Below are 69066 nucleotides of genomic sequence, written 5' to 3' on the forward strand. Positions count from 1 at the left end.
TGCCCCGCTCCACCAGGCACCAGCTCACCCACTGATCAGCTGCCCAGACCCTCCTTGTGCACGGGACGGCTGCACCGGTGCTTCCCACAGGCACCCTAAACCAAATTCAAGGAATTCCTACAACTGCAGCATCCTATGCAGCTCTGCCGGGAGAGCAGCCAGCATGGCCGTGCTGCTGCCCAGAGGGGCTTTGCTTATTCCCCTTTGGAACCTTCTACTCCTGAAATAATATCCTATGTTTCACCTACATCTTCTACAAGAACCTCTTGGCTAAAGCAAATCAGGACAGGTTCACCACAGATGAACCGATAGATGCACAGCCACAACTGTGTCAGAGGTGCTGCCGTGTATCCATCTTAAGACCTGAGCAGGAGACTGTCCAGACCCAACAACCTCAAGATTGAGATGTCAGCCACCCTTAAACCACATTTCTGTGCCAGCCCTTTGATGCACCTTCGGGTCAGATGGTGTCACAGCCAGGCATAGACCAAACATGTTATCCTCAGATCCCTCTTCCACCCCTACCAGTGCCATCAAGGAACTCCTGCCTTTCCTCCTTGGCCTGTGGGCTCAGGATGGCTGGGCACAGCAACACTCCAAGGCTGGAGGAACATTCTATCCTCTCCCAGCCTTCCTGCCAGAGAGCAGAGGTGGGTGGTGAGGACCCTGCATAAAGGCTTGGGGAGTAGCTGGCTCCTTGCTCTTCCTCCCACCTTTTCCATTGCCATTGTGCTGCCACTTGTAGATTATCCAGCATTTAGTCCCAATGCTTAGTCTCAGAGTCCAGTGGTCATGCTAAGGTCCAGCGGCCAAGGAGAAGCCCTCACAGCTCATGCAGACACCCTAAACCCTCTCGGTGACTCTGCTCCATGTCCAGTTCTGGGGTCTCAGCCCAGCCCTGGGCCGTTACCACCAGCCACAGATCTTGGCACCCCAAGGACCATGTTTGCCCCTTCCCTGTCCCTGCCATGGCTACCCCGCCTATGCCACCACCTGCCTTCCTGGAAGAAGATGGCACGTGTGCTGAAGAGCCTCCCTTGAGCACAGCCACTGAATTGCACTCTGGATGGCTAATTTGCACCCTAATTGGTGTGGAAATGAATGCCAGAAAGCACTGGAATACCGAGAAGTGAAGCTCTCCATCTTGGCTTCCTTCAGGGAAATGGTCTTAATTAAGAGTCTGTCTTGCAAAGAGAGATAATTTCCAGCTATGTGTTGAAACAGGAGCCAAGCTGGAGGTTGTGGCTGAGACCAGCATCTTCTTTTTGCTGCGTCCACTTGGCCGTTGCAAAACAGATCTGGGGTGTAAGTGCCTCAGACTTCTGCATCTCCAGGTCTTACCCAGCCCTTCCTAGACCTACAGGACATCTCCATGGTGCTTGCGCCTCCTCTAGTGTTCCTCCCCCAAGAGCACCTTCCTATTTTTTCCACACATTGGGCCCCACCAGCAGCAGCTGCCATCAGAAGTGGTCACACCAGTTGCAGGGAGCCATTTTGCCAGCCTAGGCTGTACCGGCTCCAGTGGCACCAACTCCATGCCTACGATCTCCACCAGTAGGTGCATTATGGGTGTTCAAACTTCACATCACTCATTGTTTAACCTTGGCTTCTTCGTTAGGGCTTTTCCCTGTTGTATTTGCTCTTAACAAGCAATTGCATCCCTGCTCCCTGCAATGGGTGGTCCTGGCCATCCCACACATCTAGAACCCCTTGCTGCCCTGACTGAGGGGAACATGCCAGGAGGGTTGCACATGGCAAGCAGACTGGAGTGGCCTCATGTTGTTTTGCTGGGTGTGCTGGAGCCCACAGCACTGTGCCAGCACTGTGGGAGACACCCAGCAAGCCCTGGCACCAGTGGGAAGGGGACTCTGAGGATACAGGCTGCCATGGAAAGCTGCTGGACCTGGCACTGCTGTCTTCAGAGCATGGCTGGCATTGAGACGCCCCAGCCCCTTCCCCTTCCCCATGGCCTTGCTGTGCACAGCTGTTCCCTTAGAAATAGCTGTTGCCATGGTTTTTCCAAAGAAAACACATCTCTCCCCTCCCTTCCCCACCACCACCACTCCCCACCGCCTTAACCTTGTGACAGCAATGATGACGCGGCTCCCTGAGAAAGGCCACTTCACGTAACTATGGTAACAATTAGCTTTCTCTTGATTTTACCTCAGGGTTGATGCTAGGGAGAGGGACCCAGAGCTGCTCTCCCAGGGTGGGTGCTTCCCCCGGCCTTGCGCCCAGAGCGATGGCTGCCATGCGCCAGCTCGCCCCTGCAGCATCCTGGGCAGATGCCTCACTCAGACATAGGGATGTCTGCAGTCCCCCTTTATCTCAGGCAGCAGTAACAAGCCCCACCGTGTCCTGTATAGGAGGATGTGCCCTGGGACCTTACACAAGCCCTAAGTGTCTCAGCAAGGCTCTGCTGGCCTCCAGCAGTGGACATATGGGGAGCAGGGCAGGAGCATCCCCCAGTGCATGGGGAAGGGTGGGAGCATCTGCATCCCCAACATCACCACAGAAGCACGGGGAAAGGAAAGGGGGAAGGAGACAGGTGTACCAGTGAAGGTCTGGGAGCCAGCCAGGATTTCAATGCTGGGGCTGGGAGCATGATGGGGACATCTGTAGCCTGGTCGAACAGTCTGCAGTGGTGCCTCTGCTCCCAGCAGTGGGCAGGTAAACACGGTGCAAAGCCACTCCTGGGTACATCAGAGTCACAGCTGCTGACTGCAGTGACTAAAATAAGCGTTTGCCTGCTTTTTATTCCTCCAAGCCCAGCAGAGCCCACTCAGCGTGAGGAGCGGAGCTGGAGTCTATTCTTAGCTCTGCAGGGAAGGGAGTGGGAGTCCCTGTGCTGCCACTGCACAGGGTGGAGGCTACGGGGTCCCATCCCGTCATGGTCCCCCGGAGCTTGGCCTGATCCCAATGGGGCATCAAGACAGGAGGGACTGCACCCCAATAGGAACAAAGTCTTACTTTGGGGGCAAGGAGCAGTTGGGAAGACAGCGGGAGGGAGGGATGTCTCAGTATCTCTCTCAGCATCGCTGCAGGATTCGGCATCCCTGGAAAGCAGCTGCAATGCAGGTGGCTTTGGAAGGAGTCCCTGCTCTCACAAAGCTGCTTTTCTGCCTGGGCATGGAGGGGAGTTGGGGGGACCTCAAGTCACAGCTCCCATTGTATCTAGGGATGGGAGGGGAGTTAAGAGGTCCAAGCTGAGAGTCACCGCTGGCCCCATGCTGTGTGGGGACTGGACCTGCTTTGCCCAGCCCCAGCCATGAGATGCTGCTGCTGCCTGCCCCAATGCTTCCCGCTGGTTTCAACGTGTGCCACAGACCACAGTGGCTGGGCAGCCACTGGCCACCAGCATCACACTATCCCCACATTGCACTGAGGGTACTGCTGGGAAATGCGGGGAGATTTGGGGTGGCCTCCAAAGCAGTCTGGGGGAACAGCAGCACAGTGCAGGAAGCAAAACGCCCATAGTTAGGCACACTGTGGCCAGCCCAGCACTTGGCTCTGCTTTCCATCCCAGCCCCACGAGGACGAGGGCAGGATGGGGGGCAGGCAGGGATGCAGCTGTGCATGGGGGCACTGGGGGGGCACGGGGAAGAAGCTCCAGCTCCATAGCAACAGGTATTTGCCACGTAATGGAGTCCTTTCCACTCGGCCTCCGCAGCCGCCAGCCTTATTCGCATGACCATAAATAATTCAATTTTCTCATTCACACACATGAATGCTGCGGGCCGGGGCTCCGGGTGTGCTCAGCCTCCATCTGTCCAGGGGGGAAGGGGGAGGCAGGGCCTGATAATAGACTCCAGCATTTGTTTAACATGGATGAGTGTGGCCAGATGGCCTGGGGACGGGAGGTGGGGATGGGGAGATGGAAGGTGAGGGATGCTCTGGGGTGCTCCTGGCACCCTGAGCCTCTCTGGATGAGGAGGGGAGGAGAACAGGCGACCAGTGTGGGGATGAGCTCTGGCACCTCCAGATGAACTCTGGCACCTCCAAATCAGCCTTGGAGATGTGGGCTTTTGGGCTGAGAGTGGGTTAGGTGAGCTCAGGCAGTCCTTTCTTGCACTGTGCCTTCGGTGCCTTTCTGACCTGGAGGAAGGGATGGGAGAAGTGCTGTGCTGTGCTGAGGATTGCCTTGATCCCTGGTGAGACCCCCATGAGCTGAAAGGAAGGGAGTCAATCCAGAATCTGGATAATTTGGTTGGAGATGGTAAAGGAGAAGGGACAAGGGGTGCTGCTGCTCACTGCACCGCCAGGCAAGGGCCAGCAGCCCCCAAAACAACCCCAGAGAATAACAACCCCGGCGATGGAGAGACACAGAGCAGCTCGCTCGCTAGCGCAATTAGCAGGCTCTGGGCCACCCCCTGGCAGGGATGCAGCGGGCCTGGCAGCAGAAAACAAGGGAATTAGTGGGGTTAAGAGGCTGCGCTTGAAAAGCCTGCGTGTGTCACTGCCGAGGAGCCGGCGCCCGCTGTGTGCACACACTGAGCTGGGCTGGGAGGCAAGGGATGCTGGATACTGCTTGCTGGCATTGGTTCCCTGCCTTACCCCCCCTGGCCTGGGCACAGTCCAGCTCAAAGCATGCTGAGGGCAGTGTGAAAACCTGCACCTTCATCCCCTCTCAGTGTTTGACCAGAGGGAGACATTGCTCTGGCACATGGCAACAGACCCCAGTGAAAAAAAAACAGACCAGGGAGGAGCCTTGAAGGTGGAATTGGTCACTTCACCTTAACTCTGCTTCTCACGGACAAAGGGTTTGGCTTTTTGCCACCAGAGTAAGGTCCCAAACTCATTCACCAACCCGGAGAAATCCCTGTTGGAGACCCCATCCTGCTTAAGACAGTGGCAAGCAGGCGCTTACCCTCATGCTCGGGTGCTGTCTTGAATTGAAGCCTACAGAGCCAGCAAAGGGAATTCGGATACCGCCAGAAGGAAGGTCAAGAGAGAAGCCCACACTCCGGCAGCATTATCTGTCACCAGCATTGGAAGAGTTTCCCCTGTGGGAATGGGGGGAGGTGGAAGCGCCTGCCAGGGGAGCTGGGAGCGTAACCAGCTCACGCGCTGGCGTTCCCCAGCGCTGCGACGTATTTGGGTATGACACGTGTGTATGTATGTATATTTGGGTGCCCTCACACACAGGCATGAATTCTCTCCTGGTTAACAAGCTCTCGCAGGATTTTGAAGCAGTAAAAGAAAATCAGCTAGACAGTGCATCCCTGGACCATTGGACATGGCCAGCCGTTACTCCACAACTCCTCCCACGTGTTGTACAACCCTTGCCTGCTCTCTATCCGTCTGCACAAACCAGAGCCAGACCTCACACCCTGGGTCTGTTCAGCTCAACTTGCATCTTTTAGCCTCACTGGAACAACAGGCAGCCCTTGACTGTGTGCATCTAGTATTAAATTAACTCCTGCTTTCCACGGCTGCTGCTCAAGTAACCCCTGCCCCACACACAGTACAGGGAGGGGATGGATTCAGCTGCGGGCCTGGGACTCAATCCCCCCAGCAGCTCTCTGCCATGGATCCCACAACCTCTCCCATGGATGGCCATGGACCAGCAGCCTCAGCCTCCCCAAAGCCCCCCAAAGCAAGATGGGTCCAGCCAGGGCTGCCCCATGCCATGCTGGGGTGGTGAGCGCTGCCAGAGCTCCCCAATTTACCAGCTGCACCCATGGGCTGGACCCACGGCAGCAAGGGGGAAAAGGTGGCAGAGCGTCACAGGGGACAGTGGGTGCTCCCCCCAAATCTCCTGTGCCATGTGCCGGGAGGTGCAGGCTGTGTCCCTGTGCTTCAGCTGCTGCTGGGTGGACAAACACCAAGGCCACTCAGACAGAGATTTCCAGTTATCAGACAATCTGCGTTTTGCCTCTTCCCAAAAACCAGGCCCAGCTCAAGCTCTCTGCATCTTTTGAGGGATGGATGGCAGAAACGTGCCACTGCTTATTCCTTCAGCTCCCAGCACTGCAGGAGCAGGACGTGGAGAGCCTGGCTCCAGCAGGCTCCTCTCCCCCAGGGTGCCAAAGGCAGTTGCAACCTTGGGTTTGTCCAGGTCCTCAAGGATGGAGCACAGACTCACTGAAGCATGGTCCCCTTCCTCGCCTGCCCCGTGACCCCATGCAGTTTGCCCCTAGGAAGGCTGCAAAGGCAGCCCAGGCTACTAGCCATGGGTTTTGCTGCAGTTGCCTTGCTCCCGTCACAGCCACCCCCGTGGGACCAGCGACTCTGTGGCTGCTGGGTGTCCACATGGACTCCACTGGATCTAGATCTGCAGGCAGCTGTGGGCTCTGGAAGACCCTCAAGGGCTGCCCAGCGGCAGCCAACAAGGAGTTTGATGACTTGCACGGTCACTGTTGGGGTATGTCCTGTGGGAAGGGACATAGCTTTCCTCTCGCCGGGAATGCACACACCAATCCCTACACACACATCTCCACCCTGCTCTTCTCTGAGCCTCTGTCAGGTCCCCGACCCTTGTTCTACCCCGCTCCCTGCCTACATATCCAAGTGACACTAAATGGAGGCACTTACCTGCTACTGGCCCCATCGGAGCTACAAAGACAGTGGGACAAAGCCCTGGGGACTAGGCAGAGATGGTCCTCCCCCCACCTCCAAGATGAGGCGGGCAGCTTCTCTCCCCCTGCCCCTGCCTGCTCCTACAGTGTGCGCTGCAGCTCCTGGCATCACCCACGCCCCTCAGGGTTTGGCCGTGGTGGGTTTCAGGTGCCTGGCATGGTACCAGCTCTGATGGTCCCCTTGATGAGGACTACAGTGGGGACAAGGAGGTGCCCAAGGCTCTTGCCTGGGGGTGGCACAGAAGGCATGCAGATGCCCAGTGGTCAGCATCTTCTGAGGTGGTCTAGGAATGTTGGCTGGCAAGGGATGAAGACCTTGTACCCTGTGCTACCCTGGGCAGGAGCATCCCAGCCCCTTTATGTGAGCAAAGACCTGCCACCTCAGGGGTTTTGTTGTCCTACGGGTTGTCCTGTATTCTGGAATCATCCCCGTGTCCTGCCTGGAGGTGTGGGGAAGGTGGCAGGGTCCCGGTGGAGGACAGAAGTGACCGGTCCCAGCTGGGGGTACCCCATCCGGGGTTCAGATTCCCAGGGGACCGTGACAAGCTGCAGCCCCAAACACCGCTGGCGGCATTGGGGGCTGCAGCCCGCCGGGTCCCCGGTGGGACGCGGGGTCACGGAGCGCAGCCTTACCTTGGAGGAGCCTCTACAGGGAAGGGATACAGGACCCAGCTTGGGATGCCCCGCTCCCGGGAGAGCTGCAGTGGTGGAGGCAGGGGATGTGCGGATGGGGTGGGATGGATGGGATGAGATGAGATGGGATGGGATTGGGTGGGACGGATGGGATGGCGTGGGTAGGATGGATGGTGGGGTGGGGGGGGGTGGTCTGGGGACTGCAGGTCCCCTCACTCTCAGGTGCGGAGACAATAGCCAGGGCTCCTGTTGCAGCTGCAGACTGTCTCTTTAAACCCCTCACCAGCCCACAGGTGGCCCTGTCACCACCGTGGTCATCCATGACGTCATCGGGAGGGAGGGAAGGGGAGGAGGAGGAGGAGGGGGGAGAAAAGCGATCCCCCTCCACAGCAAAAGTCCCCGAGCGCCCATGGCAACAGATTGCAAATGTCACTGCGCATCAGCCGGGAGGAGGCTGCCGGGCTGCGCCCCCCCGGGGTGACACGGGGGGGACGGGGCTGTCACGCCACGGGTGGCACGGGGGACATAGGGCTGTCAGCCCCAGGGATGGCACGGAGGGGCAGGGTTGTCACCCTGTGATGGGTGTATGGTAGGGTGTAGGGCTGTCATCCCACAGATGGCACGGGGGGGACAGGGCTGTATGCTGCGGTGGGTTCATAGGAGGGGACAGGGCTGTCACCCCACGCAGGGAGCTGGCTGTGGGCTAAGCAGGTAGGCAGGTCCAGCTCTCACCGTGGGTAGCTGGGTGCCCCCCCAGCCCCAATACCCCGCTGCAGGGGTGGGTGCTGCTGTCCCCCTACCCAGGAGGGTGCTGGTCCCTGCCTGTCCCCTGTGCTCAGGCGATCCCCATTACCCAGCGGTGGCACGCAGCCCCAGCCATCCCCGTGGGCACCCTGGGAGGACCAGGCACCCCAGCGACCCCCAGCCCCTGCTCCTGCGGTCCTGTCTCTGCTCTGCCCCTGCAGCAGGGTGTTTCGCAAATGCCAGGAGAGTTTTGGAAGGTGTTTAAAGCAGGTCTTGCCTTCAAGCAGAGACAAGACAGCCTTGGGAGCAAGAAAAGAGGGGCCCAGTCCTATGCCCACAGACCCCAGTCTGGCAGACCACATCCCAGTGGTGATGAACGCATCAACAGTCTCCAAAACTCGCCCAGTTCCACTTCAGAAGGAGCCTCTGGTACCAGTTAACACCAGAGCAAGGGATGCTTTGATGGCAAAGGTTTCCCTAGTGCTGTGAAGGTCCACAGGTGTTGCAACCTGCAAACTTGGCTTTGATGGAGCCCAATCCTGCTGAGACCTGCCCAGCATGGGGAGAGGGCCACAGCTCCCGTGGAGTATTGCTGGAGCTGGGGAACTGTGAGTACTGGCCACAGTGGACATGGACGGGACCTTTTCACCCCCTTTATAAAGCCATGTGTGAATGTGTACGTGGATCCCCACGCAAGGGGAGCCCAAAACTCCGCAAACACAAGTCACTCCCCAGGCTTGGGGAAGAACTAAAATATTGAATGACATCCTTGTTTTTTTTGGAAAAATTAGAAACATCCAAGGTCTCCCTCTGCTCCCTTTGGTCTTTTCTTAGGCCAGCAAGAGTTTCCCTCAGCTGAAGTTTGTTGCTGCCATTGCCAGGATGCTTCAACCTAAAAAACCCATGGAGGCAGCCAGTTCCCACAGAGTGGCCGCGCTCTGGGGCTTGGGAAGGACCAAGGCACTGCTCAGGGCTGAAGCATTCCTTCCCACACCAGGGTCTTGTACAAACTTCACCCTCCTTTTTTCATATTAAATTCTGCTCACCCCACCCCACCCCACCCCCCCACCCCCCCCAGCACAATAGGGAAGTTGACACTGCCTGAGCTCAGCAGCCATGAGAGGGGGACAGTAGTGCTCAGGACCTGGAAGGTTTTCTTCCTCTATAAGCATCCCTGCAAGGAGATGGTCCAGCTTTTCCCCATAGCGATTTCATGCTGGGGGTTGTATCTGGCTGGTGGCACAGCCAGGATGGGAGCAGTGCATCCCTGCATCTCCCCAGTACTGTTCTCCTTACACAGCCTCTCTAATCCTGGGAAAACAGCCACGGGATGCAGAGCAGGGAGTCTCTTGGTAAACAGGCAAAGCAAGAACAGCAGAAGGGTCCTTGCTTCAGGAACAGGAGAAATCATCCAAACCAGCCCAAATGGGCTGCGATTTATTATTTTCTTTTTTAACACACCTGCTGGCTCTGGAGAAACAGGCTGGAGGTGGATGCCACAATGGCAGGGCAGTGGTGGAGTTGGTGTTACTACCCCGGCACTGAGGCTCACTGGGAAGTCACGGAGCATCCCACTTCTCGGCACACTGCCAAAGCCTAGGCAAGGGACTGTCCCCCCTGGGCAGGAATTACTCATTTCTGTAGGAAGGGACATGCTTGAGGCCATTTGTGATGATAAAGGGGTTTTGCACAGGGGAGCAAGTGGAGCGGGGAGCCAAAATCTGGACAAGGGATGACTTGGGCGAGGGACACCCGTGACCACCCCAGCTGCCTGTTTCTGGCCTGAGGAGAGCAGGGATTGTCTTCCAGACACTGCTTCTTCCACCCAAACCAGCCCAATGATACTCAAAAGCCACAGGCCCGCAGCTGCTCTGTGAAGCTGGAGATGCCCAGCAACTCCCTGGACCAGCTCCCAGTAACTTCCATCCCCATTCCCAGTAACTTTATACCAGTCCCCAGCAACCCCTATACCAGCTCCCAGTACCCTGTGTACCAGTCTCCAGTAACCTCCGTACCAGCACCCCAGGCTCTGGACTGGAGCTTGCCATTTCCCCCAGGCCCAGGGACATGTGAAGGGGCACCCCACCTCCCCACTGTCCCCAGCAGACAAGGACAGAGACAGCCACGTGTCTGTCCCCCAGTGCTGGACCCCCAAGAGGCAGCACGAAATGCTGTAGGGCGTGGGAAATTTCAGCCAGCAAAACATGCCAGGAGCCCTGCGCCTTCAGCAGCCACCTGGGGTGGGGGCAGATCCAGCCCCAGGACCCCCCCACCTCCTGCCTACCCCCAGGCCAAAATAAGCAGGGACTAAGTTTGCTGGACATGAGATTTATTGCATGCGATGCAAATCCCTGCTGATGGATGAAACTGCTCCAGTGAGGGTCCTTTGACCCCCTCCCCAGCCCTGGGGGGGCTGTGGCCATGGGTTGATTGCGGTGATGAAGTTATTAGCTCCGGAAGCACTAATTGCTGCTGTATTAATGGCTCTTTTGTATGGCGAGCTGTCTTTCGGTGTGTGTGTGCTGGGCGGTTGTTTTTCTGCCAGCTGCTGTGTGGTTGGATGCTCTTTGGTATTTAGTTTGATCCTATTAAGGTGGATCTCAATTAATTAGGCAGGAGGCAGAGAGACAAAGAGAGACGCTGGGGCCATTCATTTTAGTCTTGTCATCATGCCTTCTGCAACCAGGAGGCAATGGGGAGAGTGGGGAGGGACATGGGATACGGCTGCTGGGAACGAACCTGCTGGGAGGTGGGAGTGTGGCAGGCAGGTGGGGTGGCGGCAGGGTCTCCCCAGTCCCTCAGGGTGCCCTGCTCGCTGCCCAGGAGCACCAGGCAGGCTGCCTTCCCCTGCGGGAAGGCAGCTGGAGCCACCCAGGTCCTATCCCCTGGAGCGGTGGGGTCCCACTCTGCCCCGCCGCTGATGCAACCCTAAAGCACCCCATCATCCACAGGGAAGATCCCTGGGAATTTCAGTGGCAGGAGCTTTGGTGCAGCAGGAGCATGCCCCCTCCACCCTGGGGTGAGGCTGGCTTGGTTGGGTACCACTGCTGCATCCCTTTGGGGCACCCACCCCACGGAAAGGGGGTGCACCCACCCCACGGGCTCTCCAGCACCCCGGGCTCAGCATCCTGCCCCGCTCCTGGCTCTCGCGCCTGCCGGTGGGAGGGCTCCAAGCACCAGCACGGTGGCTCGGCCTTGGCAAGAGGCTGGCAAATAATTCTCAAGGCCCCCCCGACATTCCTCCTTCCCTCCCTTCGAAGGCCAGGTGCCCCAGCAGCTGCTGCGTGGGGCGGGATGGGGGAGGCTGCGGGGAGCCCTGCATGAGCAAAAAGCTTTCGAGCCCCTCGGAAAGGTCAAAGGGGTGCCCCCAGTCCCTGCTGCCAGTGCTGGGGTTGGGGTGTCGGGGCGCACGCCAACTGGCAGCAGGTGGGATGTCCCCTGGGAAGTCCCTGCGTGGGGACTGGGGGTGCAGGGGGTACCTGGGGGTGGAGGGCTCTGGGATGTCCAAGGCATGGGGGGGCTCAGGAGGTGCTGGGGCACAGGATGATGCAGGGGGCTTTGGGGTGGATGAGTGAGGGTGCAGGTGGGTGCTGGGATGGGGTGGCCGGGGTGCAGGGGGTGCTGGCACAGGGTGCCGGATGGGTGATGGGGATGTAAGGGTGCAGCGAGTGCCCAGGGCTGGGGCTGGAGGATGGGTGCACGGGGTGTAGGGCTGGGCCTGGAGGGTGGGTCCAGAGTGGGTACATGGTGCGCGCGGGGTGGGTGCGGGGTAGCGGGCGGTGCAGGGTGGGTCCAGGGGATGCCGCGTGGGTGCGGTGTAGGTGCGGGGGGTGCCCGGGCGCGCCCCGCAGCGCTCCCTCCTGCCGCCAGGGGGCGCGGGCGCTCCGAGCCTGCTGACAGTCTGGCCCGGGCCGGGCCGCCTCCCTGGCCCGGCGGCCGGAAGCGGAAGTGTGGCGGTAACGCCCTCTCGCCGCCGCCGTCGCGGTGCGTCGTCGTGCGGTGGCGGAAAGATGGCGGCGGCCATAGAGTGATCGGCGGCGGCGGGACCCAGCGGCGGGCCCGGGCGGTGAGCGAAGCTGTGGCCTCCTCCCGCCCCGCTCCCGGCCCCGCCGCGCGGCCTCCCCGGGTCCTTGCCCGGTCAGGGGGTCACCGCGATCCCTGGTTCCCCCGTGTCCCCTCACCCCCCAGACCAGCGGGAGAGCAGCTGGGAGCCCGTTCCCATCGGCAGGCGGGCCCACAGCTTCCCCATGGCTTCCCCTGGAGCTCCGAGCCCTTTCACAGCTCCCGGGGAACCGGGGCTCCCTGCGCCTCCCTCGGCAGGGAGGCCCGTACGCCTCCCGGTGACCCCTCCTGTGCCCCCCCTCCCCCAGCTCCCGCCGTTCTCTCCAGGCTGCCCCCCTGTACCTGTCAGCGAGCAGGTCTGCGGCTTATCCTCGGCTCCCTGGCCTCCCTCCACTCCCTTGGTGCCCACCTGTGTCTGCCCTCCTGGCTCCCTCCGTCCCCTCCCAGAACCTTCTGTGTCTCCCTGTTCATCAGACAGACCCGCAGATACTATAACCCCTCAGTGCACTGGGGTTATCTCTGGGCTCCCTCCATTTCCTCTGGTATCTCCCACTGAGGTCTCTTTCCTAGTTTCACCACCTTCTCCCAGTGTCCAGTGGCACCTTCCCCATTCCAAAAGCAAGTCCGCACCTTTCAGCCACCCCCCACCCTGGGTGCTGTGGGGCTTTCTCTCACACCATCCATGCAAGCAGGTTCCCCAGTACTCTGAGTTCTACCCCCACCTTGGAGTAGTTCCAGGGCACATGTACGCTCTCTCCCTAGCAGGGTGAAGATGAAGTAGAGTTCTGACCATGGACCATGACGCCCCCACAATCAGGCCTCGCCGCATCCAGAACCAGAATGTCATCCACCGCCTGGAGCGCCGCCGGATCAGCTCAGGCAAAGCCGGCACCCACTGGCACCAAGTCCGCGTCTTCCACCAGAATGTCTTCCCCAACTTCACTGTGGTCAATGTGGAGAAGCCACCCTGCTTCTTGCGCAAGTTCTCCCCTGACGGTCGCTACTTCATTGCCTTCTCCTCTGACCAGACCTCTCTGGAGATCTACGAGTATCAAGGCTGCCAGGCGGCGGAAGACCTCTTGCAAGGCTATGAGGGAGAGATCCTGGCCAACGGCAATGACCAAAGATCTGTCAACATCCGGGGGCGGCTCTTTGAACGCTTCTTTGTGCTGCTCCATATCACCAATGTGGCCTCCAATGGGGAGCACTTGAACCGAGAGTGCAGCTTGTTCACTGATGACTGTCGATACGTGATTGTCGGCTCTGCCGCGTACCTGCCCGAGGAGCCTCATCCTCCCTTCTTCGAGGTTTACCGCAACAGTGAGTCGGTAACGCCTAATCCCCGGTCCCCCTTGGAGGATTATTCCTTGCATATCATAGACCTCCACACAGGTAGACTTTGTGACACACGGACTTTCAAATGTGACAAAGTCATTCTGTCTCACAACCAGGGGCTGTACCTCTATAAGAATATCTTGGCCATTCTCTCTGTGCAGCAGCAGACTATTCACGTCTTTCAGGTAACACCTGAGGGTACATTCATTGATGTACGGACTATCGGCCGCTTCTGCTATGAGGACGATCTCCTGACTCTGTCTGCGGTGTATCCTGAGGTGCAGCGGGATACTCAGACAGGGATGGCCAACCCCTACAAAGAGCCCTTCATAAACTCTTTGAAGCACAGGCTGCTGGTGTACCTGTGGAGAAGGGCCGAGCAGGATGGAAGCGCTATAGCAAAAAGAAGGTTCTTCCAGTACTTTGATCAGTTAAGGCAGCTCCGCATGTGGAAGATGCAGCTTCTGGATGAAAACCATCTGTTTATCAAATACACTAGCGAAGATGTGGTCACACTGCGGGTCACGGATCCTTCCCAGGTACTGCCTGCCTCCTCAGGCTGCTCATTGCTTTGGGGCAAGTGCTCAAACAGGTGCAATGCTGTGAGCTGCAATTCTTAGCTGACCCTGTGAATAATGTTTAGGAACCCTGGTACTTCATTCTTGTGTGAATATTTGATGCCTCTGATACTGAATAACTTCTGTGTCTTTTGCTCTCATAATTTCATCACTTCCATCTCAACTGAAAATAAGAGAGAAAAGATCTGACATGGTTACTGAGTCCCCTTTCTCCCAAGGTTGTTGCCCATGCTCATAGATGTTGTACAACCCTCTTCCCCACTCAAATTCCCAGCTGTTTTTGTTTTTTTTTTTTTTTTTTTTTCTTCTGGTATTTCATATAGTACACTTAGGTAGTCTCTCCCATTTCTCATGTATCATCAAGCATAGTTTTCATATATAATAGCCTTCATTTGTCCCTGGTAGAATTACCTTTTCTGTTCTACCTACGTACTTACTCTTTCAAGGTGCAATGAGAGATACTATTTATGATCTCTCCAAATTAGAGTAGCAGCTCCTAGATCTAGCTAATGTGCCAATTGCTTCTGCTTTCGTTATAGTACTAAAGAAGTTGAATTAGAGCAAATGTAGCCTAGTCAGTGCTGGGTTCCTCCAGACATTTCACCATTCTGCAGGTTGATCATATCTTTTCACTACTGTTAGGGTGGTGGTCAGGTTTTGAGCTCTGTGAAACTGAGAAGGATTTTTTTTTTAACCTGTTCTGTTCCTTTAACCCACTTGTGGGTTTTTTTCTGTTGAAAGTATTTAGCAAGAATTTGTAATAAATCTCCGGATCTGATTATTCTCCAGATGTTTGCTTTTCTTTTTCTTCCTCTCTGTGTTTGCTAGATCCAGGACTTAGATCGTAGAAGAAATAGACAGTAGTTCTTTGCATGTCGCCTTAGTCTTAATTCTTTCTGGAAGATGACTTGTTGATTTTATTGTTCTCTTACGTTGTGGTTGTTTGGTGGAGTTGCTTTGGGAGGGAGTAGGTAAGGCTTAATCTAATGCATTTTATCTATTTGTGTAAAACTGAGCGGCTGTCTCAAAAATATTAAATCTTTGTGGAAATGGCCTGCAGCATTTTGCTTGTTGGCTGGTATCTGGAATGGTGCTTCTGACCTCGATATAAGTGTTTGTGTTAGGCTCAGCTCCCTCTCTGCTGTGGTTACCAAGGCTTTTGTGCCTGCTTTGCTGCAGCGCGCTCTTGACTCTCTTCGCCCCAGGGTTACTGTAAGATGTAGGTTGTGGTTGTTTGCGGTGTTCCTCAGGCAGCGTGTTTTATGCTGGAGAAAAAGCATCTAATTTCCCAGTTCTTTCAGGAGATAATTCCAGATGTAGAGCAGTCTCCACACACCTGCCTGAATGTAGGCTTTGTGTTAGGGCTTCCTGAAGAAACCTTGTTTCACAAAATACCTAAAGGTCCCATTTTTTTTCATCTATCAGAGAGAGATGTGAGATTTCATCCAATTTCAGGCTCCTCTCTTCTCTCTGGCTTCTCTGCCAAGAGAGTTGAGGATGTTCGTGCTTGTGGGTTGCTTGTGTATTGTCATGGTCTGCACTGAATCCTTCACAATTTTCTGTGGTGTGTATGTAGCTTGGGGTTTGTTCTTGTTCTAGGCTTGTGTTGATAGACTTGACAGCTTTGCTGCGTGATTTCTGTGACACTCGACTTCTGCCACCCATGCTGTGATGTTTTGCCTGTGTTGCAGGTGCTGCTAAAAAGCAGTGAGGGTAGTTTCTCTGGTCAGGGGCATCCTGTAGATGTGTCTGTGTGTTAAACTGGCAGTGGAACTTTTATATTTAAGGTTGGGAGGATACTCCCTGCAATCTTCAGTGATGTAAATAGCTTTTCCTTCTGCTGTCTCTTCTTATTTTCTCTCTGCTCCCACCCTGTGTTTCAGAAGGGCTTCCCTTTCCTTAGGCGGTAGTCTAGTGAGTAACCTCATCTAGCGCGCTTCATTTTGACATGTGGGGGCTGGATCGTATTATCACATTTATTTTGGGGCTGTAAAACAAACAAGCCTTGTGATATTTGCAGGCGGGTGGGTTGGGCAGAGTGCCTGCTGTGATCCCTGAGCATCGTTTGGGAGCGGGAGGTGAAGCATTTAGAAATTATCTTTATGACAGAAGATTTAACCAGATATGTACATATACCATGGGAATTAGTTACCTTTGAAGTAAGGATGGGTTCTTACTTTGGGGTGCTGGGGTGTTAGCACTCCTGTCTAACAAAAGCTACCTTTGATGACCAAGGATTAAGCCTGTCCTTTCCCAATGGGATGCGAGCATCATCTCCCTTTGGTGTGGCTGCACTGACACAATGTCACCTTTTTCCTGATTTCTTGCTTGTTCATGCCATGAAACACTGCCATTGCCAATCCACAGCATGGTACCTGGGCCTTCGTGCACAAGAATGTTGGCATTAAAAAGAAATCATTAATGTCTTTCATATTTTCATTTCTGTGCTGGCAGGGTGCCTGGAGGGCACAACTTTTTGTGGGCAGTGGTATATGCACAGTACAGTAAAAAGACTCATCTCTGTGTGATGGAAATATTAAGAAGGGGGGGGAAAATATCTCTATGCAAAGGGAAAAATAATTTGTGGCCAGCTAGCACTGGATTTAAAATGATTTTGTCAGCAGGAATGGAAATTAAATTTGGCATTTTAGAAAGCGTTTTGGATTTGGTGGAGGGCAGAGAGGAAAACAGAAATACTGACATAGAGTTTGAGCTGAAAAATTGGAAGCCCGTTAAGTTATTTTTCATAAATAATAACAGTATAGAGGTGGATAATTTGGTACCTGTTGAAGCATTTGAATAGCAGAATGGATTAGTGTGAGCATGTGCGATTCTCCTGCACTGCAGGGAAATTTGGATAAGGTCTGCAGTGTCATGTGAGAAGGAAGGGACAGCTTCTCCACCTGTACTCTCCTGGGTAACCGCTGCCTCTGTCTCTCTCCCCAGCCTTCATTTTTTGTTGTGTACAACATGGTGACCACAGAGGTTATTGCTGTATTCGAGAATACATCTGATGAGCTGCTGGAACTGTTTGAGAACTTCTGTGACCTCTTCAGGAATGCCACCCTGCACAGTGAGGCGGTCCAGTTCCCCTGCTCAGCTTCCAGCAACAACTTTGCCAGGCAGATCCAGCGCCGGTGAGCCATTCGGAGCATGCTTTATACCGTATAGACACACGCTCACCCCCATCAGCTGAAGGCTAGTATCAAATAACAATGGCAACCCTGAAAAAAACAGTTCCTTTAGTTGCTGGGTGATGCAAGGGTCTGGCTTGTACGTAGTTCATCTTGCAGCCCCGTGCATATGATTTTATATTCTGTGGCATCTGTCTTGTTACAGGAAGGAACAAAGCAGTGGCAATCCAGTGCTTAGAAGAAGGAAGAGAAATTTTGAGGGAAAGATGTTTCTGGCTGTCCTTGAGCAGTAACTCTTCTGGAGGTTATTGGAGTGTTACTGCCCAGTAGCTTAGGTCCCTGAAGATAAGATTGGTCATCTAATTGGACATATTTTGCCAAGTGGTGTTCTCTGAATTTAGCGTGTCTCAAGCTGTGTTCTGTAGCATTATCTCCAACATCAGTCACAAGCTTGTGGTTCTCATCAAACTGCCTAGGAGAAAGGAAGCTCATCTGTAGACGTATTGTGAAATCTGGGCAAAATAGCAAAATAACCTGGGTTTCTAGAATGTGCTTTAACAGTAGAATGTGGTTTTAATGATGCAGAGTGTGTTATTTCTCTTGGAATATATTTTTATGTGACTCTGGGTGTTTTTATTCTTCCAGTGACTTGTTTCCCATCATCCAAAGTACTTGGCAATCACTTATGGGCATGAAGCGCTGTTGATTTTAGGTTGACATCCCATAAGTAAGAGGAAGCTTGACTGTAACTTTCTAGAACTGCCTGTCAGGAAATCCATAATGCTTAGTGTGAGAGAGAATGAGAGCTCACCACGGACACCTGAAGAACTCCTGCCTTGTCTTAGGGAGGAGAATCTTTTCATCCCCGTGGCTATAAGGGCCTGCAACAGGAGTGTTTAACTTCCGTAGCAAACTAACAAAGCATAATTCCAGTGAGCTGGCTGAGTGTTTCTGGCCAAATGGAAATGTTTTACCCTCCGTGATGTATGATCCATGCAGCTGATCTGACTGTTCTTGTGCATGGAAAGCTCAAATTTTACTTGGAAAGGGAAATCTAGCCTGTGTTAATCTCTCCACCAGGAAAAACTTTCAGCTCACTATAGTTTCTGAAGAGCTTTAGGCTTCTCATCAAGGTTCTTCCTCATCTAAGGTTTCTCCCTGTATGCATTTAAAACATAGCAGCCAGAGAGCAGGGGATTCTCAAGTCAGCATTAAGGGCTCAGTTGTTAATTGTGAAACCCTCTGGCTTTTGCGTGTGTTGTTTCCAGGCTTCATGGTAAAACTTGGATTGATTGATAAACTGCTAATCCACCTCTCCCTGTTTCTGATCCTGTTCATTTCCTGTACTGCAGAGCAGCTGGGGCCAGACCTTGTGGGTAGGCACGGTCTTGTCCTTCTGTCAGTTTGGACTTTCAAAGCAGAAACTGTAATGACGAGGGAGGATAAAAAGGTCACCAGAACTGGCTGGTGCTTGAATCACTGTGATACATCTTTGGAAATGAGCTGGTTTAGTTCTTACACTGCTGCTGTTTTTCTTTCCCTATCTGTTTTACTCCTTATTTTATTCAAGCTGTGCTGTTCACCTGTGGCCTTTGTGAGTAAAACCTGTTTCTTGGCTTGCTGCAGGTTCAAAGACACTATTGTGAATGCCAAGTATGGAGGGCACACGGAGGCCGTGCGGAGGCTGCTGGGCCAGCTCCCGATCAGCGCCCAGTCGTACAGTGGCAGCCCGTACCTCGACCTCTCCCTTTTCAGCTATGATGACAAGTGGGTGTCAGTCATGGAGCGGCCCAAGACCTGCGGTGATCACCCTATAAGGTATGAAACAGGCCAAGGAGCTGTATGTGAGGAGAGCAGTGCGAGAGTAGCTCTAAATCCACTCTCCCATGTGGCATCAAATGTGCAGAAAAGGGAGTAGATTAAGGCCTTTCTTTTATAACATCCTTTCACCAGACTGTTTCAGCAGTGCCACAAAGCTTGGCCTCTCTTCTTGCTGTAACTGTTTTATCTTGTATGTGTGGGAGGGCTCTTCAGGTCTTCTCGCTGAGCTGCCCTGGGGAAGTGAAGCCTGAGCCTTTTCCACATGAATGCTGTTGTTCCTCTTCCTCTTCTTGCAGTCCTGTCGTCCTGTTTGGGCTGCAGAGTGATATGGTTCTGGATGCCTGTTTCCCTGTGCTGGGAGGATCCCTTTTGAGCACGTGGGTTTAGCTGGCGAGGATGATCTGGTTTGTCCTGTGAATAAAATAGCAGCTGGGTTGGGTGGTATTCAGAATGCTTGTGGTATCGATTTAGCTGTTTTCAGACTTTCATTGTTTACAGTTCTTACCCTGGGAGCTGTACTTCTCTTCATAGCCCCCTTCTTTCTGTGACCTGTAGGGAATTTGTTTCTGTAGTAGGAGTTCTAGTCATGCGTAAGGGCCATTCTGTGCCTCTTCTGAGACTCTGTCTGAGTCTTCGGTGTTGCCAGAAGGAGTAAGTCCAAGCTTGGGAATAAGGAGGTTTGCAATGTTTCTTGTGGAAACACCAGGACTATTTCTTTCTTTTTGTTAGCCGCAGCCATGGCTGCAAGTAGTAGCAGTTAAGAATCCAACATCTCCATCCTGAAAGACTCAGAGAGGCTGAGTTCTCCAGGCAGAATAGGCTTTCCACTTACAGTACTGCAAAAGCAAACCTATGCTCTGAAAACAAAGAGAGCCTTCAATGCCTAAGTGTTTTGTTTAGTGGCTCCACACATGTTGGGGGCTCAGGCAGCCTAGGGAGACCGTTCTGGCTGGTTTCCCAACTTTATTTTCATCAGTGCATTCCTGGAAAATGGTTTCATGCCTTTCCTGGCCCTGACTCAGGTGGTGGGGAACCTCTGATTATTCCCGCGCTCTCGGTTCCCAAATTATGTATATTTAATTGATTTTTCTGCCTGTATGATTTGGTTTGATCTCCAGCTCCCATGTTATCTGCAGAGAATAGCCTGCCCTTTCCCCCTTGTCATGCCTGACGTTGGGAAAGCTCGCAGGGCAGCAGTTGTTTGCCAGCGCCAACCTGCGTATGGATCCTGCAGACAAAAGGGAGCAAAACCGCAGTCATTTGCTGAGGTTAAGTCTTTGTAGTAAACAAAGCGAAGTGCCACCTTCCCTCCCTCCCCTGAGCAAACCGGCATTTCAGAGCCAGAGCTTTAAAAGCTCAAAGCTGTGCAGAGTCAATTAGGACTTGAATAGGGCCTCAGAGCAGTGGGGCTCCTGGATTTTGGAAAGTAAGCAGAAGGCAAGGCACTGACCTTAACCATTCAGTAGCTGAAATAGTACTGCTGTGTTTCTCATATGCAAAACAAAGGGATTAATAAAATAATGCCGCTGCCTGTTGTGGTTAGAGGGCTTGGAAATAAGGGGCCACAGGATTTGTAATGTAAGTCCTATAATTGTTTGGAGTGCAAAACCCTTCAGCAGCTAAGGGTGTTATAATCTGTGTGCAATTTCCTGGCATGACGTGGGAGATAGGAAGGCCTCCATACCTTTGACACGTTGGTTTCAGTGCCTCTGTGCACTGTGTCCTTTTAACCCTTAGTGCCTTTCTGCATCCCAGAAGGTTCAACTTTCAACTCCACTTGAGAGACTAGAGGTTGGTTGCTCTCGGGCGGGAAGTATTTTAGTTTCCCTATCACTGCCGTCTTCCAGTATCTTTTGAGGAGGCTTGAAGAGGTATTTACTAGGTGAAATGACGGCACTTGTGAGGAAGAGGCTCTAACACAGCCTTCCCTATAGTGGGAGGTCTCTAAAATCCATCTAGATGGCTAATAAGGAGCCATTTAACCAAAAAATTGGTCTGCAGATAAATCTTCCATTTTTGTACGGTTTGAAAAGGCTGGTCTTGCTGTTTCTGTTGACATACAATTTTATATTGCAGCGCCTAATTTATCCCCAGAGTGAGAGCCCATGGAAATGGCTTCTGATTGCAGAGCACTTTTAAAAATACATTTTAAAATACCAAACTGAGCACATCTTTGAGATTACAGGGAGCTTCATCTTGAGTAGTAAATTATTGTGAATTGGAGAGAGAGAGGAGCAGACGAGGGACTGTGCTTTACTTAAAGAATGACCCTCTGCATACCCAGCCTTGTGTAGGAGGAAAAGGGCTTTTTGAAAAACCAAATACCAAGATTGTGATTCTCTTCCTGGGTTCTTGTGTGCAATTTTCAGGCAGGGCTGGCTAGCACTTTGATTCAGGGGAAGGGAGAGGAGAGTGGCCCTCCAGGAAGAACATGAGGTTCTCAATAGGCTGTGTTGTTAAAATGTGGAGTGTGTCTGCTCCTGAAACAGCATCGCCTGTGTCTGTCATCACCCGTTCTTCCAGGCTGAGAGCTGAGTGCATTGTATTGCTGGCGGGGGGAAATGTGCTTTGAGATTAAAAGCATTCTCCGAGTTAAAACCAGAGGAAAATGCAAAATACACATATGTACTAAGTAATGGTGGAAAAGGAAACAGCTGGGAGGCAAAATGGCAATTCTGTGCCCGAAACTGAAAGAGCAGAGAAAATGGTCTTCACGAACTGAGACAACCTGAGGATGAGGACTTGAGTTAGAGCCCAGCTGCTTTGTGAAGGTACCACATCCAGAAACCTCCACCATCGAAGTCTTGGGGAGGGTGGGGTCATCACAGGGTCCTCTGTTCCCACAGCAGCACAGGGCAGTGGCATTGCCTGGGCTTATGTCCTGGGCGGTGTTACCTGGGCTGTGGTACACAGGGTATGCAGAGAAGGTTCAGGAAGCAAAAGGCTTTCTAGACTTGCCTGTCTCTTCAGTGCTGTTGGCCTCATCCCCTTGGCAATGTTTGCTTTGTGCTGAAGCTGTGTTCCAGAGCTCACCTGTTTGGAGACACAAATGAGCTTGACCCACAGGCAGGTTTGTGGGTGACAGCAGAAAGACGCAAGGTTTCCCTTGAGCTCTGACCTTGCTGTAATTGTTGAACGCAATCCACCAGGTACTTCCAGCCCAGCCTGTCTTGTTAACGCTTTTTTGATGCAAATCTAAAAGGAACTGCAAAGCCTTGCTTGAGCTTTAAAGCACAACTTGGCACCCTTGAGCAGAACTGGGTTGAACTGTTCACCTTCCTTGACTGAATGGGGCTGTAGTGAGGCACAACAGCAGCAGTGTGAAGCCTACCTGGCAGCACCAGGAGTGGGAAGGAGTGGCCTTATGCTTGGAGTGACGGCCGTTGCCGAGGGAAGTGAGCTCAGTTCTGTACAGTATATCAGCCTTAGGGATCAAGGGGAGCAGCTTGCATTAAGAGAGGATGGAGAGCCAGCACAGGTGGAGTCTGGACGAAACTTATTCCCTCTTGCAAAGTCAGCTACATCCACCAAAATGACAGGCAGAGTTCTCTCGCTGATGATACTAAAATGAAGTCAAGCTTTTCTAGACAGTGGAAAACTAGCTGCCCCAGGAGGGACTTTCCTGTATGACCAAGAGCCAGACAGCCAGCTGAGGACCTCATGCCCCTGAGGGAGTACCAGGGATTGAGAAGGGCACTTGTCTCGTGTGTGTGAAGAGCCCAGATGGCAAAGTCATAGTCGGGAACAGCCATAATTGACTTTCTCTTCCTTTCAGATTTTACGCTCGTGATTCTGGCCTCCTGAAGTTTGAGATCCAGGCGGGACTCCTGGGGCGACCCATCAACCACACAGTGCGACGCCTGGTTGCGTTCACCTTCCACCCCTTTGAGCCCTTTGCCATCTCGGTGCAGCGCACTAACGCAGAGTACGTGGTTAACTTCCACATGAGGCACAGCTGCACGTAGTACGACGCATAGCTGGAGCGGCTGCTCTCCTTGGGTCTGGGCCTCTGCCACAGACACACCAAAGCCAAACACTCACGCCTTCTAGGAAACCAAACCATCAGTCATGTCAAGAAACCTGACCTGGGAGCTCCTACCAGTTGGCATCTCACACGGCCCCCAGCTGTGGAAAGCCGAACCGCTCAAGTTAGGCATGTGAATATTTCTTCTGACCCTGTGTCTACTGCAGAGGTCCTGCTGCATTAAGCGCTGCTGCTGTTCCCTGTTCCAGTTGATGAACAAAGTGTAGCTGAGGTTCCTTTCCTGGTTTCCCAGAGACATGTCTGTTTTCTCTCCTGTTGTAGGTCTTAGGATGGCAAAGATGGAGCATTGCAACACATTGTGGAGTGTTCCCTTCTGCACTGGTGCTCTCCTACCTTGTTGAGACAAACAGCCTGTCATAGAGGGAATGTATAGTAGCCGAGGGGAGGGCTTAGAAATACAGCTACCTGTGTTTGTATCTTCGGTATTACTAGGGAAATGAAATCCCATTCTCATCCATGCAATCTACTCATGTGATTTTAATATGCAAGAGGTCAGGGAAAAATGTGTGAGAAATCACTGCAATTGGGAGACGTGAGGTGTGTTCCTGACTCTTATGCAAGTCACTTAATCTTTGTGCCTTAATATCTGTAAAAGCTCCTAAGTGAAAAGTGCTGTGTTAACACCAGAGAGCCGGGGCAGCTGGTTGTGTCTTTAATGCACGAGGAGGTGGGCACAGAAGGAAGACGGATGGCTGGGAGGGGAGTGGGGAGCACACACTGGCTCCTTGCTCACATTGGAAGGAGTTTTCTGCAGCATGGGGGTGAATCCTCACGGCCTTCTGTAGGTTCTGCTGCTGAGGGGAAGGGAGACCCAGCTGCTGGCACCTTCCTGCGGGTTGGAGTACAAGCACGGAGAATTAGTAGCATTTGGGTTTGCCCAGAAAGGGGGGAGGAGGCCTGAATTTATGTGCGTTGCTGCAGATTTGCAGTTGGGAGATGAGCTGGTTGACTTAGGTTGCTTACCTATCCCTGTTTGATGTGCTGTTCTCTGTGAGAACCCGATTCGATATTCCCGGGCTTCAAAGCCCGGCTGGCTGGTGTGTCGATGCTGACTGGACCACTGCGGTGTTTATGCTGCTGACAAAATAAGCTCCTGGGTGTAATATTACCTGCCAGTGTGGGCTAGTGAGGATGCTGGCCTGCTCTTTTCTCTTGAAGATGGAGGTTTTGGTTGTAGGCCAATATTTGGGTTTTTCTGCACACAGGCTGGTTTATGACTGTGTGCTGCCGGGCAGCGCAACCATCCCAGCACTGCGAGGTGATCTGTCGGAAGCTGGAGCTTGCTGTTGTCCCATTCCTGTAGAAGACACGGAGGGGGGCATTAGAAAATTGGTGCTTATACATGGGAGACCCTCTACTTTAAAGGACCCTGTGGGTGTCTTGTTTGGACCAAAATGAGCTGTGGCTGATGTGTTGTGGCCTCATGCCTGTGAAGAAGAGTGTTGAAGTCGTGCATTCATTTTGCATGGTAATGCATAGGAAAATAACTGTGTGAGGTGTTGGTGCCTGCTTACAGCATGAATGGTGCACCTCGTAGTGGAGGGTGCTCTGAGGTCCTTGAATCAGCCTTTACTCTCTGTCTCGTGGTACTTCTCTCCTGGCCTTGCTAAGCATATTTCTAGGGTAAGACGTTGTATTTCCCCACCCTTTTTTTCCTGGTGACTGCACTGTTGGTTTCTCAGGTCTGTCAGGAGCAGTGTCAGGTCAGAAGACTGCTAATAAAGGAGATGTCAGGCTGTGTGTGCTTTAGCTCCAGGTTCCTCTCCAACTAATAACACTATTTGTCAAGGGTTTAGGTTTTTATCCTGCGATCTGTTCCTCAAACATTCAACTAGAGCTCCGAGTGGAGAATCATTTGCACATTGTAGATCACGGATTTACCTCCTTCTGCACCACTCACATTTGTTCACACTTCCAGTATGAGACTTTTTTTTTTCTTTTTTTCTTTTTTTTCTCATTCTTTTCCAAAGCTCTCAGCAGCTCCATTCAAGGCTGGGTTTACTCCTTGGCATCACAGCCTTGGGAGGTCAGTGCTTACTAAAATAGCTGTCAGATCTCCATTTAGGCTTTTTTTCATTGGCAAAAATATCAACTACTTCAGCATTTCTGCAGTTGGGGGCTTTTGCCAGATTCAGGCTGTCCTGTGTGAAGCAGAGAGCATAGCACGGATTGTTGGACTTGGGGCTGAGAGACCAGAGATCTGTTCTTCGCTCTGCTGTTGAATTGTTCTGTGACTGGGGGCAAATCTCTTCCTGTTCCAGCTGGTGTTTTCTTCTCTGTAAATGAGGCCAAAAACATATTTTCAGCTTTTGTAAAACAATTTGAGATTCATGGATAAAAAGTGCTGGATAAGTGCTAAGTATTTTCTTATTCTGTTTGCAGACAAACTGATCATTCTGGGTACTAATTGCCTTGGAGTAGCATAGCAGATCCTCTGGTCTTGGCTGCTGCATTTTGTATCTACGACAGAGTTAATTTTATTACAGAAATATATTGAAAGAAAAATCTCTCATGCTTGAAATTTTGATTCTGTTATTTAAGAAACAAAAAGTGTGTGTGTGGTGGGGAGGGTGGGAGGAAAGGGGAGATATTTTCTACCTGATATTTTTCCTAGGTTAGGATGAAGATTTGTTAGCAACACAAGATGAAAATGAATAAACAGAATTTGCTTTTAAGAGCCTGATTTATTTTCTTTGTCTTCCAAAATTCTTACTGGTGCAGATGAGAATCCCTTTGCTAAGAGTCGGCAGCGGTGTGCCTTGGACTACGTAGGCATATTGTGTGTGGGTTTACTGCCTCTTCCTGACACTTGGAGGACAAGGATGTTCTTACCTGAGACATTTCTGTAGTTACTGCAGATTTCTCAAATTCTTGTCTACATGAGCTAATGCTGGGGGAGGAATTCTTGGCCTTCAGTTACATTTTCCCCTTTGTACATTATTACTAGCCCAACTTGTATTCAGAGGCTCTTCTTTTATTCTATTTATAACATTTGTATAAACTTGTGGCCATTTTCTGCTGGTGGCCCATGATCAAGAGGCAAAAACTGAACACACCTTGCTTGGCAGAAAAGCCATTGCCTGTACACTGCTTTTAGGTTGGGCTGAGGCACTCGGATTTTTCCAGTGCATGCCGCTCCCAACCATAACGCAGCTTTGCAAAACATTGTGGCTAAGAACATGTGGACGGGACCTTCCCAAAGTCTGGGGTGTCCACTTGCAATCCACTGCTGCTCTGTCAACCTAGCAGCATCCCTGTTTGTGTTAGTTCCTCTAAGTGTCCGCATCTTGGGTGTGAAAACCACTTTCCTTTGAACACTTCCTCCGTTTTCGTGTGTGCAGTTCTCTGGTACTTTCCTTTGGAGACCTTGAGTGTATGGGAGAGCTCTTGAGCCCGTGGCTTTTCAGATAGGCACTAAGCGATGAGATGCTTGACTCGAAAACTATGTTTGGCTGGCAGCAGAATCCCATCTTTTGTTACTTCTTGTGCTGCCTTTCCTTTTTTTTTTTTATTTTTTTTAAAAAAGTACTAAAAGCAGGACACTTGTGGTATTTCTTATCTAAACCACATTAGACAGCGAGCCACAGAAATCCCATTAGATTCAAACCTGTGTATCCATTAATGGCGTATCTACTAAAGACTCCTTTCAATTATCCTTCCAGCCCTGAGTGGCTCGCCCTGATTTAGCTCCCTGATGTTCTCTGTGTACTTATAGGACCTTTCTTTTGCTCAGGTGCTTGTGTCTGTTGTGCTTCTCTTGGTCCTTTTGATCCAGCCAGAAGAATCAGATTTTTGATGCTTTAAGAAATCGCTTGCCTTGTTTATGTCCTATGTCTTGCTGCTTTCCTGCAGCATCTCTCAGGGCTGTGGTGAAGCTGGAGATGTTAAAGGCTGGATGGCGATGGGATGTGTGGCCCTCCATCAGCTTTCATCCTTGTGGGAACCTGTTATCAGATAGGTGCATGCTGCAGAGCAAATAGATGGTCCTGTGTGCAAGCAAGGGGACAAGATTTTGTGGTTTTGCTTTTGCCTCGCGTTCTGAGTTTCAGGTCATTGATGTGTCTGAGTCCTTGTGCTTCCCTGTCTTGTCATGTGGTTGTAAAAGCTTTTCTGGCCAAATACTCCTCAGGAGGAGGGAATGGTGAAAGGGCTTTTATTTTATTTTTATTTTTTCCTTGCTGCAGGGGACGTGGGCTGAGCTGTGCAAAGTCAGTCACTGTAGCAGTAACAGCCTGGCACTACCTGCCCACCAGGCTGACTGCTCATCAGGCAGCAGTATCCCCTGCTAGAGCCGTTTGCTGGCTAAGGTCTGATTTGCCTTTGTTTCTCTCAGGGAAGAGCTGTACTTACTGTGTAAGAAAATGAATTCTCAGAAAAATACTGATGTGGGAAAAACCCTGAATTGCACATTCTTTTCCTGATGTTTTGACATAAAAATACCGCACCGGTTTTAGACTAGCAGCCTGGAAACCGGTAACTCACGAGTGACTACCATGGTCCTACATGTGAGGAGAACCGAAAAGGGGCACAGTGCCCCTAGTCCCAACTGCTTAGGGCTGTGCTGCAGCACCTGGGTAACATGTTGTCCCTTGCTTGGTTAACGAGGAGTGGAGGACACTGTAAGAGCCTACAGGCTTTGCTGTGTTTCTACAGAGGTAATTTTTTATAGTGTCTCTTGTTTCTTTCCTCCTGGAAGTCAAATCCTTTTCCTAGGGTACCTTCTGGCTGGTGCAGTTTCAGTTTGCTAGTGGGGTGATTGCTGTCAGTTCTTGGTTGTGTGAGGGTGCCAAGTGCACCTGAAAATTTGAAGAAATTTTTAGAGTGTGGCAGGGAGAAGCTTGGTGGGTGCCCAGGGCCCTTGGCAGGCCAAAGGGGGGAGGACCACAGGGAGAGGTGCCCCCCAGGGGAGCTTTGCTAGAGGAGGAGCAACACATTTGGCCACTGTGAAAGAAAATCCTATAGAAACTGCAACAAGGCAGTAGAAAGTTGTGGGTAACACTACAAACCCCTCAACATTTTCTGCATTCTGCTTTGTCCAGGAATGAACTGGAGCCTTTGGAGGAGTTTATTTTCTGTGGGTGACAGAACTAGTTTGAATTCAGCCCTTTTATAGTCAGGAGCACATTACTTTCACTCTCCATGGCTGTCCTCCTATCTCTTTCTCCCCAATAGCTTTACAACATGCCAAGCATGGGCCGAAGCAGCCCTGGCTTTGCCTGGAGGACTCACTGAGCCCCTGCTCCTGGCAGTGCACCGTGACCCCTGAAAGCTGCTCTTGCACAGGTTCGTCCTCTCATCTACCAGTGTCCTTCCTCCATTCAGGTATGTTGTGACAGGCTCAGGTAAGGAGTCAGAGTGGTACAAGAGAAACTTGTGTGGCCCAGCACACTGTCTCCATCCCAGTGCCTGATGAACTGGGCAGCAGCTGCCTTGGATGGGGCTGGTGAGGATGTGCTGGCAGCGCTGACATCCACATCCGACCCTGAGCCCTGCTGGAGGACAGCCCAGCCCTGGGGCTGCTGGAGCCAGGGGATGCCTGAGACTGGCTGCGCGAGGGGGCTCGGAGGGCTGAGAGCCAGGCAGGTGGCAGAGGAGCCCTGCCAGAGCCAGCTGGACGCTGTTTGACATGATTTTTAGGGCGTTAATAAGAGCAGCGGGCAGTGTTACATCCCTCCGAGTGCCTGCTCGCTGCCGCTGAGCTGGTCATTCGATAGCTGCTTGGTGCTCCTCAAAGGCATAAAATGGAGCAACGTCGGATTAGATGTACCCACTGTCCTTGGTGAGCACCAGGGAGATATGGCCCTAGCCCTGCCGCCTCCGGCCTGCTGGCACCCAGCACTGTCACCACGGCAATGGGGAGAAACAGCCACCTGCATGGAAACGGCCTTGCTGCAGCCAGCAACCGGTTCTGGGGAGAAAACGGTTCAAATGGTGAGTTTAGAGAGGTGAGGGGTGCTGGCATTCCTGCAGCAAGCAGCAGGGAGCCCAGACCAATGCTTCTGGGCTGAACCTGCATCCTGTGGGATACTGCAGCAACAGCAGAGTCCCCGCGGGTGGGACATCCCTCCTGAAACACTGGCATCGCCCCCGTCACCAAGCCAGCGTGTGCTCTTGCGTCTTCGGCCGTGAAGGATGGTTTTCATTGCTGCTGCCCTGGTTTTTAGGGGCTGATCCTGAGGTTGGGGTAAGGTCCAGATTAGCTGTGCTGATACCTGCAGCAGTGTAGGTAGGTCACTGGCTCAGCTCTGACAGGTGAGTCCTTAATGCTGGTAAAACCCTTCTTTGTAAGGGAGAAAGGGCAGCTGGCAGCCAAACCAGGTCCCCTGTAGCCGGGCAGACGAACGTTATGTCGGCAGCGCGATTGTGCAGTGCAGCCCATCTGGCTTCAGGCAGCAAAGTCCAAGTTCGTTTCTCCTTGTCCTGCCTCTTGCCCCTTAAACACCGAGAGTGGCTCTGCCCATGCCAGCTTCTTGCCCAGAGAGGGCTCAGATTTGAAGATGCCGACCTGCTGGCTCTGATAAGGGTTGGGGAAAGCAGCTCTGCCCTGTGGTTTCTTGAGACCCAGCAGAGTTTGTCCCAGTTTTACACTGGCACCTTGGTGACAGCACTCTTGGCTGCAGGATCACTAGGAAGGGGATCTCCCCAGATGGCTGTACTGCTTCTTTTGCAGGGATTTCTATAAACAGGGCTGATTTTACGATCAGGACCGAGATGTGATCCGTTCAGAGCTTCTCCCAGCACTGGAGCAGGCTGCTTCCTGGCTGTCGGCATTACAGAGAAGCCCAGAGGGCTGGCCTGTCTACAGTCATTTGCATTCCTTGGTCAGTGTGATTACTTGGTCAGTAAATTGATAAATTACTTCTGTGGATTTGGCAGGAGCAAAATGAAAGGCAGCATCCAGCTCTTGGCAAGGGGCTGTGTGAGAGCCGTGGCTGGCAATTAGGAGAGCAGAGATGTTTGCCTGCAGGCTGGTGCATGAAGAGATAAGAGTCCTATTTCACCACCTTATCTAGGGACCTGCCAAGGGGCTGGGGGTTGAAATATGTGTCTTTCTCCTGGCTGTGGCCCCAGGTTTTGCTTGCTACCTGGAGTCCTGTGTGTGCTGGGAAGCCTGACCTGCTCCTGCACAGAGGAGCAAGCAGAGGGAGAAAGGGCCCAAAGTTGGAGTCTTAGTGATGTGGCCAGGAGGTACGGTGGACATCAATCCCAGCCACGCCCGCTTAGTTTGGCTTTGCAAAATGAATTATTAAGTGGCAAGGCACAGAGGAGGGATTTTGGAGCCAGCTGTGAAAGGGAAGAAAGGTTTTTGAGCACTGTCATTGCTGCTTGGAGAGGCTTTGGAACAGTTTCTAAATACAGCTTTGGGATGGTCTTCATGCCTTCTTTACAATGGTGAAGGGAAAGCCCCAAAGAGCTGGTCACGCTGGTGGGGAGGGCTCCCAAGCAAGGCCACTCCGTGCTTCTGATGTGGTCCGGCTGGGAGAACAACAAAGGAGACTACCTCTAGCCTGATTCTGGAGAGCCCTTCCCTACATCCTTTCCTAATCTGTGCTGACTCTGGACCACCAGCTGCGCAGTTTTAGCCTTAGGAAAGTTTTATGGGTTTTTTGATGTTGTATTTTCTCTTCCTGCATTTTCTCTGCCATGTTCTCTCTCTTTCCTGACCCACCTTTTTGTTGCCTGCATCCTTACTTAGCATTCAGCCCCTAGCACCCAGTGCTTTCTCCCTTCTGCCTACTTTCTTTGGAAAACACTCTGTGAAGCTGCTGCCGGGAGCAGCTGTCCCAAGGATGGCTGTTGGGGCTCTGTAGCTGCCGAGAGGTTTGGGTCCAGGGGCGCAGCCTCCAACTCTCAGTAGATGCGGTCGTAGGAAGAGAGTTATGAACTGCAGGGGAATGAGAGGACCCTGCCCTTCGGAGTGGCACTGGTGCAGGGGGAGCTTGGAGGGTGCAGCAGAGGAGGTGCAAGTTGTGTCAAGAAAAGGGAGTAGCATTGAGGCCTGGCTCCCCTCTGCACCTCCCCAAGGGGACCCCACAGCCCAGCTTCACCATCAGCACAGGAACTTGGAATGCTATTAGGCAGTTCATTAGTAAAATTTCTGAGCAGTTCCCGCTGCTGTTGAGTACCTATTAGAGAGAGGAGAGCATTGGAAAAGCACAAAAACGATCTGAGGGTCCTTGATCTCTTTTTGGTTTGAGAGTTCATGGGCTGAGGTTGGAGGGGCAGCTGGGAGAAGAGGGGCCAGGCAGGGACGCCAAGGCATGAAAGCAACACTGTGATTATCTGCCAAAGTCTGAGTGCAAAAACATAACCTGACTTGAACCATTACTTCTCAAAGGCTCCCGAGGGGTGCTTTAGGGTTATAAACACCTACTCACTGACCCACTTTGAGCGCATCTTGAGCCAGGTATTCCCGCACCAGAGCGAAAGCCAGCAAAACCTGGGCAGATGTTTCCAACAGCTGCAGCTGGGCTGCGGTAAACCACCCCTGCTGCTACAGTTTATTAGCACTGCAGGGTCTGTCCCCTTCTTGCTTGCTTGTGCATGCAGTCAGCTGTTAAAGGACACTGACATCACTTAATTAACGGTTTAATTGAATCTCACAAAGGGATCAAAATTGGCTGCCTGACTCGTCACTGAGATGCTCACAGAAGAAATAGTAAATCACCAATTCAGCAGATAAAGCTGCAGCTCTAGGTAGAAAGTCCTTGTTGCTGGGTATAGGGAAATAATTCCTCTTTGCAGAATAATGTACTATTAGGGAGAAGCCTGGGGCTATTTTTCTAAGTCACCAGGTGCCATCCCTGTCCAAGGGAAGGGTAACTGTGTTAGACTGACTCCCCAAGGTGGTGTGGCACTCGTTATGGGGTAAACAGACCTGAGGCAGCATCTTATCTCTAAGTCAGAAGACTGTGTTTCACCCCTTGTGTGATGGAGAAGGGTCCATGTGGTGTTTTAAAATGGAGGGCAAAACCCCGGAAAGGCCAGGGTTGAACCAGGATGAGGCTTTGCTCTCTCTGAGCTTGGTTCATGGAAGGTGGCTTCTTTGAAAGCAGGGAATGAAAAGTTAGGAGGAAGTGGACAGGAAAATGTTCCAAAGCAATGGGAAACCCAAAGGGAGAGGATGTGTACCTAAAGAGGGACTTTGTACAAGGGCATGTAGTGATAGGACAAGGAGTAATGGTTTTAAGCTGAAAGAGGGAAGATTTAGATTAGATATTGGGAAGAAATTCTTCACTGTGAGGGTGGCGAGGCGCTGGCACAGGTTGCCTACAGCAGCTGTGGATGCCCCATCCCTGGCAGTGCCCAAGGCCAGGCTGGATGGGGCTGGGAGCAACCTGGGCTGGTGGGAGGGGTCCCTGCCCGTGGCAGGGGGTTGGAACTAGATGGTCTTTAAGGTTCCTTCCAACCCAAACCATTCTGTGATTCTAGTGAGGGCCCTAATGCTGTGGCCATGCTACTGACAAATAAACGAATTGCTGCTCAGGAGTAATGTGAGCCAGTAGAAAACAGCATTCCACCCAGGTGCCAAGAAAAGCAATTAGAACTGGTAAACACCAGTGACTGACTAAAACCAGGCTCTTAATTAATAGTTTCATCTGAAGGGTGAGGAAATCATTAAGTGCTATTGGTGTCTGTTAATTCCCTGCAAGATGAACAACAATAGAGAGTTTTTAGACTTCTTTCACTGTACAGTGTGTGCAGGAAGGAGCAACTGAGCCCTTGCACAAGGTGGAAGAGCTTGCTGTGTGCAGCTGTGCTTCCTCACTTCACTAACAGCTGCCCCAGAGGACCAGGATGTGCTGCAGGATAAACAGCTCAGACCGAGCGTCATTAGGACATAACTTTAGGGGTGCTCCATCAGGGCAGGAGGAAAGGTGGGTGGAAAATAGGACTTCAGTGAAGAGCTGCACAACTGAAGCACTGTGCTGGAGAGCTCAGGGCGGGTACATGGAGCTGGGGGTTTGGAAGACAAATGCCACACCATACTGTACAGAGCCAGCTGCTGAACCACGGAGAATAGCGTCAGCCTCTTCTGTCCAGCTCAGAGAGTGCTGTATTAGATGTCGGTTGGAGGATGTAGGGGTGACTACTAGAGCTAGGCAGGGCAGACAGGGAGGTAAAACTTCCCGCTGTACAACCAGTGGCAAGGCGTTAGTGGACTTCATAAAATGTTCACAAATGCTCAGAAACCAAGTGTTAAGGAGTGGCCTTTACAAAGGGCACAGCCTTGATTCTACGTCTGGATAAGACAAAAGTTTATTCTTGTTTTCTAACTCTAGAATCACCCATCTGTTCTTCCCTAAATTTCAGAAGGATGGCAGATCTCTTTGCAATCTTATTTTTTAATTTGTTCTATCATTTTTATCTGATGTGGGCAGTTCTGCATTGATGCAATGAGCAGCTTGTGGTAGAGAATGGTAGTGTTTGGTTTTCTGCGTGTTAGACAGTACATCGCCGAGAAGCCTGCCAGCGCAGGCTGGTGCTCCTCCTTTCTCAGGGCTCGTCGCTGTGCTCGGCACAGAAATGAGTCCAGCCTTGCTGTAAGGCACCTCAGTGTTCACGCATGCCTTCCCCAGCTAGCTGCCCAGATACTTGGGAGAGTTAATCTTTGTAGTTTATAGCAGACCTGGTATCTTCTCCTTAAAAAGAGGAATATGAAGTCACTAGAAGCTCAGCTGTATTTCTGGAGCGAGGGGGAAGCTCTTCTAGTGTGTCAAACACCTATGGAAAAACCTCTCTTCCTCACTGTCAAATCTGTGACAGCTCAAGGAACTTCCCTTTAAGATAACCTACCCTCTATTCAAATTCAGACAGTTGAGTAAGGTAGGGGATTCATCTGAATCTTGTTTTCTTCTCTTCTGTCAAATGCAACTCAAGAGGCTCTTCTAAGCAGACCGATTTCTTTCAAAACCTGCTGTATGCCATTCAGCCCCGTGAAGGAGGTTCACTGCCTTGTTGCCATGGTACCCTTTCTCTAAAGAGGAACAGAATAGTTAATTATGCAATTTAAGAAACTAAGGAGGAATGACAGAAAGAGAAATAATAGAAAGGAAGATTCTGGGTTTGCAGTAGGATTGCTGGCTGCACCAAAATACACTCTGTTTACAGGTAAAATATGCTGTATACAGCCAAGGCTTCTCTGGCAGCATGGATTTCAAGGACATGCCCTTTGCTAGGCAGTGTGCCTCTGCCATCCAGGAAATCAATCCTGTAGTCAGTTGCTGCTGTTACCTTCCCTGCTTGATGCTCTGGAGAGCCTCAGACATATTTCCTTGGCAGAAATTCTCTGGATGGAGCCGGGACAGCAATAATACATCACAGACCCATGACAAGCTCATGCTGCCTGTGGACATACAGAGGTACAGTTCAAGACTTAAGTGTTTTAAATCTCCCTGGCAGCATTCCATTGTTCCTCAGGCCTACTAACCCCCTGCTTGCTTTCCCCAGGACCCCAGAAAATCCAGTTCATGGTGCACAAGGCACGACCAAAGAGATGGAAGCATCAAAACTGGCAAGATCCCAGCCCCTTTAGAAGGGCTGGCACGTTCAATTGGCCAATAGCACTGGCAGGCCAGCTACAGCTTGGGCAAAACAAAGCACTGCAACAGATCTTTGCCAGTAATGGATCCAGACTACAGTGCTCCATGCTGTGCGAACAGAGGGAGTTGCCTCTCGCGCAGCACACTGAGCTCTGCAAGCCAGGGGGAAGCGGAAGAGTTACGCCATGCCTTGTTTCCAAATGTGTGTAGCGAGAGAAAGAGGGAAGGAAGATGATGTGACCCCATGCAGTTGTTTACTACAGATGACTAGAAGGAGATCTAGACCTCAAGTTCCCCTTCCGCCTAATAAGGGCAATAATAGCGTGGACGGCTAGACAAGAGCCACATACGGTGGTAAGAGGAAGAGAGCAGCTGAGAGGCAATAATAATCCAAAATGCTTCTGGGAACACAGCAGGAACAGCTGTCAAAAGATCAACATTTTAATCAACAAACCTTGTACACAAGAGGATTCCCACTAAGGGAGTACATGTATTCTTGCTTTTACCACAGCTTCTACCACCTGGGCTTTTAAGGCCCAGGACAGCCTCTCTTTTTCAAGCTTCCCTCTGCAAGTATATCCAGGGAGGGTGGCTTTCCAGAATTTGTCACAGACAGGAGCAACATTCAACCCAGTCCCTGCTGCACACACTGATGTTGAAAGCTCTGTGTCTCCTCCACTCCCCTCTCACATTCGCCTGGCTTTCCGTGGGCGGCAGCCATTGTGTGGAACCGGGGTGTTGTCAGTGATGGAGATGACCTCCAAACCTCCCATAGTCAAACCCCTGATGGCAGCCTGGAAGAACAAGATGGCAGATGACACGCTGTTATCAACACAACAAATAGCACAGAAGGAAAAAAATCTCAGGGGAAAACAGTTTGGCTCCCCATCCAAAAACCAACTTCTTCCAACGATTCTACTTTGTAATTTTCTTAAAAATTAGTCTGTACCAGATAACCCAGTTTAAACCGATCTGTTCCAGTCCTTCTGGCAGCATTCCCATCAATTTTCCTACTTTAGTTGGAAGAAGTCATAAATACAGCTTTTATTCTGCCCCTAAAGTGATAGTACTCTAAAATTCTAATGATTCTAAAATTTCATTACTAGGCACTTGAGTGATGAATTCTTTAAATCACCTTCAGAATAATGAAGTTAATAGATGTAGTCACGTGATTAACCTGAATTTAAAAAAAAATGTGGGTGATGCTTGAGAAAGAAAAATATGAAAAGAAACTCTGACACCTACTTTGCGTCCTGGTCCAAGTCCTTTCACCATGACTCGTACGTGCAATACACCCTTCCCACGTGCTTTCTGCAGAAAGAACAACCGGTTAGTGTTCTCTTCGATATTACTGCTGCTCATACTCCTCTGGAGTCTTTCACTCCCTTTTAAGCCACTATCATAGTATTAAGTAAAAATAAAGGGTAGGTAGTGATGGATACAGAAGACAAGTATGGGGATTACTGCACAAAGACACGAGGGGAGAAGGAGGCCTGGATATAGCCATGGCAGTTTCAAGACAACTTCTGTGCTAAGCTGTCAGCTCTGCATGCAAGGCTTTAAGATCAAACTATCTGCGACCTAAAGCCACAGCAGAAAATGACATATCCATGGATACGTGACTGAACTGGCAAGGGACTAACAAGGACTAACTCAAAGCTGTTTTCCCTTCTTTAATGCAGCAACTTCTCTCCTGTGATCAGTGGACTCCTTCTAGAGGGTAAATGAGAAAAGCAGGCAAGCTTTGTATTTGCTGTGCAGGAGTCCACACCTTCAGTGCAAAAATTCTAGCGGCTTGCAAATTGAAAATGAAAAACACTTGCTGTAAAGCATAGCCGTGCTGCCACCATGTGGATGGAGCTCCTCTGGGTCTCTTGATTTCTGTGTTCTGGTGCAATTAATGTACTAACAACTTTAACAGTGACAGAATAAATCTGGCCAAGCACAGCTATGCAGCTATTACGAGGCTCCGATGAGCACAGATTAATAGTGAAGATGTTCTTCTATTCCTCTGAGTCAACCGTAATAACCTGTTGGCTGGTAGCAGCACCAAAACACCTCTGACGTGAAAGGCTGGAGCGAGTTCCACCTAATTCAGGATAAGGATTTGCAGTTTAACCTTGCCTCATTCTGCTGTAATGAGGACTGTGACGCAGCCAGCCTCATATTCTCCTGCCACCTGGACACCCGCATGTTTTTTTAGAAACAATTACAGTAAACTATGCAGCTAGAAACTACTTGTGCAAGGACATCACCTTCTCTGACAGGAACTGCTGGCAGCAGCTCAGTTCTGTAACAGAGAGCAAATATAAAACATTCAGCCAATAATTACATCTGCTTCTCAGGCCCCTACAGTGCAAAAATTGAACCACTGCTGATTCAGGGGCCACATTTCCAAAATGGCTAAGATGCTCACTTGGAAAAAAGAAGCTATGCAAGCTGGTGCTCGAAAAGGACAGGTTCCAAGTTACATTCCCCAATCACCCCCCACACAGCTAAGCTCACCCTCTGGGCATTTCCAACTGCTGTTTCAAACATGCTTTGTCTGTATGAAGATGTGCAGTTGTGCTGGTTTTGGCTGGGGTAGTTAATTTTCTTCACAGTACCTGGTATGGGATGGTTTTAGATTTGTGTTGGCAACAGTGTTGATAACACAGGGCTGTTCTAGTTACTGCTGAGCAGTGCTTGCACAGAGTCAAGGCCTTTTCTGCTCCTCACCCACCAGTGAGTAGGCTGAGGGGCACAAGGAGATGGGAGGGGACAAAGCCAGGACAGCTGACCCCAGCTGGCCAAAGGGACATCCCATGCCATACGACATCATGCACAGCACATAACGCTGGGGGACAAGGAGGGGGACACTTGGGAGTGATGGCATTTGTCTTCCAAAGTAACCATGATGCATGATGGGGCCCTGCTTTCCTGGAGATGGCTGAACACCTGCTTGCTGATGGGAAGTGATGAATGAATTCCTTGTTTTGCTTTGCTTGCATATGTGGCTTTTGCTTCACTTGTTAAACTGTCTTTATCTCAACCCACAACTTTTCTCACTGTCACTCTTTTGATTCCCACCCCCACCCTGCTGGTGGGGCGCGAATAAGCAGCTGTGTGGTGCTTAGTTGCCGGCTGGGGATAAACCACGACAGCAGCGTGTCAGATGAAGCTAAGGAAACTGTCAGCAAACAGCGGCGTGCTGCCTTGAGTGCTAAAGAACAGAATTCTGCCTGTGAGCAAGGCATGTACCCAGGTAGTGAGGGGAGGCAGTGCTCCCCTCTGCAAGGGTGAGAATCATCAGCGCAGACTCACCACTGCTGCTGCCATGGCTGCGGTCTGTGCTGCGATGGCAGTTCCCTTCTTGGCATTCTGGAAGCCTTCTGTGCCACAGGATGTACGGGCAAACGGCCTGTTGTCAAAGCTGACCACTTGGATGTGGGTGCTACAGAAAGACAAGGGCAAAAGAAAGAAGCAAGCTAGAACAAAGCTTTATTCTCCAGTATCTTCTTGCTCACCTTACTGGCATGGCTTGCCACAGGACTCCTGTCTCCAAGCCACCCTAACTCAGCACTCCCTTTTGAGGTATCCCACTTACACAAACCTGCTGCAGAGACCTCCCAGCAGTGACCTTCCAGTCACCCTACAGAATCTGAGCAAGGTGGCAAAACCTTTCTGGATAAGGTTTACTTAATCCAGGTACACCTCAGATACTGCTTAACCCTTTTAGACCCACCTCTCACTGTGAGCATTTCACCTTTTCTGTTTTTTAAAAAAATTGCACAAAGCATTTCTAGAACTTGAAAGAGCTTTTAATAAACAGTAAAATAACACACTGGGGATCACTAATGAAACACAACCATGTCTCACAGAGAATACAACAATTTTTTTCAACAGCTGTACAGCAATAGCATTAGAATGGAGGGCTAGAAGTAACCTGCCATTAGAGCTGTTGGCATCTAGTGATTCATACCAGAATGTAGGCAAGAACTGTAATAACAATCTTACTGCTGTTGAAGATGCTATAAGGACAGTTATGCTTCCTGAACAGCACTAAGGTTTGAATTCAGTATTATTATCTTCCCGGTCATGACCACCACTCCCCTGGCTTTTTTTTCCCTTCGATCCTTTTGAGCAAAGTGATGACTGGCCAAAGCCTGGGTATGTTACAAGGTTTTATTTTGCATGAGAGCAGGAACAGAACAGCTTATTTGCTTACTTGTTGTACGTAGCTTTGATGTGAGCTATTGGGATCTCTTCATAGATCTTTCCATCCCATCTCATGGAGCTCCTCTGCAGGATTAAAGGGCTGAGAAGCAAAACAAGAGATATCAAGCACTGTTTAATTTTTGCAGTTTTATTTCATACTGGGAAAGAAAAAAGGGATCGAGTCTCCAAAAAGCAGTGCTTGTGATTGACACATTTCCTGTCCATCCTCGGCTGAAAAACTACTGAAGGCGACAAAACCTGCCAGCGAGAGAAAACCAGCAGGGCCCTCCGGGCTCGGCCTGGCCGTCTCACCTCGGGTCGGTCGCGCTCTGTTTCTCCGCCCCCTTCGCGGCCGCCGCCTCCGCAAGGTCCTGCAGGTGCTGGGGGCCGGTGCGCAGGCCGCGGCACAGCGTGGCAGTACGGCCCCTGCGGGAAAGAAACGGTATCCGAGCATGAGGGCACCGGGGCCTGCCCCAGGCGCCGGCTGTGGGGGAGGACGAGCCGCGGGCTCCGGGGAGGGGAGAAAGGGGTTAGGCCCAGCGGGGCCTCCCGTGCCGGCCGCTACGGCGGAACGGGAAGGCCCCAACGGTCAGCCCCGAGCGAGGGGACCCCCGCCACACCGCGGCCCGCTCCCGCCGCTCACCCCCAGGCCGCCCCCAGCAGCCGTTGCCAGGCGACCGCCATCGCCGCGCTCATGGCGGCTCCCGTAGCCTGCCCGCCGAGGCGCCGCAAGGCACGGCGGGAGCGGGGAGCAAAGGTGGCGGCGCGCACCGCGGTGCATTGTGGGTCGCGCCGCAGCGTGATGGCGGCGCCCGCTCAGCGAGCGGCCGGTTGGGGTCGGTGGTTTTGTACCGCTGCGGCGCCGCGGCCGTGGCGCCTCTTCGGGGCGATGTGTCTGCTGCGGCTGCCCCGCATCACGCAGCCTCTCGAGAAGGAGGAGGAAGAGATGGCGGCTCTCATGGAACAGGTAGAGGGGGGGTGCTGGGGGTCTGCAGAGGGGAAAATGGCCGCCTCGGGCCTGGAGGGGAGAGCACCCCGCAGGGCTGGCAGCCGCGGCCTGCCCCTGGTGGTGCTTGAGGCTCTGGAGTGACAGGCCACGGGGTGGAAGGAGATGATGGCCCTGCACAGCCAGTCTGGGGGCACCATGGGTCATGTCGCTCCCCGCCATGAAGCGTTACTGAGTGCTCTGTATGTAATTTGCTGCCTGCACCAGGTATCATGGGTCGTGGTAGTGCTCCCGTGGTCTTCCTCGATGCTGTTGATGTCCCTGTTAGAGGCTCCTGCTGCGAGCAGGGAGGCCCTGCTCAGTCTCGGGGAAACTTGCATCATCTTGCGTTTGCAGAGGTAGAAGTAATTTAATTCTGTTTGTCAAGTCCAGCCCATAGCGCTGGTGGTTTAAGAATTCTCTGTGCTGCCCTTGTAGATAGAGCTGGAGAAAAGTCACTATTCAGATCATGAAATTCGCAAGCTGAAAGAGGAGGAACTGCTTAGGAGAAGAAAGGAAAGTACGTATGATGATGATGAAGCACCTGGCAAAACAATTATTATGGCTCAAGACTTGGAGGACAAGTGGGAACAGAAGTTACTGCAGTTTAAAGCTGCTTCACGGATAACAGGTACAGGCTGTGGTTTGTGTGTTTGTGGTGAATACCCTGATTATTGGCCAAACACAGCTGAGTGGAATTCAGTAGAGGAAAAACATTTGCTGAGTCTTTTCTTGTTTTAAAGAGTCTTCACTCTGTGGCAGCAGTACTGTTGGCACATGAGAAATTAACTGGTTGACAAGGAAATCAGTGTTCCTGTACTGCAAAGTGGTGTGTTTTCAACCTTACCAGAGTAACATGGTGAAAATGGATGTTGTTTCCAGGAAAGAGAAATGTTTGGTTGCTTTGTTCCCACGCTCCACCTAGTGCTTTTGTTGATTTTTGTCAAGGTAGAGATCCAGGCTGCTTGCTATAAATTCCTTCTGGAAACGAAACAGAGTACAGTCTAGCAGTGGTTTATAGAGTGACTGAGAGCACTGTCCAGACTTTTTTGACATTGTCTGTGTTTGTGTATTATTGCTGGAAGAGTGAGATACAGAGGGTTGATGAATCAGGGGGATTAGAGCAGTGCTGCCAGGAGGCTGTTTCCAACGTGTGTTGGTTTTTGGCAGATGCTGATAAAAACAACAATCGAAAGTCGTTGAACAGGAAGCTGGACAGTAACCTGATGCTTCTGGTGAAACAGAAAATTGGTAACCAGGAACTGTGGCTCCTGCCTCAAGTGGAATGGCAACCTGGAGAGACACTGCGAAGCACAGCTGAGCGAGCCATGGCTACATTTTTGGGTGTGTAGTTTATCCTGTGCCTGGCCCTCCCCCCTGTTTGTCCCAGGGTTTTCTTCCTGTGCCCTATCTGAGGGATACCTGCTATCTGCTGTAGTGAAATCACCTCCCATTTTCTGGGAAAAGGCATTTCATGGCAAAGGGACAGAGCTCAATGAAGTGGGCTTTCCAGCAAGAGTTGTGGTCCTGGGTGATCGGCTCTGTAACTGTGTACTGTTGCAGAGTGACTGCAGCATGCAGGAGGCTGACGGGGCTGGCAGGCTGTGAGTTGGGATCTCTGGCTGACAGCAGCTGCAGTGCTGGGTCTGGCCCTCATGGTCTGCTGCTGGAGCATTGCCAGATGCCCCATGAATCGTCTTGGCTTGCTCGAGGTGCATGGCTTCTCTTTTGTGGCAGATGGGTCATGGCAAACCAGTGTGTCCTTGCTTTTCACTGTGGGTTGGCAAAACCTGATACCCTCTGCCTTCCTCCCTCACTCTGAGAGGACTAGCTGGACTCCAGACAAGTTCTTTTTTCATGAGAAAAGGCTTACAGTTAGCAGTATTTCTGCAAAGAGGAGGGAACAGTCAGTCTGAACCAGATATATAGAGTGGTTTATGTTGCCTTTTTGTTACTACAGGAGAGCAGTTACTGTTGTTCTGTGTTCTTATGTCTTGTTTTTTCTTTTGCATTGCTGCCTCTTGCAGGAGATCACATTGAAGCCAAAGTCCTGGGGAATGCACCATATGGGATTTACAAGTATAAATTCCCCAAGGCCATCAGGACTGAGAATAATGTGGGAGCCAAAGTATTCTTCTTCAAAGCCTTCCTCCAAAGCACTGATCTGTCCCAGGCAGAGCTGGAGGGAGATTACCTGTGGGTCACAAAGGATGAGCTGGGAGATTACTTGAAGTCAGAATACCTGAAAAAAGTCAATCGATTCCTTCTGGACTTCTAAGCGATAGGCTGTGCTCCAGCAGATGGGGAAGATGTGGGATGTGACTCCAGGGAGGAGCACAGCTGCTGCATTGCATGGTCTGTGTGTATGGGATGTTGACTTGGGCTCTGGAGGATAATTTGCCTTTGCCTTATTTCCCACTTCTCTTCACCAGGCCTGCACTGAATAAATATTAAAACTTATACTTGGAAGTGAAGCTCTCCTGAGAGAGTTCTTTGCTCTTCTTGAATCCTCCTCCTCCACCTCTTCTGGAAATGCATGTTATGATCTTTTCCTCTCCCAAGTGTGTGATTCCCTGGGGCTGTGGTACCCGGGAGGCTCGCTTTCCCCACCAGACTCCTGTCATAGTCTTAAGCTCAAATGGTTTCTTCTGTGCAATGGCTAATGCTTGTCGCCGGTACCTGCTCTTTAATAAGAACAGCACTGAAGGGTTATCTGTGTGTCCAGGTGGGAACAAACCATCCTGGACACAAGGCTGGGCAACGTGGGCTTCTGGGGACATGGAAGCTGGGATATTCACAGCTTAATGTTTAATTTGTGTTGGAGCTGCCTCTGGCTTAGAGTCTGTGATACATGGTGGCTGTGGAGCAGCTCTCTCTTTAGATGGGTGCTGCTTTTCTGCCTGCACTGCCTTCCTCTTGAGCCTCAAGCTGTAGCAACAGATACTGAAGGAGGGTGACACTTGAGCAGCAGCTCTCTGTCTGGGCTGGCAGGCTAATTTTTCCTGGTGGGGGAAGGCTGCTCTAGCATTGCGGCCTCCTGAGAGCAGCCTCAAAAGTGGCTCTGGGCAGTTCTCAGCTCCTATTCCTGGTGCATTAGGTCAGCACTGCAAACCCAGCCCAGCCAGGTCTGCCGCAGGTAGCCTGGCCCTAGTAGTGCGATTTCTTTATTAGAAGATCTATCCTGGGCTTATACGGTGCTGTCTCACCTCTCTGGGGCAAATTCTATTTCTTTGGGGTTTTTTTTTCTGGTTGTAAATGTAGCTGTTTGGTAGTCGGAGTGTGGGTGCGGTGCTGGCTGGACCTTGCAGAGAATCAGCCTTCTTTAGTGGCAGGGGGAGAGGGAGGAAATAGCTGTCGTTAATCATCGGGAGAGAGTTCGGCCTCCAGAGGTGGAACTGGAGATTGCTATATGTATTTTATCAATCCTTTGGGAGCTGTTGAGCTGCAGGCCTCAAATTAAAGCTATCCTTAATCACTCCACAAGCCGTTGGGGTGGGGGGGGTAGCACAGCAGCCTTCCATTTTCTAATGCTGGGCAGTTTGGGAGCTGCAGGCTTGCCATAAATTACCAGCAAAACAAAACTTGGGTTCTTGAAGCATCCTTGCAGGTCTGGCAAGGGGGCTGTGTCTGCCGCAGGGAGCACTTGCAAAGAGGAAATAAAGGCGGAGCAGAATATATGGCTGAAAAATTGCAGATTTTTTTGGCTGCTGTCTGAGGTCAGCACTGCTGAATGGGAGACTCTTGCCTTCTCCAGGACTGAAAGCTCCTGCAGAGGGGAGAGGCGAGTCCTTCCCTCAGCTGTGCCCCACCAGCCTAGGGGGTCATGGGTGCAGTCAGCTCAGGATTAGGCTTTTCTCTGCTGCATTGTTTCAGGCTGTCCCTGGCTCTGCGGGTACAAGCTTAGGGCGCGCCCTTTGCCAAGGTCTCTGCCCAGTTTCCAGTGCTGTAGGTAGGTTTTGTGTTGCTGGAACAAAACTTTCAAAGCATACAAAATGCTGTTTAATCAGTGTTTGTTTATTCTTAAAACCAGGAGCACAAAAGAGGGAAAAGGCTTTACTGAAAGCTTGCTGATCTTCAGACCCAGGCAGTTTTTGCCATCTGGCTTACTCAAGCTCCAAGTCTTTGGGCATTCTTTGCTGAGAGAGGTGTAGCTCCCTTCAGCAGTGGAAAGATCAGAATCAAGAGCCTCCTTAATTTTTTTTTTTTCCTTGGGCTCAGGCCCTTGTTCTTAAAAGTAGCAGGTGTGTGAGAAGCTTGATCTTTTCTGGAAGCTGAAATCGTTGCTTTCTGATCACCTAAAACAAATTGCTGCTCACAGCCTACATAGGAACAGCACTTTTCTTGTTTTCTGTTACTTTTCCTGCAGCTGATTTTATTTAAAAACTCTCAGCCAGCTGCTGCAAACAATCCCAGATCCTGCAGCTCGGGTGCTTTTGCTCAGTTCTGCTGTGTGGCCTGTTCTCCTCTTCTCTGGCCTTGGTGAGAGGGAAGGCAGAAAGTTATGCAGGTTTCCTAGCAGAGAGGATGGTTTGTATCTTCTCATTTCCTCCCTGCTCCAAGAGGTACCACAGTACATGACTGAGGCTGTTCTTTTCCGTTGAGGGCTTGGTGGCTGCTGGCTGTCTTTCCACTTGGTGCAAACTTAGGCCCATACTTGCAGAGTTGCAGAGGTCTGATCAGGTGGGCTGGTGGGATATATTTTGCTAGTAACTACTGGCAGATAGTACAAAGCCTTAAAACCTTTTCTGAGAGAGCTTTTCTCTCTCCTGGAACAGAAGAAGCTGTTGAGTTGTGGCTGGGAGAGAGCTGCTGCAGCTGCAGCGTGCCTCCTGTGGTCCAGCACAAAGAGCAGGGGAAGCCTTTCACTTGTGTTGAGCATGAAACACAAAACTCCCCTTGCAGATGGAGATGAACTGCATGAGCTTTTGCCTGGATGTTGAGGGAGTCTGCAGCTTGTTTGCACCCAAAGCCTGGAGGGCTTTTCTCATCTTGGCAAAGGCCACCTCATGTGAGATCTCTCTACCAGAACCTGAAGCTGCAGCAAGTACCTGGGAAAGCACTGAGTTTGCTGTGGCTCTTAAGTGCAAGGCACAGTCAGATCAATCGAAGAGCTTTCCTGTGAAGTGTGCACAGGAGAGAGGTGTTTTGGAAAGGACCTGCGAGTCCTCGCTTTGAGAGCAGCAACGTGGGGCTCATCTAAGAAGTCCAACGTAAGAGCAGTGCTGTGGCTGCCGGGGCTGGTGTCTGAGCATTATCTGACTGCGCACTTCGGGGAGGAAGCTGGAGAGCAGTCAGACTGTGGAGACTTTCTGCTCCTCAAAGCTGCTTTCTGCACAGGGCACTTCCATTCCTGAGGGTGATACACAAAAGCCAGATCTTCCCGCCCCTCCAACAGGGAAGTAGGTGTATTAAGATGATCTTTACTTGGTGCAATGCAGTCCAGTGGGTGTTGCTATAAAGCCTCCAGCAGTAGAAGCAAGCATAAGGATCAGTTGCAGTCTAAACCACCAGTGTCTAAGCCGTTGCTTAAGCTACCATGTTAAAAAGAGAGATGAAGGTTTTCTTTGTGACAAATTGATGCTACCACTTCCCTCCAGTGAAGGGGAGATAACAAGTCCTAATAAAACCACTTTTCAGCTTCACAGATACAGCTTTCCTCTACTTTCCCTAAGAAGTATCTTCCCTAGCTGATATCCCTCCCTGTCTGCAGGCTTTTTGGGGATTGGTGCTCTCTAAGCAGAGCCCTGCTCATGCGCTTTGTGATACGCTGTGAACTGTTCAGACCCATGTGCTTTCTCACATAATAGGAAGCTGCTGTTTGTTGTTCATCCTGGCTGGCTCCAAGCAACCAAAGGCTTCAGCATTTGGAAGGTAAATACACACAGAGCCAGGAGAGGCCATTGGAGCTATGGGCTCCACCACTTTCTGCTCTCTGAAAACCTGTAGGAGGAGAGATGCTATTGCTCCTAAATACAGCCGTGAGCTTGTTAGAGCACGGAGAGCTGCTCGAGTGCTGGGAGCACCCTGCAGCTTCCCTCCTGCTGGGCCAAGGGGTGAGCTGGCTCAGGGAGGGTAGGAGTTCAGCTATCTCAGCTGGGGCAGCCTGTGGAGTCACTCCTTGTCCTGGAGGATAAGGCGTCTCCAGGAGCATCAGTCACTTTCCTTCTGTTCTGTTCAAGCTCTTGTGTTTGTATTGGAAAGGATCTGTCTCTTTGGAGGGAGTTTTTCTAGTAGCACCTGGGGTTTCTGCAAGTGCGGCCTGTTCCTGCTGTGCTCAACTGCCTGCAGGGGATGCAGTGTGGGGTGATCTGCTCACAGCAGCCCAGAGACCCAGCAGAAAATGACATGGAAAATCAGGATTGAGGTCAGCGGTGATATGAGTGGATGAGGTCCCATCCTTTTGTTTCGAGGACACCTTTTTCCTCCCTTTTCTTGTGAAATCGCCCCTGTGTTTTGACATAACCAGAGCATTGGAAGAATGCAGAATACATCAGGCAGAAGGCAATGTTTGAGTGAATCTCTGCGAAGGTAAGAATGGATATAGACGAAAGAGAGCTACTGGGAACTTGGACTCAGGGTAAAATTGCTCCAGAAGCTTTGCTGATAATACCCAATCCTCAAACAACACCAGGCCCTCAAAAAGCAAAGCCAGGAATTTGTGAGGCGAGTACAAAATGCTGACAGCAGGAAGACTTTTCGGGTAGTTCTAGGTACAGCTGTGCTGTGAAGGCTGCGTTTCCCTAACAGATCTTGCTGGGGCTATAAAATCCTTTGGCAGGACTTCACAGGCAATGCTTGGAGACCCAGTGGCATTTCTTAATTGAAATACGAAGGGTTATTCAGCAACATTAAAATGAAGCTTCTTCAAAACCTAGGCAAGGCAATAAAGCCTTTATGCAGCATATACAAGGTTTTTAGGACTCACCACCACGGCCTACTCCAGAAGCAGGACAGCATGTGAGCAGGAGCCGGCCCATTACCTGGCTACCATGAACATCCAATCTCATAATTAACTGAGGCGAAAGTTTAGGAAAAGATTTTTACAGCTAACAATTTGCGGCTTAAGCTGTTCTCTGCTGGAGATGAAGGTGAAGGCGGATGTCAGAGGCAGGTGACCTTGTGTCGAAGGGCTGCTCTGTGCAGAGGGAAGCTGGGGATGTCAGGCACGAGGCACAGGCCAGTGCTGCTGCTGGGAGGACGGTGAGTGATGTCAGGGGTGAGTATGTGTGCTGCTGGCCTGCTCCCACCGTGTGCTGCTTGCCTGCTTTCTGCTCACTCTCATCTATCAAAGTAATTATGCCCATTACATTTCTCCTTTCAGGTTTTACCCTCCCAAATGTTATTCCACAGCATTAAACCTGTGGGGGAAGTGAATTATTGGGGAAAGTAACTAGATATAATCCAGGTTTAATGGGCACATAGAAAAAGCACACTGGGTTGGGAGGGTGGCTCAGCCAGCGTCCTGCTTCTGCAGGCAAATAGAAATTTATCATGATGTGTGTATATATCTAGCTTCGTGATCTGTGAGCTCTTAATAATTGGTTTGGTGACCTGCCGGCAGTGTTCTCTCTCTGTAGAGCTTTCCTCAGTCCCCAGTTAATATAATGGGTCACAAATCCCATTTGCTTTTGAATTCTGAGTAATCCTTTTGTTAATGTCGCCTATTGCTTTTCTGGAAGCATTGGAGGAAATCAGAGCCATGTGCTAATCAGTAAATCTGGTTCCTCGTGTTTGTAAGCTGGTGCCCTGCCCTGCCTGCCTTTTCCAAATGATCAGTGCAGCCCATTTGTGTCAGACCCAACGCTCCCCTCTGCAAAACAGCAATTGTTTCCCAAGCTGTGGCACTAGCAAATAGCACAGCCTGTAAATGTTGGATGAGCTTGAGGAAAGTACCGGGGTGTGACGGGGCATGGGCAGCCAAGTGATAAGGGGCTTGCTGGGGAGGGAGGCTGGGCATTTGGGGTGTCTGATTCCACCAGTGCCCTGTGTAAAGGGGCAGTGAGTTCCCCATTTCAGGGTGCGGGATGGGTGACTGCTGGAAGTGGCACCCATGGGGACCCACTTTTCTGCTCCTACTCTACCAGCACTCACAGCTCAACGCCCAGCCTTGCCCCCTGTGCAGAAGTAAGGGATGTGGCACAGCAGAAGGTGCCCCTTGCTAGCAGCGTGCTAAAGGCTCATGATCTAGCACGGGCTGGAGGTAGTGGGCTGGATGGATGTTGCCTGTCCCAAACCCTTCTGGATTTCGTATCCCTTAATTTTCTCTGCCTGGAGACAGGACTGTGGTGAGCTGTAGCTGTCTCGCCTGCTGTCTCCTGCATTTGTGGGTGGGTGGGTATCAAAGTCCTTTCAGAGGGACAAGAAGCTGCCAGATGACCAGCCAGTAAGGTGAGCACAGGTATATGAAGGGAGGGAAGGGAGAGCATCAGCCCTCCAAATTACTTGAAGACCAGTAGAATGTTCCATATCGCCTGCTGTTGGTACCAACCCAAAGGCTGCAAGTGGCTCGTAGGGCCTGGGTTCCTGCTGCAATGGTTGCCCATGGATTGAACTGGGTGACAAACTACAGTAGTATCTCCAAGCGCCAGCATATCCGAGTCATAAAGTCAGTATTTCTTGATTATTTTTGTTTGTTTCTTGTTTTTCTATAGGTTTTCAGTCTCCTGCACAGCTGACAAGCCTCATGCTTCGCCCCTTTCTCTCATGTTTCCATTTGTCTCCCTATTTTTAGCCTGTCTGTGGCATTCTTCACGCAATGTCTGTGTGCACTGCTTTGATCAGACCTGCTGCTGATGAGAATGCGACCTTGAAGGTAATAGCGTGCAGCAAAGCAAGATGTGTTGTATTTAGTTAGCTTGCTGTAGCTGGGCATCGCGTTTGCAACCCAGACAGGCACGCAGCATCACCTCCCCTTGCTTCTAGGCTGTTTTCCCTGGCGAGATCCCACCAGGATTTGGGCTATTTGAGTCCAAAACCCTCTCCCTGGCCCTGGCCCAGAGTGAGGGGCACAGTGGGGAACTCCCTAGCGCTAGAAGCCTGATGCACAAATGTCGAGGGCTCTAATTTAAGCGCTAAATTCCCTCGAGTATGGATGTGGATGTCACTTGCTGCCTGTGAAACAGCTCAGTTGCTAGGCACTAGGTGGCAGGCAGTGACTGGGAAATCCCATCTGTGGAGCTTTCCTTCCCTTTCCCCTTAATATCGCCTCCTGCTCTAGCTCTTGCTCGCTCCAGTGGGGGAACCTGGAGCATGGAGTAATGATCACCGATTTTTAACTGTTGTGCCTAAGCCTGGTGCCTTGCAAGGGTCTCGGAGACCGGCAGAAGGCCAGCTTTGCTCCGTGAAGGCTTGTCGAGTAACTGGATGCTCAAGGGAGTCTCTAGGGCAAAGAAAAGAGCAGGGAGCAGGCAGGCAGCATCTGAGGATGAAGGGTGGATGGCAGGTGGGTGCTGAGGGCTGCCCAGGGCACTGCGCAGGAGTTAGGAAGGGATGGAGGTGCAGAAGGGGTACATCCATATAGGGTAGGGATAGGGGCAAAAAATTATTGTAGGCGTTTGAAATGGGCAAGGAGAAGTCAAGAAATCCCTGAGGATTAATTTCCTATGGCCTGGTTGTGCAGTGGTTGCTTTGGAGAGGGTAGTGAAGGGATTTCCAGCAGTGTTCAGGTTTAAGCCTCGTGCTGTCCCTCACCTTGTGAGTGCGAATGTGGTCACCAGACCCTGGCTGTGGGGTTCGGTCACCAGGGAGGACCTGATCCTCTTCCCAGGATGGCGTAGCATGCCTTTGATTTACTTGGGTTGGGCTTTGGGGTTTATTCCCAAAAGTGGGCATGAAAGTGTGTTTACCTAGAAGAGGGAATGTATCTCCCCCCCCTACCCCGGTCATGCAGCATTGGCTTCCATGGAGTGTTAGGGGACAGCAGTGGCAAAAGTCCTCCTTTATTTTCCCTTATTGGCCAGGGGTCTGAGTTCAAGGTGTCCCTGGGCCCTGCTATGTGCTGCTCCTGCCCCTACAAAGCTCAGGACAAGATAGCCTCTGTGGTGCTGGGTGCCTGGCTGTCCTCTGCCCAGGCACCAGCACAGAGCTGCAACCCCTGTGCCACGCTCCGGGTGTTGTAGGTCTCCTGTAAGCACCTTCCAACAAAAAGGGGATTATCTATAGCTTGTTAGAGTCCTTGCAGGGAGGGAGAATAAGGCTCTTTGCTTTGAAACGTTCTCTTCCCTGGGATTACAAGATAATGCATATGAAACGACATTAGCTCAGCCAGGTTTATGGATTATTTGAAAATCAAATTCTTTTAATCTCATCCACCATCTGGCACCAGTGTAACAGCCAGCAGCCAGCTCGCTGCCGCTTCTACCCCGACTGCGTCGGAGTGACTGGAGTATTGGAGACGGCAAGGGGACAGCAGCATCCCTGGCCACCACTGTGCATCCTGGCACCAGCACCTGGGCTGGCCTTGTCTTGACTTCTTCCCGAGACAGTGTGGAGGTAAACATGTCTCTGAGGAACTGGGGGCTCTCCTTGGTGTGTACTGGGAACGAACAGATGATCTGGGAACATCTCACTGCTTGTGCCTGTGTGATGATGAGATTCAAAACCAGCAGCCAGAGGGGCCCCTAGGCCTTGGATAAAGGTTAAGATCCAAGCAGGGGACCTGCCAGTCTCACTAACATGAGTTGCAGTGATCTCATGGCTGGGCAGGGAGGGACGAGGCTGCAGGAGCTACTTGCAGGATGCTGATGCAGAGCTTTTTTCAAGGAGGTTGTGTTTTATCTTGAGTACTAATTGGTAGCTGCTAGGGTGCGTCTGGGCTTTGTGATGGGACTGGAGGCTCCCATGGGTACCAGGGAGCCAGTGACAAATTTTACTGTTTGGGGTGGGTGGGTGGGGAAATGCAAGTGAGCACGCTGCCCCCAAAGAACAAGGCAGGGTGGAAGAACACATGAGAGATGCACCATGTGAAGCACTGCTAGCAGCAGCGCCACAGAGGCCAGCCTGGCTCACTCTCCCTGGCTTAAGGGTCAGGGAACAGATGGGACCAGTGAGCGATCGGGGACCACCATGGCAAGCTGGAGCCACCAGAATGGGGCATGTGAGCATGTGAAGAGTGCATGGTGGGCATGTTGTCTCCAATCCGTGGATGCAGTTAGCACTTCCTTAGGGAGGGGACAAGGTTGGGTGATGTCCTGTCCTCCTGAGTGAGCCAACCTCCCAGCTGACTTTTCAGATGCGAAAGCCAGCTGTGCTGCAGAGCTGCTTGGTTCTTGTGTTTTTGGTTTCTGTGCTGAGCCTCAATAAGATCATCTGTCTTCTCCTGTCTCCTCCAGAACACTTCTGCACCTACTACCAAGGAGTGCTATAATCTCAGTACCCATTTAACATGAATAAAAAGCCTTCTGGGACAATAGGTCACGGTTATACAATTTAGCTCAAGTAGAGAAAAGGCCTTTATAGCTATGAATACATGAATACTTAAAATATATATATAACATTGGTTAACATCAGGACTTATAAGCATAATATGTATCTAGCACTGGGCTAACAGTCTGTTCCTTGACTCCCTCTACAGAAGGCTGTAGCTGTTCTGCCTGTCAACTGTCCCAGTGGCTCTTGGTGGCTGGAGTCACAATTTGCACCGCTCACCGCTTTGCCTGGGCTCTTGGTACAGAAAGCGGCTGTGAGAGGCAGGGGGTGGGTGGGGAGGGAGGTCTGTGATTGCTCCTCGGTGGGGACCAGGATGCGAGAGGCGAGAATGTGGCACCTCCGCCTGCAGGTAAAGAATTGCACGCAGAGCCAGGTTGTTAGCTAATGTGCCGCACAGTAATTCGCTCCCATGATTTGTGTGCCCTGAAGACAGTCGCAGGCAAGAAGAAAAAAGCAAAACAAACAAGAAGAAAAAGGAATAGCTTTAAAGAAAAGAAAGTGTCATTGTATAGGTAATTAATTACTAATTATACAATCTCAGCATTGTCTGTATCATTAAAATTACTTGGTTTTTCAATACATTGTTGTTTTAATTAAACAAATCCTTCGATTTTTTTATCTCCTCCTTTGTAACACAAATTCATTTTTTTATTAGTGCCAAAGAATAAATTAATTGTGTAATTAGTGACTGCTACTTTGTCACTCCTGGAAGGGTTATTTCCAGGTTATTTGTATGCGGTGGCTGGGGAACGGTTATGAAACGTTGTTTGATACCAGGGCTCCCTGGAAGTAGCTGTTTGTGGCTGGGGATGCTGGTGGAGGTGGGGATTTGGCAGCACTAGGACACAGCTGGCAAGAAGGGGGTGGAAAATCTCCACCAGGGCTGGCTGGAGGAGGCTGTCAAACACTGGTGGGTATCCCCTTGCTTACTTGCATGGCTGTGAGTAAGTGTGTTTCATTTTGATGCAGAAATGCCCTTTAGAAGACATCCTCAGACCCTCCAGAAAGGAAATGAGAGCAAGGCTGTGGCTGCTTCCATGTGCTCCCCCTGGTAGGGCTAAGGGAGAAACACCAGGGTGGGATTTTTCAAGCATGCACCATCACAGTCTTTATTATAGGGGGCTGAGGGATGGCACGTCTACCCCTTGCTCTACAATGCATAGGGTACACAGCAGATTCCAGGCAGGAAGAGGGGAATTTAACATGCTGCTAGTGATAGGGTCTTAATAGATCTGCACTTATTATTTGGAAAAGAAAGAATCAGGATTACAGGCTTACGAGGGATTAGTAAGCATGAGTGTGTATTTCTGCATATACTGCTCCTTTTGTAAACCCATTGTGCCGTCAGGCTGATATAGAGTTATACCATTACTAGCATGACATCAGTGTATCCGATAGTCTTGATTATGAGACCCAGCAGCAGTACTAAGGAAAACAGGGCTTTCTCACTGGCCTGCTGATTTTCTCCTGTTTGCAGCTTGTGGTTTAGCCATGAAATCACCTTGATTTTCAAGACAGCATCGACACTACCAGGACAGGCACCTTGTGAGCATCGGCCCACCTCCTGTGGCCCATCAAAGTGACCAGACTGAGGCTTTAAATGTTTCGGCTGTCCTCTCTTGGGGTTTTTACAGCAGCAGAAGGAAAGTGGATGCGTGAAGATCCTCAGGTGCACTCAGTTACAGTGGTGGAGAGACATCTTGGACTGCTCAGAGTTGCTCAGGTGAGTCATGGATATATGCGCAGGGCTCTTTCAGTGTAGCTCAAACTATGCATTTCTGATTATGGCTAAAGTACAAAGACATCCTCATAAAGGCGGTGTGTCTGTTGGCTTCAAGTACTACATGCCCTCAAGGGCAATAGCTGCAAATCGACTCTTGGAGCCCTGGAGGTATGTAAGCTACCTGATAATGTTAAGAAATCAGTGCAAAATTAGGCACCTTCAAAAACCTACCTGTACTTCATAGTTTGGAGTCTTGACCCCGTGTGGCTGGCCACGTGGGTAACCTAAGCAAACCGAAGCCCTTGGCTGTAGGCTTCCCTGGAGATGTTCTTTGTAGGTAGAGATGTGCTGAGCTGGAAACTGGGATGGAGGAGCAGGGAATTAAGTGGTTGTGAAACCTCAGAGCGTCTATGTGTGTGAGTGCAAGTTTTGATTTTTACTAAATATTTTCCCTTTTCATTTAAACCGTTGTGTTTTTTTTCCAGGGAAATGTAATAAGAGCCCATGTGTTTCTAACTAAATGGCAGCTTGTGCTTAGTAAACAGTCCAGGGTCCAGGTTGGATGGGATCCCTGCATTGATGTTTTTTTGGAAATCAAATAATAATCGAGCTAAGGCAACTTGTTCCTGGAGCTGCCCAGAGCTGTTTGCTGCTGGAGCCAAAGGGAGTGAGAGTCCCCAGAGCACCTGGGTCTGCAGGCAGCTCTGTGTGACAGCAGGAGGTCCCTGTGCTGCTCAGACCTGGCTCCTTTCCCTGCTCGCTGTCAGTCAGCAGTCACTATGCAGGACAGCATCCCAGGAATGATCTCAGTCCTGGGGGCAGCCAGCTCTGTCCGTGGGCTCCCCTTAGCCTGCTGATCTTGTACCTCCTGCCTCTGTTCTCCTTTGGGGGTGATTTCAGCATAGAAATTTGGCTTTTCCTGTCTCTATTGTCCACAAAAACTAGATGTGTCCACCTAGGCACATCCCACCTTCACACCAGGATAGAGAGCATCCCTTCACATGGTAGGCAGAGTGGGTGACCCGCTGCTGTGGCTGTCCTGGTGCCTCGGGCAGCCAGTTCCATTTCGCCTCCTCTTCTCGCTGCAGGTTCCCTTCCGTCCCGTTCACTGATCGCCTGCAACACCACTTGCAATGCTGACACTGGGCACTTTGGGCTTGAACTGGGACCAGTTCCCTATTTATCCTGTCAGGGTCCTGGTGCTTTTAGTGCTTAGATCACTTTTGAGTGTGAGATTCCAAAATCACTTGCAATTTTTGAAAAATGGTGTCTATTTTTTCTCTTCATTGGAGTGTCTGTCTGTGGGGTTTTTGTTATTTTGTTCTTGTCCATGTTTAAAATTTCTTTTGGCCATAATTTCTTTTTGTGATGTAAGTGTTCTGACAAACTTGGCCCTACTCTGCAAAGCAATTCTGCACGAATGAACCAGGCAGGTCAAGCAATCCTTCTCTCTGGTTCCTTCCCCTGAAGTAAAAAAAATAACCCTACAACCACAAACCCGGTGCATAGAACGCAATGCACGCAAAAGACCCTACAATAACAAACTGGTGTGCGTGCAGCCTGCTGCTGCTGAGCGCTGACATAGTTTCAAATGCATTGGTGCTCCTGATGATATGTCCTTTCTGAGGGCATCAGCGTCAGCAGCCCTTTTAACTGTGAAACGAGGAGGATGACTCATGAACCGTACAGACGCAAGCAGTGTCAGTACCTCGATGGTCCATCGGATTTCTGACCTGCGTCAGCAAAAGCACAGGTGAGGAAGGAAATGAGAATGACAACCCAACCTGAATTTGAGGGGGAGAGGGCAAGTGATACGGAAAATAAAACTCCCTTTGAGCCTGGCCCCTCCCACGCCTTACCAGACACATGTTGCAGGGAGACCCAGCTCCGCAGACCTTTGGGCATGGAATGTTACTGTCATTTATAGATATTAGAAACATTGACTCTTGACATGCTCTCCAACAGACTTCACCTTTTTCCTCTGCCTATACCCTGAGAGCATCTTCCCTGCCCTTCCCTGCAGGGACTTTTGGGGAACTGATTCTTGTGGGCTGGCACCTCTGTCCTCTTGGGCTTGTCATGAATATTGTGTTGGCTGGTGCAGGAAACCCTTCTTGGGTCAAAGCCACAAGCAGACCAGAAGTGCTTAACAGTTCTGAAGCTGACAAAGCAGATGAGAAGGCTGGTAAAAGCAAACTTAAAGATGCTGTGAACCCAGTTGTGATGATTAATGGCTCTTTTTATCTGAAGATGCTTAGAAACAGTCATCTTCTGAAGAAATGAGTGAGGTCTTTGGAATAAACCAGGAAGAGTAAGTTTGGGTTTTGTTTTTGTGGGTTTTTTTTTTTTAATAGAAAGATGTTTCAGCCCATACAAGCACTTACACATTGCTAGGTGTCTCTCCCTGCTTCCAGTCTGTCACAGAAGAAAAACTGTTGAGAGACAAATAGCTTAGCCTGGGTAAAGGGACAACCAGACCGGACCATCACCTGCAGCTCAGGTGTGGTCTTCCTGGAGTGCTGAATGGGGGCGATGAACCAGCCCCATTCTCACCGCAGGGTGCTGCCCCACGTGTGCTTTGCCAGCTCTCTTAGCTTCCCACAGTTGCAGGGACAGGAGATATTGAGATGCCAAGAGACAATCTCAGCTACCGCATCTAGCAGCCGCCTGGCAGGCACCTCTGCTCAGCCTGGCAGCAGGTCCCAGTCCAGCCTTCCCTCACTCAGCAGCAGCAGCCTCAGCACCCACTATATATCCGCATCCTTCAAGCTTCCCCCCAACCCTTCACCATCACCCGAAGCAGTGGGAAGCAGCCTGGAAAGCTGGTGGGACATCTCCCCCCCATATGCTCCAACAGCAACAGTGCTACCCCAAGAGCAGATCTGATCTTGCAAGCAAGTAATGAACTGGAGCTGGGCTGTAATGATTTTTTTAAAAAATGGTGTTTAAGGCTGGCTGTTCATGCCCCAGCTAGATCTTAAAAGGGTTTCATTGTTCCTAAAGCAGAAATACAAGAGAGCGCTCTTGCATCTATTTACCATGCAGAAAGGTCAAAAATGGCTCTTCTTCCTCCTGGGTCCCTGCGGCTTCTCTAACAGAATTAAAAGACACACGTGGAGCCTCAGCACCAGGGTGAAGAAGAGAGGGAACAGAAGAGAAGAGCCCTCTGTTTCATCCCACCTACTCTGTGATGCTGACTTGCCCCGAAGAGTCTCAGGAAAATCCTGTGTAAATGGAACATAAATGTTTTATGAATTCAGCCCTGGTGGAGTAAATTAAAGGGTCATTAATGGCCTCATTAAAGAGCTTTGCACTTTGTTCTGAATTATGAAAGCTATCATGCAATGTTAAACTAAATGGAGTTTTCGGCAAGATTTTAAAACTCTTTAACTAGTTCCCTCTCTCTCTCTCTGTCTCTCTCTATTCTTTTTTCTCCTCTCCACCCCCCCCCCCCCACCCCCCTGCCTTTTTTTTGGTCTCTGAGAAATGTCTTTCGAGGGAGCCGCCTGTAGTGCTACAAACTAGATTTCAATTATAAATCTTCTTATGCTTCACTAATTGCCCAGAATTTTTCTCAAGAGCTGCCTGAGGTTAATGCTGATGAAGAAAGAGCCCTTTTGTCTTTTCTTTAAATGGTGGCTCCCTCCCCCACCTCTGACGAGACGTCAAGCAGGGAATTACCTGTAATGACACCCAAACAGGACGTGTAGAGCAGCCATGTGGGAACACAGACAAGTTTTCCGTGGCTTTGCCTTGACTTCTTGGGGAGAAGCCTTTGGCTCTTCTGGCATCTCCTGCTGTGGCTCTTGGTGGAGCCCAGCAACCTTCCCTGGCTCCAGCTCCATCAGCAGCCCAGCACCAACCCTTCCCCTGGCCGGGAAATCAGCCGATGCTCAGTGAGGTCAAGCAGCCGTATCTGGGAAGCCCAGCCGGGACACCACGGGCTTGATAGAGGCATGCATTAAATTGAGCAGTGCTGTGCAGTGTGGTCCAGAGTCATCAACAGGGCTGCACGACGGTGCCTGATGGGGAAGAGCAGTGTGATGGGGAAGAGGAGTGGAGAGAAGTGTGATGTGTGTGTGCCTGTACGTGTGTGTGCAGCTTTTTCCATCAGCCCTTCGTGCTTTAACAGGCTGCAACAGCTTGTGGCAAAGGCTAGGTCAGGTCTCTGTCTTGTTCTTCTACCTCGCTCATCTCCGTCTCAGAGCTCACCCTTAACAAGGTCCAGCAGAAACCAGGGTTGTAAGAACACTTCTGAGAGCTGTAAGTGCTGGTGAGCACCCTGGTCCTCGTCCCCTGCACTGCTCTGGGGGACAAGGAGCGCTGAAGCCTCATCTGCAGTGTGGCAGTGACTCCACATAAAGGCCCACTTTATGCCTTTTAAAATTTTGCTGTGGATAAACACTAATTGCCGTGTCATTTTGGATCAGGCAGGAGCTTTCTGGGACAGTGCATGCCCTGGTTAGTTGGCCACTGGCCAAAGGGGCTGGGTGTTGAGCGACTTGGTCCTGCTGTGACAGCTGGGACAGGGGTGCAGGAGATCCTGGCAGTTTTCCCCCAGCTGTACAAGCTCAGTGCACTTGGAGATAAAGACTTTGAAATCCATATTCAGGAGTCGACATCTTCGTTGCCACCGGGTTTGAGTGTATAGAAATAAATAGCCATCCTCTGGTCACCTCCCTGCCTTTCCCCAGTGCTGGAGGGATACTGGGAGCCCCACATCTCAGTGCAGAGAAGGGGTGACTTGTGTGTCTGGGGCCAGCAGCATCTTGCTTGAGATCCAGCTGCCCTGCTAAAGTGGGCAGAAATCATTCAGCAAAACAGAAAATGTTGATTTGCTCCAACTTTTCCACTGGGATGCAATCATTTCACCACCAAGAGAAGCTCCTCAGGCCTGGCCTGGAAATCCTTGCTGAAGCCGGAGGCAGAGCCGGGTCTCCCTGCAGGACATGGCCAGTCACAGTGGGATCACCCTCCCCTTCCCAGCCTACCTCTAAGGTTTATTGCTTTGACTTACTGACTTAGCTTGCCCTCTGCAAGTTCTTCACACAGCTACACAACAAATTAAACCCCTTATTAACTAATTAAGCTATTTCTCCAACCAGGCAGGAAAGAGAGAAGAGGTTGTTATTATTTCTATTTTTAAATACCTGTGAGAGGCACACGTGCTTGAACAGAGGCTCAGCCCAGCTGAGACATGAGTGGTGGACAGGGCCAGCTGAGAAGCCCTGCTGCAGCCTGGCAGCTTTAGCTACAAAATCCCTGAGGATCTGAAACGTGCTGCTTTAGCTATTTAGTTTTCAACGTCTGGGACTGATTTTGGGTGAAGTGCCTGGAAGATGCCAGCCTCTGGGTGATGTGGGCTGTGGCGGGGGGGCAGTGCTGGGGTACCCCTGGGGAGGGATGCTGAGGTCCCCTCCTGGTGCGCTGTGCAACTCCAGCAGGGAGGATGCAGCATCCCAGGGGACCCCACTGCCTCCCACAACCAGTGCAAACTGAGCGGCAGGTTTTAACCCCCACGCACACATCTCTGAAGACTCAGGCTCTGCAGGCAGTGAGCTGGTGTCCCACACATCCCCCCTGGCTGTGTGTGGACTTGTTGGAGCCAGATTTCCCCAGTGCCTGGATCCCTAGAGCCCCCATCATCCTTGTTGTCTTCAGGGACCACACACACACACACTTTTTTTTTTTTTTGTGGGGGCAGGGGGCTCCTCAGGGGTCCACAGCAGTCATCAGTGGGACCAGTGCAGCCCTGGGACGCCCTACAGTGGCTTTCCTGGCCGTCAGCCTCCTCAATAGGAACTTCAGCCAAGGACTTTGCCACTGCATGGGGCTTCGGCAGCAGATTCACGTTATTGAGGCTTGCTGAATGCTCTTTAGGAGCATCCCGGCCAGCTCCTGGCAGCCTGTGCTGCAATGCTTCATCACCAAGGGACTCTGACTGCCTCACGGCTCCTTTCCTCTGAGGTGGGAATGCTGCGGCTGTTTCTGCTGTACATCGTGCGGGAAAGGATGGGGATTTTGCAAGAGCTCTGCTCAGAAATGCTGCTGCTTTCTGGCAAGGCCTGGCCTCCTTCCCTGCACCAGGGCATGTGGTACTGGGACAGGGAGATACACAGCAGCTGGAGCCAGTTGGTTTCTGCAGGTGAAATCACTGCTGTGAGGGCTTTTTGAGTCTGGTGAGGGGGTCACAGCTGCTTCATATTCAGCTTGATGTAGACTCATTGAATAGGGTGCTTGCCCTAAGGAGCTGGGAGCAGGCACTGGGTAGGGTCCTGGGAGAGCTGGGCAGAGTATAAAGAGCTCTAGGGGGTGGGAGAAGATGGGTTGGAAGGGGATTTGAGTTGTGGTTCCTCTGGTGTTGTGGTGTTGTTTTTTGGTTTTTTTTTTTTTTTTTTTTTTTTTTTAAAATCTCCTCCCTTGATAGAGCTGTGTGGCTTTTCTTTTCTCCCAGGTTTTTTGTAGTGGTGTGTGGATTTTTAAATTTTTTTTTCCATTTCCTAAGTGGCTTCCTGCAGGATGTGCTTCAGGGCTGTGGAGGTTTCCTTGCTGGAGACTGTTTTTGGTACCTCTAGCCTGCTCCATCCCTGCCAGACAGCCCTTCGCAAGCTTCAACACTGCGTGCTGCTGAGGGGGATCTCCCAGCTCCTCTGGCCTCAGTAGAGGGGCTGGTGCTCTGGTGAGTATGGAAGCTGCTGCACAGGGTGATCTAGAAGAGCTGATACACAGCAGCAGTAGCAGTGTAAACCATGTTTATGATGATGCAATTAGCAGAGCTATTGCTGTGCCGGAGCCCTGCAGCAGGGGTGAGCATTGGAAGGGGCAAAGCCCCTCAGCTGCCAAACCCCACTGCAGAGCAGCTGCAGGCAGTGAGTGCCTGGTGGTTTGCAAACTGGGGGTGCAGTGGGGAGGCAGAGCTGTGGGGGCAGGTGGGATGTTGATGCCATAGACTCTATTTGATGTCTCTGCTTGCCTGCTGCTGTCTGTGGACATGGCCTCTGCATGGCCCCAGCTCCCAGCACCCCAGGGCTGCAGGTGTGGGCCCCCCTGCATCCCAGTGCTGCCATCCCTGGGGGTGCACAGGGTGGCCAAGGCTCGGGGCTGTGCCACTTGGGATGGGCCCAGCAGAGGGTTTGGTGTCGGTGCTGTGGTGCAAGCACCTGCAGAGTGTGCTGTGGCCTCAGGGATGCTGTGAGGACCCGCAGCCCCCATCAAATGGAGGGGACAGGAGGATTTTTATGGCTTTTCCATGAAAACTCCCCACAGGTGCCATGAAGGGGGGGATGCTGGGGAGACTGAGCTGGGCTCTGCTGCCTGCAGTATGCCCGGGGATTTGTGAGGATTTGTTTGCCCCCAGGTGGGCTGGGGGCACGGGAGAAAGCCCAGCAGTGCCAGACCCCAGATGAAGCAGCAGTGCTGGAGTGGGGAGTGTTGGAATGCCAGAGCTGGTAGGCAGCTCTAAGGGTTAATGCCACATGTGGTGCCCTTCTCTCTGGTCACAGTCCCTGCGGGGCTGGTGGTGGTGCAGCCCGGCCCTGCTGCAGGCAGGGTGGAAGGATGTGGCTGGGATGCAGAGAGCATCGTGTCTCATGCAGAGATCCTGGTCTGCACAAATGGAAGATGGAAGGGCGAAGGGATCTTGACAGCTCCTTGGGTAGGGAGATCACTGCAGGGACAGCTGAGGAGCCCCACAAATGTTTCACAGTTTCTAGCGAAGTGACTGAGGGAAGGAGAAGGGTGGGGAGCAGACTTAGAAAATTACTTCACCATTGGTTAAATTTCCTCTGCAATAAAACACTGCAGGATCTGGGAAAAGAAGCACAAGTCTGCCATGAAAAAAAATCTCATGTCCAGCTGTGGCTGGATAGTGAGGGGAAGGAGCTTGCAAAGTCATTGGTGATGCAAAGCTACATCAGGAGAACATGGGACAGGGCATGGCAAATCCCACCTCGTGCACACGCCTGAAAGAAATCTCTTTCCCCTGTCTAATCCATTACCACATGCTTATTCCTATAACAAATAACTGAGTCAGTGGGAGAAAACCAAACTCAATTTATATCTCAATCCAAGCAAATATGAAAAGGCTGCCAAATCTGACAATAAAACTGCAGTGATCTCAGATGTTTCCCTCCTATATATTAAGAGAAAGGGGAGTGAAGGAGCTTTTGGCCATGTGGTTGTAGGTGGGGATGCGGGGGGATTAGTGAGATGCCTCAAAGCTGTGTCCTCAGGTAGTGAGCAAAGCCTTTGCTCTGAGGGGCACCAGCCAGATGTGCTGGTACAGATGTGGTTTCAGAGCTCCCCTGGGGACAGTGAGGGAACAGGGAAGAGGATGACACTCCTGTCACCTTTCTGAAATTATCCAAATCTTCTCTCATGGAAAAAAGCAGAGGCTTCCCACATTGGGCTGTTCCTCCTGTGTTGCTGTGGGATTCTTGGAGGCATCCCCCTCCCTGCTTTGCAAACATTATTACAGCTGGCTCTGGTAGCCTGTGGGCACAAGGGTTTTTCCTCAAAATTTGTCAAGTTTGCCAGATTTTCAGTGAAAGCGGAGCCATGCAGTGAGGTGTCTTGTCCTGGGGGATGTTCTTTCCCAGCCGGGGTGGCAGGCAGCATGTTGGTCTGCAGCCCCTCAGGGGTCCATTTCTGCACTGCCCAGCATGTGATAAATGGGTGCAACCATCTAAGAAGTTGCTTTCCCCACCCCCACCCCCGGCCCAGACATAGTACATTGTATTTCCTCCAGCCAGAACTGCTCCAAGTGACTGGGATTTCCCTTGGAGCAAGGCAAGCCTCTCTGCAAGTCCCTTTATTCCCATCTGAGCTGCCCCACAGACACTCGAAGCCTTGGCTGCCCCATCAATGGGGTGTTCAGCTCCGCTAGCCCCAGCTCGGCTGGGGGCTGGTTTAGTCCCCCCGCCGTGCCCAGCCTGGCTGCGGGTGTGCAACGGCACTGAGGGCGCTTTGCAGTGCAGTGGCAGAGCAAAGGTGTTTTGCAGTGCTGTGGAACTGAGGACATTTTGCTGTACAGTGGCACGGGAGAGATGTCCACAAAGGCAGTGGCAGGGTTGGGGTTCGCGCTTGCTGCTTCTTGCTAAACCCAGGTAACATTCCCCAACCTGAGCTGTGTGCCTGTGTCCGTCAGTGCCCACTCGCACTCAGGCAGTGCCAGGCTTCCAGCAATGACAGTGGGAACAGATGGGCAAGAGAGATTAAACAAAGAGTCAAAATAGACAGATGAACTAGTTTCCTAGAAGAAGGCATTTAGCAAGCTCAGCTGAGTTATAAATAACCCATAATGTTCCCCTAATATGTGAGGAGAGCTGGGGAATGGGAAGGGGGAGATTTTCTTCATGTAAACAAATGCAGAGAAAATAGTGGCGGGAGGAACAAAAGGTAGTAATGAATTCAAGTCAAATACCCTGGTTTGGCTCAAAGATGTGATGTTTCTTGAGGAGCATGTGACCTCATCCAGGCAGTTTAACCTCTCCAGAACCCAAACTTGGGACCTTTTGTTCCCATATGTTGGCATTTTGTGGTTTACTGTTGATCTTCCCTTTTTTTTTTCCAAAAAAAAAGCTTAACAAACCACGTTAACTAATATGGGAGTGAAATGAAACATTTCATGCTGAACTGGAATGAGGTTTTTTTGGTTTGCAGCCTGAAAAGTTCCCACTTCGTGGACCATCGCACATGAGTAAGGGCTGGATTCGACCTGGGGAGCACAGGCAGATGATGGGTTATGGGGGCTCCATGCAGGGAGCAAGTGGGAACACAGATGCCTGGGACAATCTGTCCGTTAGACCTGTACTTTGCTCAAGAAAAGCTTAAGTGTTCCCTATCCTAATTTGCTTTTTACCCACTCAAACCACAGAACAGCAAAAGGGAGGGGAAAGAAACGCTGTTTCTGGGCTATGTTAGGAACAGTTTGGTCTCATTAAAATCTGTTTTCACCTGCTACTAATTTTCCTCTGGTTACACAGGCCTGGAATGCTTTGTTTGTTTGTTTGTCTGAATGAAGGGGGGAAAAAGAGCTGTTAGACATCGTTCATGGTGAGGAAATGACAGCACACACTGGCAGGGGCACGCTGGGTAACGAGCCAGCAGTGGGGATGGGGAGAAAATTGCTGCAATGAAATCCCACCTGGGCTTTCACAGAAGCTTGGAAGGGTGGAAGAGCTGGCAGGGTGGGAGCTGCTCTGCTGGTGCAGGCAGTGATGTGGGCAGTGGCATGTAGGAGCTGGTGGGGGGCTGAGCCTTTGGGGCAGCAGCACTGTGGGGTGACTGTAGCCCCATGAGTGGTTTGCAAGGGGGATGATGTGCTACTGGAGGGTCCAAAATGGGACCTGCTTGGTTTTGCTGTCCTGCCTTGCTCCTGGCTTTCCTTAGCAGGCCTTAGTGGCCTCAGGGCTGGGGACATCCCTCTGCCTGAGGGAGGGGATGTTTGCAGTCCCTGAGCAGCAGCACGGTGCTGAAATACTGCTCCCATCCCTGCAGCTGGCAAAGGGTCCCACCGGCAACACGACCTGGGTGAGGGGGGCCCCCTCACAAGGTGTTTGTGCTATTGCTTTGGGGAGCTGTGATGAGGAAATGGGAAACAGCAGGTGCGTGGGGAAGTGACCTCAAATGCTGGGGCTGAGTGGTGGGAACACATGACGCCAAGTCTCCGTGCTCCCCACAGACCCGTGCATCCCGCTGTCCCTCCTGCCGGCCATGCCTGTCACTGGCAGGGCCAGGGAGCACAGCACGCGAGAGCTGTCTCTTGTTATTGTGACAAGTAATTAGGGTGACGCGAGATGCTAAAAAATTACTTTATTAGGCAAAGGCGGCCTATAAACCTCCTGGAACAAACGGGCTTTTTAAACAACTCCAGATTGTGCGTGAAGGCGGCTGCTCTCCCTCCCGCTCCTGCAGCACACCTCGCCCTGCTCATCCAGACTGAAGGAAGAACTGGGACCCAGAAAGACTTTTCCCCCCTTTGCCTTAGCATCCTGTTGCAGCAGCCACCGGGGATGGGTTCAGCCTCTTCTCCCTTGATACCCCTTTGTTTGATGCCATCCCTTCCCTAGAAGCTCCCCAGAACCTCCCCTGGAGGTGGATGGAGCATTGCTGTGGCAGAGCACCCGCTCGTGCCCGCTGCTAGCATTGACCAGCAGTGGGCTGGGGATGGGATGAGTGTTAATAAATCCGTAGCGCCAGTGCTGCTTTAGTGTTCCTCTAATTGGAGCCATAAAGTTAAACTCAGCCACTTAGGGTTCTGCTGGGAGCTGGGGCTTCCATTTGCAGGTTCCCCTGCGCTGCTAAAGGGCACCGTGCTGGATAATAGGTGTTAAATTGGAGCATCACTTTTTAATAAGCCTCTTAATGGCATCATGTGGATCCTTGGCAGCTTTGGGACGATGCCTGCATTAGGATACCCATATGTGGGGAAGGTGGTGCTGGGAACTGGAGGGTTAGGGAGGCAGGGGTGTTGCGGGAAACACATGGGAGACCCAGGTCCTGCTCTGCTGCACAGATCCAAGTCACTGCAGAAAATCAAGAAGGTGGCCTGGTCTGAAAGCTGGGACACAGGCACGGGGCAGACCGGGAGTTTGCACTGCCCACAGCTGGCAGTGTTGCGCAGTGTGGCGCGTCTGGTCCTGCAGTACCTGTTTCCAAGGTGAGTGGGTAGCTACTGCCTGGGAAACGGCATCACCTGGTGCTGGACAAAGCAACGGTGCTCCCGTGTGTTTTGTCCCTTTGTCAATGGCAAAGCCAGCAGCGGAGTTTCCCTCATCAGGACCATGCCCTTTGTGATGGTGTTGCTGAGGTGTCACCTCCAGGGTGATGCTTCTTGCTGCCTCTCACCCTGCGGGGGTCACAACCACCGTTTTGGTGCTCTCACAGCAACACCTCCCCCACCTGCCACCCCCCCACCCCAGCAGTGTTTCTCATTCACTGAGAAAGTTTAGTATAACTTCCAAAAAACCCAAGCTCCTCCTTCCCCCTGCCCCAAGTCAAAGGGGTTTCTCTCCTCCCACTGCTCTGTGTGGTTGCTCATCTAGAAGAGGCAATGTGGATGCGATCATAAACTGTCCTGCAAAATACAGGCAGCAAAGCCATCCAGGCTGCTTTCACTTGGGTAATGCTTAAAGAAAGGACTAAGCTTCCAAGAAACAAGCACACTATTTTTATCTAATCCCTCTGCTTTAATAACTGAGAGTTGGAGGGCTTTCATTATTCGTAATTCAGATGAGGGTGTGTTGAAAAGTCCCTGGTGGGTTTTGTCTTCAGCCTCTGGCTCTGTTCATGTTTGTGTCTCCTCCTGCCTGGTGGGACCACGAGGAAGCCGTTTGCTGAGCCCCTGATTACACCTTAGCAGCTCCACGCTGCCCAAGAGCTTGATATATAACCTCACACTTGATCTCTGGGCACCCGGTGGGTTAACTAAGGAACACACACCAACAGAAAGCACTTTGTCAAACTCGGCACCGTCCACCCAAGAAAAGACTGAATGGACTCGCTGTGCTTCAGGAAGGGAGATGGGGTGGGATTTGTCACCTCCAGACCAGGCAAATTTGAGGCCAAAGCAGTGGAAGGGAACGAATGCAATTTTTGTCAGCTCCATCCGTGCTGGCGAATGCAGATCATGAATTACACACCCGCCAGATGACAGGCTGACATTTTAGCTCCAAACATTCTCCTATAATTAGAGAATCTAATGCAATACAGGGAATGGCTCCATTTTACACACACATTATCGTAATGCCTTTAAATAAGATAATTGATTATGCCTCTGCATAAGAAAGTAAAATATTCAGTGTAATTAAAACCGACATTCAGATTTTGGCATACTGACAGGTGAGGCCATGTGTCATTTTATAAATCCTTAAAGTGATATTCACACCCACATCCGAGTTCCCAAAGTTTGGGGAGAAGAAAAAAAGAAACCCTTGTTGCAGAGTTGCTTTTTATCCTGAGCTCAGATGTGTTTTGATGAGGGATTTCTCTCTTTTTCTGCTCTCATTTATCTTCATTTCAGCCTCGTGTCATCGGCTGACAAAAACACCCCTGCAGTCATACTGCTGTGAGCAGGGATATTGGTAGATCCCGTCTGATAAGCAGGATTTGGCTAGCTTTCTGCTTGCAACAGACCCCTCTGAGGCGTTCGTACAGAGCACTGCTGAACTGGCAGGCAGCATCCTCCAGCCTGTGTCTACCCCAACGCTGAAGCTGCTGCTGGGTGTTTATGGGCTCTCCTGGAGCGGAGATGTTCACGTAGAAGCCGGGGAAAATGCTTTGTGGTGCAGCAGCTGCCAAAAGCCTTGAGGTCCTTCTGGATGAGGGCTGCTTGGGAAAGATGTCTCTGGTGCGATGGGACATGCCAGGGGGACAGGTTGTGGTGAGCCTGGGGGCACGAGGACCTGCACTGGAGGACTCTGGTGACATGGGGCTGGGCTGGCAGATGCTCTGTCCTTGCTGCCTGGGCTAAGGTGCTGCTCTTCCTCCTTTATGAGTGTTTTTATGCCAAAGACTGAGGAGTACATGTTGCTTTTGCCATCCATTTTTATGGTTGGAGGTGCCTCCGAGGTCAGTGTTTCTGATCCAAACAGTAGGTGCCAAAACCTGTTCAGGACCTGCCATGAAACCTCCTGGCTGGGGCTCCATTCTGCTCCTAATGGACAAGGTTTATGTGATAAATGGCTACTGCTGCTAGGTAGTGAAACCTGCTGCCAGTGGCCACGGGGTTGATGATGGGATTTGAGGTCTGGGGGCTTTTGAGAGGATTCTTTAGTTCTTGAGGAATCCTTGAAGTCAACGCTGATTCTGACCTGCTGCTTTGATATTTGCTGACTGTTGCACCTTGAAACTTTGCAGACAGAGGCTCGAACGCCTAAGCCTGCCCTCAGCTGCCACTCCGCTTTCTTCCAAAGAAGCAGAAATGGTTTCTCTTCTCCAGCTGGGGTTACCTGCCGGTGAGCTGCTCCTTCCAGCATCCCCATTCTGTCTTCAAAGACTCAGAACACCTGCCAGGATAAAGCGGCATTTCCAGCCCCTCGTAGGGTCTGTCTGGGGACCTTTATGGAAGGTAAGGTGTGAGTGGGTCCCATACGATGGCTCATACCTGCCTGTTGGCACACAGCATGCAGAACGGTGCCTGTTAGGTGCAGTTCCAGTGGCACTCGCTCCATAATACTGCTACCCAAACCTTCAGTGATGACCTTCCCTGTTTTAGACCTGCTGGCCCAGATGACTGTCCATCATTCTTCCCCGCGTGGGCTCTATCCAGGGCACAGGTAATTAAGACCCTCTATCAATTAGATGGCTCCCAGCCTCCAAGCTGGCTGGAGGGACCTGGTCCTGCTGTCCTCCTCGCTGCCCCAGCACAGCGTGTCCCTCCGTGCAGCTGGCACAGAGCTGGCAGGGCAATGGCAGGGGTGCAAGCAGCCAAGTCGAAGCGACCCCCGGGGAGTGCAGGGTGGGAGGGGAGGCTTCCCCGCGCCTCAGCCCGATCCTGTCTCCCCACCCAGCCCCACTGGGGGGGTCCCAGGGTGCAGAGTCTTCTCGAGGGAGGGAGAAAACCAGACTCTCCGGGCTCCCCGTCTGGGCAGGGCTTTGGCAAAGGGAGGAGGAGGAGGAGGGGGGCGAGGAGCCCGCGGGCTGTGCTGTCTGCTCTGCTCACATTAGCAGGCTGCTCTGGCTTTCTCCGCCGCTCTTTAGGCCATTACGCCAGGCTCGCAGGGCTGCGGTTGGCAGCACAGGGCGCCGGAGCCCGCTGGGATGCCGGCACGGCAGCCGGCAGCTCGCCCCTTCCTCTGCTCTTAAGTGGGCTTGTAAAAAAGAAAAAACACATGCCCGCGTGCCAGGAAAACAAAGGCATGGTTAACCGTCTTGTTTAAGAGCACTGCCTGGCCTCCCACCAAAGAGCCTCCCCGCGGCAGGGTGATGGCGGGGTGCACCTGGGGTGACGAGGACAGAGGGTCTCATGCCTGGCTGCCCTGGCTGTGCATGGGTAGCAGGCATGTGGTGGGGTGATCAAAGGTGGACAGATGTGGCATGAGCCCTCACTACCAGTTCATGACTGCCAGAAATGATAGAACATACCAGCCTGAGGGGCAGCAGACCCTGGAGAGAGGGGTTTTTCCATACCTGGTGGACAGAATGCTGGTACTTATCCTGCAGCCAAAGCCTGAAATCCCAGCAGCATCCTGGCCACAGACACCGTGTGTGTCCTACAGAGCAAGGGCAGCCCTGGCTGGGGTCTTGCAGCCTTTAGGAGCAATATCTGCGGCTTCCATAAGTGCACCCATGCACAGATAAATTGCACGTGGGCACCCAAGGCTGGCCAGGACAAAGCAGGCAAGATGATCTCAATGCAATGCACTTTTCCGTGACTGGGTTGAGAGTTTGCATGGATCTGGCTTCCTGGGACTGCCTCCCTCAGCATCATGCATCCCTCAGCGCACTGTGCCCCGCAGAGGCCACCAACCAGTGCCCTGTGTAGGCAATGGGGCTAAATGGAGACTGGTGGGACTGTTGCGGGAGGGAAGGGTCCCCTAAGTATCTGACCCAGAGTGTTTCCTTATCTTGAGGGTCTGACACCCCATGGATGATGGAGCAGCTCACAAAAGGGATGCTGAGCAATGCTGGGCCACCCCATTGTCTCCTTATCCCCACACATCAACCTTTGTGGTCACTGCTGATGGCTTGGTGCACCATGAGCTGTGTTGTGTCATGTCCTGGAGCTGCACCATGCTGGTGAGAGAATGCTGGTGTAGGAGACTGCTTAAAAATGATGACTGTGGCAATATGAAGTGTTTCCCAGGGGGAAACTGAGGCAGGGGGCTGGGGCGTGACTTGCCCTAAGGGTCTCAGCCATTCTGCCTGGCCTCCTGCTCTGTTTCTCATGTAAGAGAAATCTGGGAGTTCTGATCTTCCCAGTGTGCCCAGTGCTTCCAGCTCCTTCAAGTCCATGTCCCCACTTGCTCTGGGTGAGCAAGACCCTGGGAGCAATGTCTAGAATGGCTAGAGAGTGCCACTTGTATGTCCCTTTGCGTCCTTGGCTCTTGCTGTACCTAGCCAGGGAGCCTCGCTGCCCTCATGTCCCTGGACTGTGGTCCCCGGATTGTTCCCCCCCTCCCACTGCCACATGCAGGCTTCCACAGCCCGTCTCACACTCTTGCAAGCGCTACCCCCTCCTCCGTGTGCTCGCTCTCTCACCCTCGCACGCCCACGCGCCGAGATGATGCACGATGGAGAGGAGCGTGTGCCATCAGCATTA

The 69066-nt window shown here is 51.4% G+C and overlaps 3 protein-coding genes across 10 annotated transcripts; 2 read left to right on the forward strand and 1 right to left on the reverse strand.

Moving 5' to 3' along the window:
- Positions 1–7518: 7518 nt before the first annotated feature.
- On the forward strand, positions 7519–35095 carry DET1 (DET1 partner of COP1 E3 ubiquitin ligase). 8 transcript variants are annotated; one of them, XR_013929586.1, is made up of 7 exons: positions 7519–12021; positions 12783–13891; positions 16877–17067; positions 18691–18882; positions 28103–28252; positions 34214–34293; positions 34382–35095. XR_013929586.1 is itself a non-coding variant. In XM_080396208.1 (6 exons), exons 2-5 carry the CDS (start codon positions 12809–12811, stop codon positions 28194–28196), a joined length of 1560 nt encoding a protein of 519 aa, XP_080252334.1. In that variant the 5' UTR covers positions 7519–12021; positions 12783–12808; the 3' UTR covers positions 28197–28213; positions 34214–35095. The 8 variants fall into 8 exon arrangements, 4 of the variants coding, with proteins under 4 accessions (XP_080252334.1, XP_080252333.1, XP_080252332.1 ...); XR_013929587.1 differs by having other exon boundaries at positions 28103–28213; XR_013929584.1 differs by having other exon boundaries at positions 28103–34293.
- MRPS11 (mitochondrial ribosomal protein S11) lies at positions 34899–39447 on the reverse strand. Its single transcript, XM_080396227.1, has 6 exons — positions 39314–39447; positions 38983–39096; positions 38681–38770; positions 37777–37906; positions 35719–35784; positions 34899–35267 (listed from the first exon to the last, which is right to left on the reverse strand). Exons 1-6 carry the CDS (start codon positions 39364–39366, stop codon positions 35160–35162), a joined length of 561 nt encoding a protein of 186 aa, XP_080252353.1. The 5' UTR covers positions 39367–39447; the 3' UTR covers positions 34899–35159.
- Positions 39365–42124, forward strand: MRPL46 (mitochondrial ribosomal protein L46; the record flags this gene model as incomplete). Its single annotated transcript, XM_080396226.1, has 4 exons — positions 39365–39637; positions 40094–40286; positions 40826–40999; positions 41683–42124. 4 exons carry the CDS (start codon positions 39365–39367, stop codon positions 41931–41933), a joined length of 891 nt encoding a protein of 296 aa, XP_080252352.1. The 3' UTR covers positions 41934–42124.
- Between the last annotated feature and the right edge of the window lie 26942 nt (positions 42125–69066).

This window comes from Falco punctatus (genome assembly GCF_963210335.1).
Source record: "Falco punctatus genome assembly, chromosome: 7".
In the NCBI taxonomy this organism is placed as follows: domain Eukaryota; kingdom Metazoa; phylum Chordata; class Aves; order Falconiformes; family Falconidae; genus Falco; species Falco punctatus.

What these genes read in the sequence shown, in the direction of transcription:
- MRPS11 (XM_080396227.1), bottom strand. Translation starts at nt 39,366, where the DNA reads ATGAGCGCGGCGATGGCGGTCGCCTGGCAACGGCTGCTGGGGGCGGCC. An exon ending in CAGCCATGGCAGCAGCAGTG is followed by an intron (nt 35,785 to 37,776) that starts GTGAGTCTGCGC and finishes TTCTTTCTGCAG; the next exon opens with AAAGCACGTGGGAAGGGTGT. An exon ending in GACTTGGACCAGGACGCAAA is followed by an intron (nt 35,268 to 35,718) that starts GTAGGTGTCAGA and finishes TTGTTCTTCCAG; the next exon opens with GCTGCCATCAGGGGTTTGAC.
- DET1 (XM_080396206.1), top strand. Translation starts at nt 12,809, where the DNA reads ATGGACCATGACGCCCCCACAATCAGGCCTCGCCGCATCCAGAACCAG. An exon ending in GCCAGGCAGATCCAGCGCCG is followed by an intron (nt 17,068 to 18,690) that starts GTGAGCCATTCG and finishes GGCTTGCTGCAG; the next exon opens with GTTCAAAGACACTATTGTGA. An exon ending in TGCGGTGATCACCCTATAAG is followed by an intron (nt 18,883 to 22,660) that starts GTATGAAACAGG and finishes TCTTCCTTTCAG; the next exon opens with ATTTTACGCTCGTGATTCTG.